General features: G+C 49.2%; 1 protein-coding gene across 1 annotated transcript; it reads left to right on the plus strand.

Annotated features, from left to right (window-relative positions):
* Positions 1-14,592: 14,592 nt before the first annotated feature.
* LOC141161275 (uncharacterized) lies at positions 14,593-53,779 on the plus strand. The gene is made up of 5 exons (XM_073646072.1): positions 14,593-14,940; positions 17,857-18,135; positions 18,437-18,652; positions 21,390-21,412; positions 53,603-53,779. Exons 2-5 carry the CDS (start codon positions 17,859-17,861, stop codon positions 53,702-53,704), a joined length of 618 nt encoding a protein of 205 aa, XP_073502173.1. The 5' UTR covers positions 14,593-14,940; positions 17,857-17,858; the 3' UTR covers positions 53,705-53,779.
* The last annotated feature ends 14,562 nt before the right edge of the window (positions 53,780-68,341 follow it).

A 68,341-nucleotide genomic window follows, 5' to 3' on the forward strand; every position in this document is an offset into this window, starting at 1 on the left:
ATATACGTTCCTGGAAGGAACTGGTGGTATATATACGTCCTGTCACATCATGTGCCTCAAAAGTCGACATAAATTAGAGCAGCTGCACCCGTGCTTATCCTTGGTCAATACCGTGTTTGACCAGCAGGACCAGGGGGCGCCAGAGAGCTGCAATGTCTGACCCAAGAGTTGGTGTCGTTTTCATGACAAATTGGTGGCAAGCGGTGGGATCATAGGACATTAGTGATCTGGTTTGAGCAATCATTCCTCTCACTAAAAACTTGCACAAAAGTATTGGAAGATCGAACTCAGTGTTTATTAGATCTGAGACAATACTGTATGTGTAGCAGTTACCCCTACCCTTCTTCGCTTTTTCTTTTCTATTTTTATTTTGGTGATCATGGTCGTAGTTGGGGAGTCCTGGTATCACCAGCAGAAAAAGGACACTCTTATTGGAATATGTATAACCAAAGGCATTGACCCCCACGGCAAAAGCAAAGAACAAATGATTTCTGAACTGTTACAAGATGCTGCAGAGCCCGTCCGACAGCAGAGCCCTGATAAGGGGGCGGCCAGCCAAGGCCCGGATGGCGCTGCTGCAGGGGTGCCACCTGTGATTGCCAGCCATACCCGCAACCAGGGTAGTGTGGACCCCCACCTGCAGATGGCCTTGGTGGAGCTCGCCACAGACGATCGTGAAGGACGACTGCAGCTGATCCTGAAATTCCAGGAGCGAGCAGAGCAACAGGCCCAAGCTGACCGAGAGGCTGCTGAGCGACAAGCTGACCGACAACACCAGCTGGAGCTAGCCCGGATTCAAAAGGAGTCGCCCTCTACGCAGACCCGTGAGTCCAACAGTGCCAGCTGCTTTAAACCTCGTCCTGAGCACTTCCCTGTGATGGAAAAGGATGGGGACTTGGACACATTTCTGCGAGGCTTTGAAAAGGCCTGCAGGCAGTATCAGCTGCCCACCGACCAATGGGCAAGATATTTAACTCCAGGGCTCCGAGGAAAAGCCTTGGAGGTGTTCGCTTCCCTCCCTCGAGAACAAGATGGAGACTATGAGGCCGTCAAGCAGGCCCTGATAAAAAAGTACCAGCTGACTCCCGAGGTTTACCGGAAAAAGTTCAGAACCCTCCAACGTGGACCACATGACACCTACAGCGATGTGGTAGACGGGCTCAGAACCAACTTTGAGCAGTGGATCCAAGGACTGTCAGCGACCACCTTTGAGCAGCTAAAGGACTTGATGGTGAAAGACCAGTTCCTGCATCTGTGTCCGACTGAGGTACGGCAGTTCGTGATGGATCGAGAGCCACCAGATGCCAATAAAGCAGCGCAGATCGCAGACACCTACGAGGCTAACCGGAGACCAGAGGTGCGGAAGTCGGTCGTCACCAGCTGGAAAGGGGGTAAGCCATCAACCACTATCCCTGCCCCTGCCAGCCGACCTTCCGGAGGCCTTTTTCCCGTTGCCAAGGCCCTGCCTGCATCCGATGCCCGCAGGTGTTATTCCTGCAACCAGACTGGTCATCTCAGCGCCACTTGCCCAGAGAAGCAGAGGAAGAACCCCCCATCCAAGGCCCCAGGGCCTAATGCCTCAGTTCTTTTGGTGGGTGGGCCGGTTGGGAGGGCCTGTGAAAACTTTCAGTCTGTCAGGGTGGGGGACACTCTCACTCTAGGCCTCAAGGACACTGGGGCCGAACGAACCCTCATCCGACCCGAACTGGTGTCCCCTGAAGCGCTTATTCCAGGAAAGACCCTGACTGTCACCGGGATTGGGGGCGTCCGATGCCCCTTCCCCATGGCCCGGGTTTTTATTGATTGGGGTGCGGGGAGTGGGGTGAAGGAAGTGGGAGTATCCAAAAACCTACCTGCAAATATTTTGTTGGGAACTGATTTGGGGAGGATGCTTGCTTATTATGTCCCTAACACCCCTCCCCGATCTGATACGGTTGGTAAGGTTAATACTGATACTGTGAATGTCAATGCTTTACCTGATGATGATGATGATGATGATGATGATGATGTTGTCTTGGAAGGTACAGGAGAACTTAGCCATGTCACTCTGCGGGGTGATGTTGCTGAGGATCCCCTAGCCGGAGCAAAGGTCAGTGCCAAGGGTAATGGGGAGAGGCACGAGGACCATGAAGCAGGTGGTGCTGTGCCAGTGACCAGTGTCACAACAGATGGAGACCTGGCTGATGGTAGCTGCCCCATACGTAGCACTGTGCCTGAGGTAATGGAGGATGATGGAGGAGTAGTTCTCATGGCCTCACAGGCTAATGAGACGGTGTTATTCCCCGGGGAGACGGCCTATATAGCCGCTGTTACCCGCAGTCAGAGTGCCCAGAACGCAAGTAACGCCTTGCCTTCTGGACCCTCCTCGAACAGAGGAATAACTGAATCAGGTATGGACCCAGAGCCGGTCCCAGAGGGTCCCAGTGAGGACGTGGCCTTAACCTCACTTCTGGCTTCCTCCAGCCAGGAGTTTCAGGCAGCTCTGCACTCAGATGCTAGCCTGGAGACGTTAAGGAGCCTCGCAGAGAAACCCACCTCCGAGTCAGATAAGGAGAGGGTATTCTGGGACCAAGGGAGGATGTACCGGGAGACAGTTCCCTGTACACCCCAACAGGAGTGGCTGAGGGAAAGACAGCTGGTCGTCCCCTACCAATTCAGGGATGAGTTGTTGCGGATCGCCCATGAAATTCCACTCGCTGGACACTTGGGGGTCAGCAAAACCAAGGCCCGGCTGTCTCATCACTTTTATTACCCCAAAATGAGGACAGATGTGGTGAACTACTGTCGATCCTGTACCACGTGTCAAAGAGTGGGAAAGTCAGGGCCGGCCCCCAAAGCCCCCCTGATCTCTTTGCCAGTGATAGAGGAGCCTTTCCAGAGGATTGCTGTGGACATTGTGGGACCACTGGCCATACCCAGCAGCTCTGGAAAACGATTCATCCTTACCGTGGTAGACTATGCTACCCGGTATCCGGAGGCAGTAGCCCTGTCCTCAATTAGGGCGGATAAGGTGGCGGACGCCCTCTTGGCCATCTTTTCGCGAGTAGGATTTCCCACGGAGATGCTTACCGACCAGGGGACTCAATTCATGTCACGCTTAATGGAGGCTCTATGTAAGAAAATGCAGGTGCAGCATTTGGTATCGAGCGCGTATCACCCACAGACCAATGGTTTGTGTGAGCGATTCAACGGTACCCTCAAACAGATGTTAAAAATGCTGGTTGAGACCCAGGGTCGCGACTGGGAGCGTTACCTCCCACACCTGCGATTTGCTTACAGAGAGGTTCCACAGGCCTCAACGGAGTTCTCCCCCTTTGAGCTCCTGTATGGCAGGCGTGTCCGAGGACCCCTTGGTTTGATAAGGGAATTCTGGGAAGAAGAGCCGAGCTCCCCAGGAGTGTCCATCGTGGAGTATGTCATGCGCTTCCGTGACAAGATGCAGACCTTGACGCAGTTGGTGCATGACAACATGGCGCAAGCCCAGGCTGACCAGAAGCATTGGTACGACCAGAACGCCCGAGAACGGACCTACCAGGTGGGTCAGAAGGTGTGGGTGCTGGTCCCCGTACCAAAGGACAAGCTTCAGGCGGCCTGGGAAGGCCCGTACGTCATTCACCAACAGCTCAACCCGGTCACCTACGTGATCACACTTGACCACGAGCGGGGTAGGCGGAAGGCGTTTCACGTTAATATGATGAAGGCTCATCAAGAACGTGGAACCTGTGTCCTACCGGTCTGCAACCTGCCCGAGGATGGGGAGGATGACCCCCTCTTGGACATGCTCGCCCAAGCGAAGGCCAGCGGGTCCCTAGAGGATGTAGAGCTAAGCGACTTGCTATCCGCAGACCAGAGGTCTCAGATGCAAGCAGTGCTGAAACCCTTCCAAGCAGTGTTCACCAACCTGCCTGGCAGGACTGAAGTGGTGGTCCATGAAGTGGACACCGGGAATCATGCCCCACTCCGGCGGACAGCCTATCGAATCTCCGACGAGGTGCAGCATGTCATGCGCCAGGAGGTCGAGGAGATGCTGCAGTTGGGGGTGATTAAGCGGTCCAAGAGCGCGTGGGCCTCACCTGTAGTCCTGGTGCCTAAGAAGGACCGGACCACCCGGTTCTGTGTGGACTACAGGGGGCTCAACGCTATCACCGCCTCTGACGCACAACCAATGCCACGCATTGAGGAGCTGCTGGAGCGGTTAGCCAACGCGAGCTATCTCTCCATTATGGATTTGAGTCGGGGACATTGGCAGATTCCCTTGAGCCCCGGGGCCCAGGAGAAGTCCGCCTTTATCACCCCCTTCGGATTGTATGAATCCACGGTCATGCCCTTCGGCATGAAAAATGCCCCTGCCACGTTCCAGCGAATGGTCAACCACCTGCTCCAGGGACTGGAGAGGTACGCAGTGGCGTACCTGGATGACATTGCCATCTTCAGTCCCACCTGGGAGGATCACCTCGAGCATCTGCAGCAGGTGCTCAGGCGCATTCACCAGGCGGGCTTGACCATCAAGCCGGGAAAGTGCCAGATGGGCATGAACGAGGTCCACTACCTGGGGCACCGGGTAGGTGGGGGTACTCTGAAGCCAGAGCCTGGGAAGGTGGACGCTATCGTGTCCTGGCCCACCCCCAGGACCAAGAAGCAGGTGCAGTCCTTCTTGGGCACCGCAGGGTACTATAGACGCTTTGTGCAGGACTATAGTAGCCTTGCGAAGCCCTTGACAGACCTCACCAGGAAGAGCCTACCCCATTCCGTCAAATGGACGGATGAATGCGAGGTGGCCTTTAGGGCTTTGAAGACTGCCCTGAGCAGCTCTCCTGTACTAAAGGCGATCGACGGCACACGGCCACTCTTAGTACAGACCGACGCCAGTGAGTTTGGCCTCGGTGTGGTACTCAGCCAGGTCGACTCGGGGAACCAAGAACACCCCGTGTTGTACCTAAGCCGGAAACTGCTGCCGAGGGAAGTGGCCTATTCCACCATAGAGAAGGAGTGCCTGGCCATTGTATGGGCCCTCAACCGCTTACAGCCTTACTTGTACGGGCGCCCCTTCACTGTCGTGACTGACCACAACCCCCTGAGTTGGCTGCACACCATGTCAGGTGCCAACGGAAGGTTGTTACGCTGGAGCCTCACCCTCCAGCAGTACGACTTTACCGTTCAACACCGCAAGGGCAGCGAGCATGGCAATGCCGATGGGTTGTCCCGGCGAGGGGAGCCTCCAGACATACGCTTGGAGGAGTACCAGAAGGTCCTACCTCCATAGCGCAGTCTAAAAGGGGGAGGTGTCAGGCAAAAGGTATTTTTGCCCGAGTTTTAAAAAATGAGAGATGTTTTAAAAGGGAAAAAAAAAACCACCCCCTATCTGTTTGTAAGAGAAGACATAGAACTCACTTTTGCTTTTCCCCAAACCAGGAATCTTTATGACCCGCCATAAAACCTCAGTCCAGAGCAAGCACTGGTACAAACTGGAAAATCCCTCCAAAAAACCCCATTGTTTAATTGTACAAACGTTTTATGCCAATTTTAATCACGCACAGGTCTGACAGAAACATCGGGACCACTTTTTTGGAATGCTCACCTTTTTCCCATTACAATAGTATAACTTGCATAACTGAGGAATGACCGGGAACTGAGATAATGGATTCTGAGCTTCTGAGCGTCATAGAGGTTTCATATTTAATATGTATCTTCATGAATATTGGTGACGGTCAAGATGATGTCTCCCTCTTGGATGTGGGACCCCCCCACACCAAGATATGGAATCTGAAGGATTTTTTAGGTCTTCTGCAGCTGGGTGGGCTCGCAAAGCCGAGCCCACTTGTAAGGTAAATAAGGGGTGTTCCCCAGAGTTTTGGCTGCTTGCTAAAAACCAGATCGGACATTTTTCAAGCTTTTCCAACCAGGGACGCCAGACGCATGCACTACACGCTGCGTGAAGGAATCAAGTCTAATTTCCGGGGAGCCGTCCCTCCCACAGAATCTGAGACCATCACCTTGTGAAGCAGGTTTTGCTATTACTTATCCCTTTTATTTTAATAACTGTTGATGCATACATGTAAATTGTCTCCTTTATAATATCTTGTATATATTTTGTAAACACTGCCCCCCTTTTGGGAGTAAATCATTAATTATTTACCAGTTTCGTCTTCTTGTCCTATGTCGAGCAAACACGTTCCTCACCCGCTAATTCACGTTACCTACCAAGTACCAGATCCACCTGTTAAGCGATCGGTGGTGGCAGTATACCAGTATTTATGTGATATTGTGGTTTGAGGGTGGCTGGTCGTAGGTATATATACGTTCCTGGAAGGAACTGGTGGTATATATACGTCCTGTCACATCACGTGCCACAATAGTCGACATAAATTAGAGCAGCTGCGCCCATGCTTATCCTCGGTCAATACCGTGTGTGACCAGCAGGATAAGGGGGCGCCAGAGAGCTGCAAGGTCTGACCCAAGAGTGGGTGTCGTTTTCATGACACCATATTAATGTCTATGGATGTAGATGAGGACAGAGAAGACCCCGGAGGTGGATGTGGGGGGCACATACTTTCCTCTATATTAATGTCTATGGATGTAGATGGGGACAGAGAAGCCCCTGGAGGTGGATGTGGGGGGCACATACTTTCCTCCATATTAATGTCTATGGATGTAGATGGGGACAGAGAAGCCCCTGGAGGTGGATGTGGGGGGCACATACTTTCCTCCATATTAATGTCTATGGATGTAGATGGGGACATAGAAGCCCCAGGAGGTGGATGTGGGGGGCACATACTTTCTCCATATTAATGTCTATGGATGTAGATGAGGACAGAGAAGCCCCTGGAGGTGGATGTGGGGGGCACATACTTTTCTCCATATTAATGTCTATGGATGTAGATGAGGACAGAGAAGACCCCGGAGGTGGATGTTGGGGGCACATACTTTTCTCCATATTAATGTCTATGGATGTAGATGAGGACAGAGAAGCCCCTGGAGGTGGATGTGGGGGGCACATACTTTCCTCCATATTAATGTCTATGGATGTAGATGGGGACAGAGAAGCCCCTGGAGGTAGATGTGGGGGGCACATACTTTCTCCATATTAATGTCTATAGATGTAGATGAGGACAGAGAAGCCCCTGGAGATGGATGTGGGGGGCATATACTTTTCTCCATATTAATGTCTATGGATGTAGATGGAGACAGAGAAGACCCCGGAGGTGGATGTGGGGGGCACATACTTTTCTCTATATTAATGTCTATGGATGTAGATGAGGACAGAGAAGCCCCCGGAGGTGGATGTGGGGGGCACATACTTTTCTCCATATTAATGTCTATGGATGTAGATGAGGACAGAGAAGCCCCCGGAGGTGGATGTGGGGGGCACATACTTTCCTCCATATTAATGTCTATGGATGTAGATGAGGACAAAGAAGCCCCTGGAGGTGGATGTGGGGGGCACATACTTTCCTCCATATTAATGTCTATGGATGTAGATGAGGACAAAGAAGCCCCTGGAGGTGGATGTGGGGGGCACATACTTTCTCCATATTAATGTCTATGGATGTAGATGGACAGAGAAGCCCCTGGAGGTGGATGTGGGGGGCACATACTTTCTCCATATTAATGTCTATGGATGTAGATGAGGACAGAGAAGCCCCTGGAGGTGGATGTGGGGGGCACATACTTTCCTCCATATTAATGTCTATGGATGTAGATGAGGACAGAGAAGCCCCCGGAGGTGGATGTGGGGGGCACATACTTTTCTCTATATTAATGTCTATGGATGTAGATGAGGACAGAGAAGCCCCCGGAGGTGGATATGGGGGGCACATACTTTTCTCTATATTAATGTCTATGGATGTAGATGAGGACAGAGAAGCCCCCGGAGGTGGATGTGGGGGGCACATACTTTTCTCCATATTAATGTCTATGGATGTAGATGAGGACAGAGAAGCCCCCGGAGGTGGATGTGGGGGGCACATACTTTCTCCATATTAATGTCTATGGATGTAGATGAGGACAGAGAAGCCCCCGGAGGTGGATATGGGGGGCACATACTTTTCTCTATATTAATGTCTATGGATGTAGATGAGGACAGAGAAGCCCCCGGAGGTGGATGTGGGGGGGCACATACTTTTCTCCATATTAATGTCTATGGATGTAGATGAGGGCAGAGAAGCCCCTGGAGGTGGATGTGGGGGGCACATACTTTCCTCCATATTAATGTCTATGGATGTAGATGAGGACAGAGAAGCCCCCGGAGGTGGATGTGGGGGGGCACATACTTTCCTCCATATTAATGTCTATGTAGATGAGGACAGAGAAGCCCCCGGAGGTGGATGTGGGGGGCACATACTTTCCTCCATATTAATGTCTATGGATGTAGATGAGGACAGAGAAGCCCCCGGAGGTGGATGTGGGGTGCACATACTTTCCTCCATATTAATGTCTATGGATGTAGATGAGGACAGAGAAGCCCCCGGAGGTGGATGTAGGGGGCACATACTTTCTCCATATTAATGTCTATGGATGTAGATGAGGACAGAGAAGCCCCTGGAGGTGGATGTGGGGGGCACATACTTTCTCCATATTAATGTCTATGGATGTAGATGAGGACAGAGTAGCCCCCGGAGATGGATGTGGGGGGCACATATGACGCGCCCCCTGGGCCAGTGTTGTTGGGGATACCCGGAGCCGGATCAGATGGGGGTTGTAGTCTCCGAGTGGCTGTGACCCGGTCCGTGCCCAGGGTGTCAAGCTCAGTGTGTGGCAGTCCTTACTGATGTTACTAAAGTTCTTTATGTCGACTACGCCACCCGTTGAATTGCGGTCAGTACGGCCGCCGCTGCAGCAGGGTCCGCTGAGGCTGATGGTGTTTGTGCAGCTTAGGTGGTATAACCCCCAACGGGAAGGGTATAGCCTCAGGGGGTCAGGTGCAGAGGATGGTGGTTGTGGAAGTGCAGGGAAGATGGTAATGAGAGTCAGAGTCGGGTTGTGCAGTTCAGGGTTCTTTACTTACTGCTGTTCTTGTACCGGTCACTCCGGCCTTGAGTGACCACCCGAGCCGTGCTGCGTCCACCAGGTCCTGGACTCGGCCAACCCCCAAGTAGTTCTGGAGCGTGGTTCTGAGCTCCCTTTCTGTCCTGTCCTCGTCTCTGGCCTTCCCCACCAGGGATCCACCTATGTCCCGCTCCCTCGGGCCTCTTGTTGGCGAACCCTTGCCTCTGGGTTCCCTGACCCTATGCGTGGTCTGCCTTCCGGGTGGATTTGGTGGGTGGCCGTGGCAGATGCTGCCCACGGCCTCCGGTCTCTGGCTGAGGTATGCTGTAGCCCCCACCAGTTTGGGATCCGGTACCCTGTTGCCAACTCTTCACCCTGTGGTTGTATTTGGGCTCTCAGAGTTCCTTCTTTCTCCCCCTCTGGGTCTTTCGTTCTCCTCTCTCACTCTTGGCTCTGGGGCTGCTCTGCTCCTCTGCTTTCTTCCACTGCTCTGCAAAGACTTACTTCTCACAGACTGACTGACTGTGGCTGACTGACCGACCCTGATCTTAGATGGTTCCCACCTTTTATACTCCCTCTATGTGTGAGCTCAGGTGACCAGCACCCAATGAGCTCCTAGCACTACCCAGACTGCTCCCCCTATCTGCCCCTACACTACTGGGATGGTCCACCCCCCTCCCACTCCAGCCAAGGACAGACTCGATCGTACCTGCACATTTCTAAGTGGGAGTACCGTTGGTCTGCCCTCCGGAAATGGGATGTGTGTAGTGCATGCAGCTAACTGAGCTCAGCTCCACACTCCATCCTTACCCGGGAGTGGAATATCACACCTCTGGGTTGAGGTGCAATACCCCTGTAGCAGCCGAATCCTCAGGGTGCTACATTCCCCCCTGGTAAATCACAGCACGTCCTCGGGCTGCAAGATATAAAACATCCAAAACATACATTTTTTTTCATAAACAACATAATAAACTATCATATAAAACTTTTCATAAAAACTTTTCATAAAAACATTCTTGTCTTCTGGTACCTCCGGTCACGGTGCAACTTGTGACCGGGTAAAGTGCGACAGTCTCTTGAAGAAACACGGTTTCCTATAAAACCGGTAGGGGGCGCTTTAGGAAGCGCAACTGTATACAAGGAAATTATGGCCGCTCTCAATCCTCGGCCAGGTATTAGGGAGGATTGACCGCTCTCAGTCCTCGGTCAGTGGGAATAGGGACACACGGGGTTAACAGTTCACTCTTGTCCCAACGGGGACCATATTTAAATTAGCAGCATGGCATATACCCTAACGGGTAACTTTATACAGTCTCTTCACTACCGTACTCAACGACGGCGTCCTCCTGCTCTTTCTTTGTGGACAGTTTCAGTTTCAGACCCGTCCGGGTCCTCTTGCTCCTCCTCACACCGCAGCTCCTCCTCCGTCAGGCGATGCACATGGAGGGCGTAGGGTCCTTTGGCACACTTGTGCCGGGTGAAGGTGACCTCGTCCCCTAAATACAGGTCACGACCTCTGTGTCCCTCCGGTAGGTGGGACTCAACGTCTCTCCTGGTCACGAAGACGTCGCCTGGGGTGCGGTGATCCCTGATGAAACCCCACCCATGCTGCAGATTAAATTTTATCACAGTCCCGATGGTACGGGGACCATGCGCTGCACGGGGGTCCCTCCTGGTCCGGCTCTTCTGCTCCGCGCTCCTGACTTGGGCTTGTTGTTCCCGGACCCGCCTCTCTCTCCGCTCCCTCTCAAAGACCTCGAGCTGCTGGCGGCAGCACTCTGCACGCTCCGCTGCGGCTGCCCGAGTCTCCTGAGTGAACCCCATGAGGTCTTCTCCGGTGGGATCCCACTCAAACTGGGTCTCTTCTAGCGGGGGCGAGATCCTCTTCATGGGCTTTGGAGCCGGGATCAGGGGTTCGCACATGGCCCTTGCTTTTTGCAGCTCCAGCTGGATGTATTCCTGGGGCCATACGAAGGGCTGCCCATCCGGGCACGTATGCTGGGCGAACAGGTCCTCACCCAGGTGCGGTACTTTAGGTGTTATGGGCGCCGTGGTGGTAGCGGCGCCCGGGTTAACCAGGCCTTGCGACCAGGCCTGGGGCACCTTGAAAGTAAAGGGCACCGTAAGAACGGCGGCGCCCTGTGTTACTTGGCCCTGCGACCAGGCCGGGGGCTCCGCGGAGGTAGGGGGCGCTGTTGGTATTGCGGCGCCCGGGGGTACTAGGCCTTGCGACCAGGCCGATGGTACTTCCTGCTTGGCCACGCTCGGGGTCGAGGCGTGTGACGTCACAGGGGTCGCGGCTTCCGTTTGAGGCCTAGTCTGCGGCGGTGACGTTGCAGCGACGGGCACGGCAGGGGGTACTTCGGGCTCTGCGACGGGGAGCTGGGGCAGGCACGCGGTTTCCCGGCTCGGGGTAGTGACGTCCCCTTTACCTGCCTCCATTCGTTCGGCTCCCTTCTCGGCGCCGTCTCCGGCCTTCAGTCCTCCTGCGCCATCCTCAGAGGCGGTCTGTCTCCTCGTCTCGGGTGGCGTGCTCCGCTGACGGGTTCTTGTCTGCTGGGCCATCTCACGGCTCCATTCTGCTAACGTCTCTCGCTGCACCCGGGCCATCCTCCGTGCGAGGCCCTCCAGCGCAGTCTGTGCACACTCCCGATCTCGGGGGAGCTGTGCCAAGACCTCCACTAAGCCTAGTGGGGTCGTTGCTTCTAGCAGGCTCCTGACCAACGGGTCGGTGCTGCTCTGCTCTCCTCCCGTTGTCTCCAGCAGGCCTTCTGGAGTGGCGACCGGCAACAGGCTCCTGACCACTGGGTCAGTGCTGCCTGGAGTGGCGGCCCGCATCAGGCTCCTGACCGCTGGGTCGGTGCTGCCTGGCTCTCCCTCCATCTCCGGGTGGATTTTCTCTGGACTCTCTTCCAGACGTCTCGTCTCCGGGTGCGCTCTCTCCAGACTGCTCCAGGCGACACCCATCTTTGCTCTCTTCTTCTGTCTCCGCCCACATTGAGGGTGGTCCCGGGGCAACTTCAGTTCCAGGGGCAGTTCTCTTACGCTGATGGACACTTCCAGCATCACAGTCTCTGTTGGTGGGGGCGGTTTCCGCTTTTGGCGCCATTCTTCGACCTGGCCCACGATGGGAGGTGACCTCTTGCCACCCTCTGGCACGCCCATAATGGCGTCCGCTCTTCCAAGGCGGGAAATCTTTGGAAATGGCGGGAATCGTCTCCCAGTGGCGGGAAACTCCATGGATGGCGGGAAAAAGCTGCAAATGGCGGACAACCGGCGGGAAACGACCTGTGATGGGGCCCGATGGCGGGGACCCTCCGGAACCGGCAGGAGACTTCTTTTTGAGGTAAATGCGATCTTTTCTTCAGGCACGCAGTACCCGGTTGTTGCGGGCACGTGATCCTGCCGACTACGCCAAAGTTGACGCGCCCCCTGGGCCAGTGTTGTTGGGGATACCCGGAGCCGGATCAGATGGGGGTTGTAGTCTCCGAGTGGCTGTGACCCGGTCCGTGCCCAGGGTGACAAGCTCAGTGTGTGGCAGTCCTTACTGATGTTACTAAAGTTCTTTATGTCGACTACGCCACCCGTTGAATTGCGGTCACTACGGCCGCCGCTGCAGCAGGGTCCGCTGAGGCTGATGGTGTTTGTGCAGCTTAGGTGGTATAACCCCCAACGGGAAGGGTATAGCCTCAGGGGGTCAGGTGCAGAGGATGGTGGTTGTGGAAGTGCAGGGAAGATGGTAATGAGAGTCAGAGTCGGGTTGTGCAGTTCAGGGTTCTTTACTTACTGCTGTTCTTGTACCGGTCACTCCGGCCTTGAGTGACCACCCGAGCCGTGCTGCGTCCACCAGGTCCTGGACTCGGCCAACCCCCAAGTAGTTCTGGAGCGTGGTTCTGAGCTCCCTTTCTGTCCTGTCCTCGTCTCTGGCCTTCCCCACCAGGGATCCACCTATGTCCGGCTCCCTCGGGCCTCTTGTTGGCGAACCCTTGCCTCTGGGTTCCCTGACCCTATGCGTGGTCTGCCTTCCGGGTGGATTTGGTGGGTGGCCGTGGCAGATGCTGCCCACGGCCTCCGGTCTCTGGCTGAGGTATGCTGTAGCCCCCACCAGTTTGGGATCCGGTACCCTGTTGCCAACTCTTCACCCTGTGGTTGTATTTGGGCTCTCAGAGTTCCTTCTTTCTCCCCCTCTGGGTCTTTCGTTCTCCTCTCTCACTCTGGGCCTGGGGCTGCTCTGCTCCTCTGCTTTCTTCCACTGCTCTGCAAAGACTTACTTCTCACAGACTGACTGACTGTGGCTGACTGACCGACCCTGATCTTAGATGGTTCCCACCTTTTATACTCCCTCTATGTGTGAGCTCAGGTGACCAGCACCCAATGAGCTCCTAGCACTACCCAGACTGCTCCCCCTATCTGCCCCTACACTACTGGGATGGTCCACCCCCCTCCCACTCCAGCCAAGGACAGACTCGATCGTACCTGCACATTTCTAAGTGGGAGTACCGTTGGTCTGCCCTCCGGAAATGGGATGTGTGTAGTGCATGCAGCCTTCTGAGCTCAGGTCCACACTCCATCCTTACCCGGGAGTGGAATATCACACCTCTGGGTTGAGGTGCAATACCCCTGTAGCAGCCGAATCCTCAGGGTGCTACACATACTTTCTCCATATTAATGTCTATGGATGTAGATGAGGACAGAGAAGCCCCCGGAGGTGGATGTGGGGGGCACATACTTTCCTCTATATTAATGTCTATGGATGTAGATGAGGACAGAGAAGCCCCTGGAGGTGGATGTGGGGGGCACATACTTTCCTCTATATTAATGTCTATGGATGTAGATGAGGACAGAGAAGCCCCCGGAGGTGGATGTGGGGGGCACATACTTTCCTCCATATTAATGTCTATGTAGATGAGGACAGAGAAGCCCCCGGAGGTGGATGTGGGGTGCATATACTTTCCTCCATATTAATGTCTATGGATGTAGATGGACAGAGAAGCCCCCGGAGGTGGATGTGGGGGGCACATACTTTCTCCATATTAATGTCTATGGATGTAGATGAGGACAGAGAAGCCCCCGGAGGTGGATGTGGGGGGCACATACTTTCTCCATATTAATGTCTATGGATGTAGATGAGGACAGAGAAGCCCCCGGAGGTGGATGTGGGGGGCACATACTTTCCTCCATATTAATGTCTATGTAGATGAGGACAGAGAAGCCCCCGGAGGTGGATGTGGGGTGCATATACTTTCCTCCATATTAATGTCTATGGATGTAGATGGACAGAGAAGCCCCCGGAGGTGGATGTGGGGGGCACATACTTTCTCCATATTAATGTCTATGGATGTAGATGAGGACAGAGAAGCCCCTGGAGGTGGATGTGGGGGGCACATACTTTTCTCCATATTAATGTCTATGGATGTAGATGAGGACAGAGAAGCCCCCGGAGGTTTTCTTGCACCTTGTATTCACAGCCCCCTCTTCTCGTTTTGTGGATTTTAGCTGCAGGATTTTAGCATCTTTTGTTGCTTTTCTTTTTGTTAATCTTACACGTTGTTGCGGTCGTTACAGTGTTGCAGCTGCAGGAGGTCAGACAGGACTGGATGTGATTGGTTGCCGGCTGTGACCTCAGGAAAGCTCCGCTCCACCCCAGGACGCTGCTGGATAATGCTTATGTTATATCCTTCCGGTGTTTATAACAATGATCTCTGTGCAGCGGTGATATATAGTGACCAGCGTCTGCTGGGATCTGTGGTGCCCTGATACCCAGGGGTGTACATACTATAAATAGGACGTCAGATCATTTCTCTCTCGGGGAAGTTTCACTTTCTATTCGAGGCTGGAGGCTGCACTAGAACCTGCTCCTCCTGCGTTGTGCAGACCTCCTGTAGGCTTCAGGTCAGCCGGACATCCATGGTCTGGTGGCCGCTCCTCTGTGATCCTTTCTACACCACAGATCAGGTAAGAGTCAGACGTGGACCGAGCGGCCACAGACACCGAGACTTGTTGTTCACTAGAGACTGGGGATTGTCCACAGATGACAATAATTCATAATCTGTAACATGAGACGTGAAACAATGGCAAAGGTAGAGAAGAGGCCGGGGTCAGGAGACTGCAGTGTCTGTGGCGTCTGCAGGTGTGCGCCGGTCACTGCCGCTCGTCTATGTCTGCAGGTGTGCGCCGGTCACTGCCACAATCATTTACCATTCTGCATCTTCAAAAAGTATCACGTCTGCACTTCATTATCGTACCGGGACATTGTAACAGTAATTGTACAAGCACACATCATCCTAATGATGGCGATATAGAGAAATGGTGGAGGTGAGGACATTGCGGAGATAGGGATGTGCCATTGGTGGGGACATGGTGGAGGTGATGACATTGTGAAGATAAGGATGTGTCATTGGTGTGGACATGGTGGAGGTGAGGACAATGCGGAAATAGGGATGTGTCATTGGTGGGGACATGGTGGAGGTGAGGACAATGTGGAGATAGGGATGTGCCATTGGTGGGGACATGGTGGAGGTCAGGACATTGTGAAGATAAGGATGTGTCATTGGTGGGGACATGGTGGAGGTGAGGACATTGCGGAGATAGGGATGTGCCATTGGTGGGGACATGGTGGAGGTGAGGACATTGCGGAGATAGGGATGTGCCATTGGTGGGGACATGGTGCAGGTGAGGACATTGCGGAGATAGGGATGTGCCATTGGTTGGGACATGGTGGAGGTCAGGACATTGTGAAGATAAGGATGTGTCATTGGTGTGGACATGGTGGAGGTGAGGACATTGCGTAGATAGGGATGTGTTGGTGGAAATATCATGGAGGTGGGAACATGGGAGAAGTGACGACATTGTGGAAGTGTGGATGTGCCATTGTTAATGTAGAAAATATGTGAGAATTTATGAAAACAAGTTTTATTAGTAATCCTTTAAAAATACAAACCGAGACAAGGGATGGGTACTAAAATCAGCATGTACCGTCCCTAATAGGTTGACAGTATGTAGTACCATTTACCTACAGTATATGTACAGTACAAAGACACTAATGGAGTATATGATCTGTGTATCAGAATAAATTGCTATTCCTGGTCTAAATACTCTGAATTTCTTTATAAAACGCCTTGCGTACCAGAATTTTCTGTGGTGTCCTATAAGTAACAAACCAAACAGTGTAGGTATCAGAAAGTGCAGATATGTCAACAGCTCTTTACACCTATATCGGCTTGTTGCCCTTGATTGACATTGCCATTCCTGGTCTAGATTCTCCCATTTTTCTATAAAACACCTGACATACCACAATTTGTGATGTCCTGCAAGTGACAAACGCAAAGTGTTGATATCCGAGAGTGCACATAGGTTAACAGATGTTTCCACCTATATTGACTTGTTGGCCTGAACACAATAGAACCTTTCAACCGTGGTTACTAGGATCGTTTATCAGAAAATGAGTCAAATCTCAAAGTAACCGACCAAATTATATAGATATCAGAGAGTGCACATATGTCAATAGTGGTTTCCACCTATAGTGGCTTGTTAACCCAAGTAAAAACAGAGCCTATCAACAGTGGTCAATAGGGCAGTTTATCAATAAACATCTCTAAATATTGCACATGTATCCATATATTTGTTATAATGTTACACTGTGAGATCAATAAATGTACCTTCAACCATTTCTTGACATTATGAAGACGAATTAAAAGAATTTGGAATGATCTAACCTCATTTGTTGGTACTCTCACATATAAGTGCCATTGGTAGAAATATCATGCAGGTGGGAACATGGGAGAAGTGACGAAATTGTGAAATCGGGGATGTGCTGTTTGTGTGACCATGGCGGAGGTGAGGACATTGCGGAGGTGCGATGTGCTGTTGGTTGGAATATCATGGAGGTGGGAACATGGGGGAAGTGACGACATTGTGGAGGTGGGGATATGCTGTTGGTGTGACCATGGTGGAGGTGAGGACATTGCGGAGGTGCGATGTGCTGTTGGTGTGACCATGGTGGAGGTGAGGACATTGCGGAGGTGCGATGTGCTGTTGGTGTGACCATGGTGGAGGTGAGGACATTGCGGAGGTGCGATGTGCTGTTGGTGTGACCATGGTGGAGGTGAGGACGTTGTGGAGGTGCTGTTGGTGGGAACATAGTGGAGGTGAGGACATTGCAGAGGTGGGGATATGCTGTTGGTGTGAACATGGTGGAGGTGAGGACATTGCAGAGGTGGGGATGTGCCATTGGTGGGAATATGGTGGAGGTGTCGATATGCCACTGGTGGCACTTGATTGAAACAGGATATGTTTTTGTTGAAAAAAGTGGAAGTAAAAATATGGTAGAGGTGGGGAAGGGAGGTGTCGTTGGTGGGAACAAGGTGGAACAGCAAATTTGCCCTTTGTGGTAATATGGTGGACATGGGGACATGGCAGAAGTGAGGACATGTTAGACATGGGGATGAGCTACTGGTGGGGATATGGGGGAGGTGGGGACTTAGCAGAAGTGAGCACATTGTGGAAGTGAAGATGTGTCATTGGTGGAGACATGGTGGAAATTGAGATATTTTCCTTTGTGGAAATATGGTGGTGGCAACATAAGCGGAAGTAAAAACATGGTAGATGTGGGGATGTGCCAATGGGGGGAACATGGCGAAGATGGGAAATTATGAAAGAACTGCACTTTATATGCGAGTCAGACATTTGTATCTTCAATATACCTGCATGCCTGTGCGGTAATGTACATGTACCCCATCATCTGTCATGGATACCATTGCTTTTCTCTTATGTCTTCAACACGTCAGCCCCACACTGGCACCATTCTTCTTCTGTATGATTTCCTGGTGAGAACAATCCCCTCATTTTCATTATTTCTTCTTCCTCCTCCAGTCATGAACTTTCTTCTAGGTACAGTAAACATCGGGATCTTCTCTCGGGATGATAAAAGCTCGTACCAATGGTTGACCAGTCACCTGTCCCCCCACCGCTGTGTGCAGACAGTTGAGTCGGTCCAAGTGTCTAACGACAGTGGGGTGAGGTTGACCGAGGGCGTCAGGAGATGCACATTTGCCATCTTGTATCACACAAAGAAGAGAGGAAGAATCAACATCACAGATGTCACCGATTCCCTCTACGATGAGGAGTTGTACCTATTATCATCAGAAAAGGGTAAGTTCTTAGAGATCCACTGAGCCGCTAATACATTGTGTACTTTTTGATAGCATGAGGAGCCTTCATACTTCAAACTAGGGGATAAACTGTAGTATTAGGAGTAATAAACCTCTACAAGGAGGTGACCTCTCCATTTCCATTGGAAGAGTCAAGGTCATTCCAAGTCCAGCTCCAGATATCAGAATGTATGGTATCTTAATAAGGTAAGCATTAAATCCTTCATAGCTGCATCATGTGGGCCCTGTAGAACACTATTATTTGGGGGCTACGTGACATGGTTATGATAAATTGTTTTCAGGGAAAGAAAATGTAATTGTGGTGGTCGATGATCTAGAGGATGATGGCAACAATGGCCACAAGGACAGAATTCTTCGGAACCAGCCCAGTATACAACGATTGGCGATTGAGGTCTTCTGCTTCACCCTGGAGGAGAAAATGACTCTGACCGATAAGTGTCCAGTTCCTAAGATAATGGCAAAACTGAGACAAATAGAGAAGATGATCGAGGAGAGAGGTGAGGATGGATCTCAGGACAATTTCATTGGTTATGAAGGAACAGGATGATCATGTGTATGGTAACAATCTTTTATAGTTAGGAAGGTCCCACAAAAATAAGTTGATCACCTAATGATCAGCAATATTCTCTAATATGTGGGGAAAAGAGGCAGTCAGTGCTCATTCTCCATGTGGCACCCCCAGAGGAGAAAGAGGGAATTGCAGAATTCTCAACGGTAATGATCTGTCCATGTTCTACATAGAGTAGCCGGGTCCTCCAGTCATAGATGCTCCATATATACAGTGTATATATACATAAAGTATATATACAGTGGGTACGGAAAGTATTCAGACCCCTTTAAATTTTTCACTCTTTGTTTCATTGCAGTCATTTGGTAAATTCTAAAAAGTTCATTTTTTTCTCATTAAAGTCCACTCTGGACCCCATCTTCACTGAAAAAAAACAGAAATGTAGAAATTTTTGCAAATTTATTAAAAAAGAAAAAATGAAATATCACATGGTCATAAGTATTCAGACCCTTTGCTCAGTATTGAGTAGAAGCACCCTTTTGAGCTAGTACAGCCATGAGTCTTCTTGGGAATGATGCAACAAGTTTTTCACCCCTGGATTTGGGGGTCCTCTGCCATTCTTCCTTGCAGATCCTCTCCAGTTCCGTCAGGTTGGATGGTGAACGTTGGTGGACAGCCATTTTCAGGTCTCTCCAGCGATGCTCAATTGGGTTTAGGTCAGGGCTCTGGCTGGGCCAGTAAAGAATGGTCGCAGAGTTGTTCTAAAGCCACTCCTTTGTTATTTTAGCTGTGTGCTTAGGGTCATTGTCTTGTTGGAAGGTGAACCTTCGGCCAAGTCTGAGGTCCTCTGGAAGAGGTTTTCATCCAGGATATCTCTGTACTTGGCCGCATTCATGTTTCCTTCAATTGCAACCAGTCATCCTGTCCCTGCAGCTGAAAAACACCCCCATAGCATGATGCTGCCACCACCATGTTTCACTGTTGGGATTGTATTGGGCAGGTGATGAGCAGTGACTGGTTTTCTCCCTACATGCCGTTTAGAATTATCACCAAAAAGTTCTATCTACGTCTCATCAGACCAGAGAATCTTATTTCTCATAGTCTGGGAGTTCTTCATGTATTTTTGAGCAAACTCTATGCGGGCTTTCATATGTCTTGCACTGAGGAGAGGCTTCCGTTGGGCCACTCTGCCATAAAGGGCCGACGGCCGGAGGGCTGCAGTGATAGTTGACTTTGTGGAACATTCTCCCATCTCCCTACTGCATCTCTGGAGCTCAGCCACAGTGATCTTGGGGTTCCTCTTTACCTCTCTCACCAAGGCTCTTCTCCCACGATTGCTCAGTTTGGCTGGATGGCCAGGTCTAGAAAGACTTCTGGTGTTCCCAAACTTCTTTCATTAAAGATTATGGAGGCCACTGTGCTCTTAGGAACCTTGAGTAATGCAGAAATTATTTTGTAACCTTGGCCAGATCTGTGCTTTGCCACAATTCTGTCTCTGAGCTCCTTGGGCAGTTCCTTTGCGCTCATGATTCTCATTTGGTCTGACATGCACTGTGAGCTGTGAGGTCTTATATAGACAGGTGTGTGCCTTTCCAAATCAAGTCCTATCAGTTTAATTACACACAGCTGGACTCCAATGAAGGAGTAGAACCATCTCAAGGAGGATCACAAGGAAATGGACAGCATGTGACTTAAATCTGAGTGTCTGAGCAAAGGGTCTGAATACTTATGACCATGTGATATTTCAGTTTTTCTTTTTTAATAAATTTGCAAAAATTTCTACATTTCTGTTTTTTTCAGTCAAGATGGGGTGCGGAGTGGACTTTAATGAGAAAAAAATGAACTTTTTAGAATTTACCAAATGGCTGCAATGAAACAAAGAGTGAAAAATTTTAAGGGGTCTGAATACTTTCCGTACCCACTGTATGAAGCAACTGTCTCAGAATATCCAGGAGGCTTTAGAAGGTAGAGCTTGCTATTCTTAGCGTCACCTAAGCTTTCCGAAACCTCTGGGAAAGTAGAGATTCTAGAAGATTTCTTCCAAAATGTACAAACGTTAAGGATGCTTTCACACTGCTTTCTTCCCCCCACTCAGTGGTCCCATCGAGGCTTATGTCCGAGTCCCCTGCAGAATGGGATTCGGGCGCATGCGCTGACAAAGCCATTGACTATAATGGTGCAGACTGAGTCACCATGTGCTCCACTGTGCATCATTTCCAGGTATGTGCGCCTACTGGAGGACAGCTCTCAGATGTAGTAGACCGCGCCTGAGTGTCCACCTCCACTAGACGAATACGCCTGAAAATGATGCACGGTAGAGCGCATGTTGACTCCGTCGGCACCATTACAGTCAGTGGCATTGTTGGCGCATACGCCCAAATCCCTTTTTGCGGGAGAATTCGGGTAAACCCCGATGGGAACAGCGAACATAAAACAAAGCACAGTGTGAAAGCACCCTAACAAGTAGGCCTTGAAGTAGACAATGGTCGCCAGCTGTACCCCTATATACGGTAAAGATTTTCATGAAGATAAGACATACGAATTCCTTCCGTACTTTATATCTCCAAGAGCCTCTTGGCTACTAATTCTGAGATGGTTTTTCCTTCTTGAGAGACACTTGTTGCATTCAGTAGTGAATTCTGCTGAAATTTGGGGCCGATCTGTGAATGATACGTGTGATATATGCTATTATTACAGGCTAACTCTGATTTTTTTGTCATTGGCAGCTGGAAGGAAAAATCAGCCATTGGTAAGAACCAATAATCATCTACAACCTGCTCACTAACCACAAGCCTAAAAGATGCTTAAAGGCCGAATGCCCATCCCTTTAACCTTCTTCCTCAACATCAATGAAGAACATCTTGACACTTTTCTCACATCGTCACACCTCTTAATGTTTGCCCCATGTTATCCACGTCATCCCCAACTGTACCAATGTGCTTTTCTCGTCCATAACCCATCTCTTCAAGTTATCACTAACCCACTAACCTATAGTGTCTTCCCTTCCACTTTCAACCATGTAACCAATATACCCATCTTCAATTAACCATTTCTTGACCTGTGCTCCATGTCCACCTTTGCCCCATAACACTACTCCCATTTGTCTCCAAAGTCCTAGAAAACCACATCCACAATGACCTGTCCTTTCTTCTACATGACTCTGTGCTCCTCCTCCTAGACCTCTTCTCGGCCTTCTACATTACTTTGTGCTCCTCCTCCTAGACCTGTCCTCTGCCTTCTACATTACTCTGTGCTCCTCCTCCTAGACCTCTTCTCGGCCTTCTACATTACTTTGTGCTCCTCCTCCTAGACCTGTCCTCTGCCTTCTACATTACTCTGTGCTCCTCCTCCTAGACCTCTTCTCGGCCTTCTACATTACTCTGTGCTCCTCCTCCTAGACCTGTACTCTGCCTTCTACATTACTCTGTGCCCCTCCTTCTAGACCTTTCCTCGGCCTTCACCATTACTCTGTGCTCCTCCTCCTAGACCTGTCCTCTGCCTTCTACATTACTCTGTGCTCCTCCTCCTAGACCTGTCCTCCGCCTTCTACATTACTCTGTGCTCCTCCTCCTAGACCTGTCCTCCCCCTCTACATTACTCTGTGCTCCTTCTCCTAGACCTGTCCTCTGCCTTCTACATTACTCTGTGCTCCTCCTCCTAGACCTGTCCTCTGCCTTCTACATTATTCTGTGCACTTTCTCCTAGACCTGTCCTCTGCCTCCTACATTACTCTGTGCTCCTGCTCCTAGACCTGTCCTCTGCCCCCTACATTACTCTGTGCTCCTTCTCCTAGACCTGTCCTCTGCCTTCTACATTACTCTGTGCTCCTGCTCCTAGACCTCTCCTCTGCCTCCTACATTACTCTGTGCTCCTGCTCCTAGACCTGTCCTCCCCCTCTACATTATTCTGTGCTCCTCCTCCTAGACCTGTCCTCCCCCTCTACATTGCTCTGTGCTCCTCCTCCTACACCTGTCCTCTGCCTTCTACATTACTCTGTGCTCTGCCTCCTACATTACTCTGTGCTCCTCCTCCTAGACCTGTCCTCTGCCTTCTACATTACTCTGTGCTCCTCCTCCTACACCTATCCTCTGCCTTCTACATTACTCTGTGCTCCTTCTCCTACACCTGTCCTCTGCCTCCTACATTACTCTGTGCTCCTCCTCCTAGACCTGTCCTTTGCCTTCTACATTACTCTGTGCTCCTCCTCCTAGACCTGTCCTCTACCTTCTACATTACTCTGTGCTCCTCCTCTTAGACCTGTCCTCTGCCTTCTACATTACTCTGTGCTCCTTCTCCTAGACCTGTCCTCTACCTTCTACATTACTCTGTGCTCCTCCTCTTAGACCTGTTCTCTGCCTTCTACATTACTCTGTGCTCCTCCTCCTAGACCTGTCCTCTGCCTTCTACATTACTCTGTGCTCCTTCTCCTAGACCTGTCCTCTGCCTTCTACATTACTCTGTGCTCCTCCTCCTAGACCTGTCCTCTGCCTTCTATGTTACTCTGTTCTTTTCCTCATAGACCTGTCCTCTGTCTTATACATCACTATTTGCTCCTCCTCCGAGACCTGTCCTCCACCTTCTACATTACTCTGTGCTCCTCCTCCTAGACCTGTCCTCTGCCTTCTACATTACTCTGTGCTCCTCCTCCTAGACCTGTCCTCTGCCTGCTAGATTACTCTGTGCTCCTCCTCCTAGACCCGTCCTCTGCCTTCTACATTACTCTGTGCTCCTTCTCATAGACCCATCCTCTGCCTTCTACATTACTCTGTGCTCTTCCCCCTAGACCTGTCCTCTGCCTTCTACATTACTCTGTGCTCCTCCTCCTAGACCTGTCCTCTGCCTTCTACATTACTCTGTGCTCCTCCTCCTAGACCTGTCCTCTGCCTTCCACATTACTCTGTGCTCCTTCTCATAGACCCATCCTCTGCCTTCTACATTACTCTGTGCTCCTCCTCCTAGACCTGTCCTCTGCCTTCTACATTACTCTGTGCTCCTCCTCCTAGACCTGTCCTCTGCCTTCTACATTACTCTGGGCTCCTCCTCCTAGACCTGTCCTCTGCCTTCTACATTACTCTCTGCTCCTCCTCCTAGACCTGTCCTCTGCCTTCTACATTACTCTGTGCTCTCCCTCATAGACCTGTCATCTGCCTTCTAAATTACTCTGTGCTCCTCCTCTTAGACCTGTCCTCTGCCTGCTAGATTACTCTGTGCTCCTCCTCTTAGACCTGTCCTCTGCCTTCTACATTACTCTGTGCTCCTCCTCCTTCTAGACCTTTACTCTGCCTTCTACATTACTCTGTGCTCTTCCCCCTAGACCTGTCCTCTGCCTTCTACATTACTCTGTGCTCCTCCTCCTTCTAGACCTGTCCTCTGCCTTCTACATTACTCTGTGCTCCTCCTCTTAGACCTGTCCTCTGTCTTCTAAATCACTTTGTGCTCCTCCTCCTAGACCTGTCCTCCCCCTCTACATTATTCTGTGCTCCTCCTCCTAAAACTGTCCTCTGCCTTCTATGTTACTCTGTTCTTTTCCTCCTAGACCTATCCTCTGTGCTCCTCCTCCTACACCCGTCCCCTGCCTTCTACATATTCTGTGCTCCTCCTCTTAGACCTCTCCTCTGCCTTCTACATTACTCTGTGCTGCTCCTCCTAGACCTTTCCTCTGCCTTCTACATTATTCTGTACTCCTCCTCCTAGACCTGTCCTCTGCCTTCTACATTACTCTGTGCCCCTCCTCCTAGAGCCACCCTCTGCCTTCTACATTACTCGATTCTCCTCCTCCTAGACCTGTCCTCTGCCTTCTACATTACTCTGTACTCCTCCTCCTAGACCTGTCCTCTGCCTTCTACATTACTCTGTGCTCCTCCTCCTAGAGCCATCCTCTGCCTTCTACATTACTCGATTCTCCTCCTCCTAGACCTGTCCTCTGCCTTCTACATTGCTCTGTGCTCCTTCTCCTAGACCCGTCCTCTGTCTTCTAAATCACTTTGTGCTCCTCCTCCTAGACCTGTCCTCCGCCTTCTACATTACTCTGTGCTCCTCCTCCTAGACCTGTCCTCTGCCTTCCACATTACTCTGTGCTCCTTCTCATAGACCCATCCTCTGCCTTCTACATTACTCTGTGCTCCTCCTCCTAGACCTGTCCTCTGCCTTCTACATTACTCTGTGCTCCTCCTCCTAGACCTGTCCTCTGCCTAATACATTACTCTGTGCCTCTCCTCCTCCTAGACCTGTCCTCCACCTTCTACATTACTCTGTGCTCCTCCTCCTAGACCTGTCCTCTGCCTTCTACATTACTCTGTGCTCCTGCTCCTAGACCTGTCCTCCCCCTCTACATTATTCTGTGCTCCTCCTCCTAGACCTGTCCTCCCCCTCTACATTATTCTGTGCTCCTCCTCCTAGACCTGTCCTCTGCCTTCGACATTACTCTGTGCTCCTCCTACTTCTAGACCTGTCCTCTGCCTTCTACATTACTCTGTGCTCTTCCTCATAGACCTGTCCTCTGCCTTCTACAGTACTCTGTGCTCCTCGTCCTTCTAGACCTGTCCTCTGCCTTCTACAGTACTCTGTGCTCCTCGTCCTTCTAGACCTGTCCTCCGCCTTCTACATTACTATGTCCTCCTCCTCCTAGACCCATCCTCTACCTTCTACATTACTCTGTGCTCCTCCTCCTAGACCTGTCCTCTACCTTCTACATTACTCTGTGCTCCTCCTCCTCCTAGACCCATCCTCTGCCTTCTACATTGCTCTGTGCTCCTCCTCCTAGACCTGTCCTCTGCCTTGTACATTACTCTGAGCTCCTCCTCCTAGACCTGTCCTCTGCCTTCTACATTACTCTGTGCTCCTCCTCCTAGACCTGTCCTCTGCCTTCTACATTACTCTGTGCTCCTCCTCCTAGACTTGTCTTCTGCCTTCTACATTACTCTGTGCCCCTCCTCTTAGACCTGTCCTCTGCCTTCTACATTACTCTGTGCTCCTTCTCCTAGACCTGTCCTCTGCCTTCTACATTACTCTGTGCTCCTCCTCCTAGACCTGTCCTCTGCCTTCTACATTACTCTGTGCTCTCCCTCCTAGACCTGTCCTCTGCCTTCTACATTACTCTGTGCTCCTCCTCCTAGACCTGTCCACCGCCTTCTACATTACTCTGTGCTCCTCCTCCTAGACCTGTCCTCTGCCTTCTACATTACTCTGTGCTCCTCCTTCTAGACCTGTCTTCTGCCTTCTACATTACTCTGTGCTCCTCCTCCTAGACCTGTCCTCTATCTTCTACATTACTCTGTGCTCCTGCTCCTAGACCTGTCCTCCCCCTCTACATTATTCTGTGCTCCTCCTCCTAGACCTGTCCTCTGCCTTCTACATTACTCTGTGCTCTTCCTCCTAGACCTGTCCTCTGCCTTCTACATTACTCTGTGCTCCTCCTCCTAGACCTGTCCTCTGCCTTCTACATTACTCTGTGCTCTTCCTCCTAGACCTGTCCTCTGCCTTCTACGGTACTCTGTGCTCCTCCTACTTCTAGACCTGTCCTCTGCCTTCTACATTACTCTGTGCTCTTCCTCCTAGACCTGTCCTCTGCCTTCTACAGTACTCTGTGCTCCTCGTCCTTCTAGACCTGTCCTCCGCCTTCTACATTACTATGTCCTCCTCCTCCTAGACCCATCCTCTACCTTCTACATTACTCTCTGCTCCTCCTCCTAAACCTGTCCTCTACCTTCTACATTACTCTGTGCTCCTCCTCCTCCTAGACCCATCCTCTGCCTTCTACATTGCTCTGTGCTCCTCCTCCTAGACCTGTCCTCTGCCTTGTACATTACTCTGAGCTCCTCCTCCTAGACCTGTCCTCTGCCTTCTACATTACTCTGTGCTCTTCCTCCTAGACCTGTCCTCTGCCTTCTACATTACTCTGTGCTCCTCCTCCTAGACCTGTCCTCTGCCTTCTACATTACTCTGTGCTCCTCCTCCTAGACCCGTCCTCTACCTTCTACATTACTCTGTGCTCCTCCTGTTAGACCTGTCCTCTGCCTTCTACATTACTCTGTGCTCCTTCTCCTAGACCTGTCCTCTCCGTTCTACATTACTCTGTGCTCCTCCTCCTAGACCTGTCCTCTGCCTCCTACATTACTCTGTTCTCCTACTCATAGACCGATCCTCTGCCTTCTACATTACTCTGTGCTCCTACTCATAGACCGATCCTCTGCCTTCTACATTACTCTGTGCACTTCCTCCTCCTAGACCTGTCCTCTGCCTTCTACATTACTCTGTGCTCCTTCTCCTAGACCTGTCCTCTGCCTTCTACATTACTCTGTGCTCCTTCTCCTAGACCTGTCCTCTGCCTTCTACATTACTCTGTGCTCCTCCTCCTAGACCTGTCCTCTGCCTTCTACATTACTCTGTGCTCTCCCTCCTAGACCTGTCCTCTGCCTTCTACATTACTCTGTGCTCCTCCTCTTAGACCTGTCCTCTGCCTGCTAGATTACTCTGTGCTCCTCCTCCTAGACCCGTCCTCTGCCTTCTAAATTACTCTGTGCTCCTTCTCATAGACCCATCCTCTGCCTTCTACATTACTCTGTGCTCCTCCTCCTAGACCCGTCTTCTGCCTTCTACATTACTCTGTGCTCCTCTTCCTAGACCTGTCCTCTGCCTTCTACATTACTCTGTGCTCCTCCTCCTAGATCCGTCCTCTGCCTTCTACATTACTCTGTGCTCCTCCTCCTAGACCTTTCCTCTGCCTTCTACATTACTCTGTGCTCCTCCTCCTAGACCCGTCTTCTGCCTTCTACATTACTCTGTGCTCTTCCTCCTAGACCTGTCCTCTGCCTTCTACATTACTCTGTGCTCCTACTCATAGACCCATCCTCTGCCTTCTACATTACTCTGTGCACTTCCTCCTCCTAGACCTGTCTTCTGCCTTCTACATTACTCTGTGCTCCTCCTCCTAGACCTGTCCTCTGCCTTCTACATTACTCTGTGCTCCTCCTCCTAGACCAGTCCTCTGCCTTCTACATTACTCTGTGCTCCTCCTCCTAGACCTGTCCTCTGCCTTCTACATTGCTCTGTGCTCCTCCTCCTAGACCAGTCCTCTGCCTTCTACATTACTCTGTGCTCTCCCTCCTAGACCTGTCCTCTGCCTTCTACATTACTCTGTGCTCCTCCTCCTAGACCTGTCCTCCGCCTTCTACATTACTCTGTGCTCCTCCTCCTAGACCTGTCCTCTGCCTTCTACATTACTCTGTGCCCCTCCTCTTAGACCTGTCCTCTGCCTTCTACATTACTCTGTGCTCCTTCTCCTAGACCTGTCCTCTGCCTTCTACATTACTCTGTGCTCCTCCTCCTAGACCTGTCCTCTGCCTTCTACATTACTCTGTGCACCTCCTCCTAGACCTGTCCTCTGCCTTCTACATTACTCTGTGCTCCTCCTCCTAGACCTGTCCTCTGCCTTCTACATTACTCTGTGCTCTCCCTCCTAGACCTGTCCTCTGCCTTCTACATTTCTCTGTGCTCCTCCTCCTAGACCTGTCCTCTGCCTTCTACATTACTCTGTGCTCCTCCTCCTAGACCTGTCCTCTGCCTTCTACATTACTCTGTGCTCCTCCTCTTAGACCTGTCCTCTGCCTGCTAGATTACTCTGTGCTCCTCCGCTTAGACCTGTCCTCTGCCTGCTAGATTACTCTGTGCTCCTCCTCTTAGACCTGTCCTCTGCCTTCTACATTACTCTGTGCTCTCCCTCCTAGACCTGTCCTCTGCCTTCTAAATTACTCTGTGCTCCTCCTCTTAGACCTGTCCTCTGCCTTCTACATTACTCTGTGCTCCTCCTCTTAGACCTGTCCTCTGCCTGCTAGATTACTCTGTGCTCCTCCTCTTAGACCTGTCCTCTACCTGCTAGATTCCTGTGCTACTCCTCCTAGACCTGTCCTCTGCCTTCTACATTACTCTGTGCTCTCCCTCCTAGACCTGTCCTCTGCCTTCTAAATTACTCTGTGCTCCTCCTCTTAGACCTGTCCTCTGCCTGCTAGATTACTCTGTGCTCCTCCTCCTAGACCCGTCCTCTGCCTTCTACATTACTCTGTGCTCCTTCTCATAGACCCATCCTCTGCCGTCTACATTACTCTGTGCTGCTCCTCCTAGACCTGTCCTCTGCCTTCTACATTACTCTGTGCTCCTTCTCCTAGACCCGTCTTCTGCCTTCTACATTACTCTGTGCTCCTCCTCCTAGACCTGTCCTCTGCCTTCTACATTACTCTGTGCTCCTCCTCCTAGACCTGTCCTCTGCCTTCTACATTACTCTGTGCTGCTCCTCCTAGACCTGTCCTCTGCCTTCTACATTACTCTGTGCTCCTCCTCCTAGACCTGTCCTCTGCCTTCTACATTATTCTGTGCTCCTCCTCTTAGACCTGTCCTCTGCCTGCTAGATTACTCTGTGCTCCTCCTCCTAGACCCGTCCTCTGCCTTCTACATTACTCTGTGCTCCTTCTCATAGACCCATCCTCTGCCTTCTACATTACTCTGTGCTGCTCCTCCTAGACCTGTCCTCTGCCTTCTACATTACTCTGTGCTCCTTCTCTTAGACCCGTCTTCTGCCTTCTACATTACTCTGTGCTCCTTCTCCTAGACCCGTCTTCTGCCTTCTACATTACTCTGTGCTCCTCCTCCTAGACCTGTCCTCTGCCTTCTACATTACTCTGTGCTCCTTCTCATAGACCCATCCTCTGCCTTCTACATTACGCTGTGCTCCTCCTCCTAGACCTGTCTTCTGCCTTCTATATTACTCTGTGCTCCTCCTCCTAGACCTGTCCTCTGCCTTCTACATTACTGTGCTCTCCCTCCTAGACCTGTCCTCTGCCTTCTACATTACTCTGTGCTCCTTCTCCTAGACCCGTCTTCTGCCTTCTAAATTACTCTGTGCTCCTTCTCCTAGACCCGTCTTCTGCCTTCTACATTACTCTGTGCTCCTCCTCCTAGACCTGTCCTCTGCCTTCTACATTACTCTGTGCTCCTCCTCCTAGACCTGTCCTCTCCCTTCTAAATTACTCTGTGCTCCTCCTCTTAGACCTGTCCTCTTCCTGCTAGATTACTCTGTGCTCCTCCTCTTAGACCTGTCCTCTGCCTGCTAGATTACTCTGTGCTCCTCCTCTTAGACCTGTCCTCTGCCTTCTACATTACTCTGTGCTCCTCCTTCTTCTAGACCTGTACTCTGCCTTCTACATTACTCTGTGCTCTTCCCCCTAGACCTGTCCTCTGCCTTCTACATTACTCTGTGCTCCTCCTCCTTCTAGACCTGTCCTCCGCCTTCTACATTACTATGTGCTCCTCCTCCTAGACCTGTCCTCTGCCTTCTACATTACTCTGAGCTCCTCCTCCTAGACCTGTCCTCTGCCTACTACATTACTCTGTGCTCCTCCTCTTAGACCTGTCCTCTGCCTTCTACATTACTTTGTGCTCCTCCTCCTAGACCTGTTCTCCCCCTCTACATTATTCTGTGCTCCTCCTCCTAGACCTGTCCTCTGCCTTCTACATTACTCTTTGCTCTTCCTCCTAGATCTGTCCTCTGCCTTCTACATTACTCTGTGCTCCTCCTCCTAGACCTTTCCTGCCTTCTACATTACTCTATGCTCCTCCTAGACCTGTCCTCTGCCTTCTACATTACTCGATTCTCCTCCACCTAGACCTGTCCTCTATCTTCTACATTATTCTGTGCTCCCCCTCCTACACCTGTCCTCTGCCTTCTACATTACTCTGTGCTCCTCCTCCTACACCTGTCCTCTGCCTCCTACATTACTCTGTGCTCCTCCTCCTAGACCTGTCCTCTGCCTTCTACATTACTCTTTGCTCTTCCTCCTAGACCTGTCCTCTATCTTCTACATTATTCTGTGCTCCCCCTCCTACACCTGTCCTCTGCCTTCTACATTACTCTGTGCTCCTCCTCCTAAACCTGTCCTCTGCCTCCTACATTACTCTGTGCTCCTCCTCCTAGACCTGTCCTCTGCCTTATACATTACTCTGTGCTCCTTCTCCTAGACCTGTCCTCTGTCTTCTACATTACTCTGTGCCTCTCCTCCTCCTAGACCTGTCCTCCACCTTCTACATTACTGTGTGCTCCTCCTCCTAGACCTGTCCCTTGCCTTCTACATTACTCTGTGCTCCTCCTCCTAGACCTGTCCTCTGCCTTGTACATTATTCTGTGCTCCTCCTTCTAGACCTGTCCTCTGCCTTCTACATTACTCTGTGCTCCTCCTCCTAGACCCGTCCTCTGCCTTCTACATTACTCTGTGCTCCTCCTGCTAGACCTGTCCTCTGCATTCTACATTATTCTGTGCTCCTCCTTCTAGACCCGTCTTCTGCCTTCTACATTACTCTGTGCTCCTCCTCATAGACCTGTCCTCTGCCTTCTACATTACTCTGTGCTCCTCCTCATAGACCTGTCCTCTGCCTTCTACATTACTCTGTGCTCCTCCTCCTAGACCTGTCCTCTGCCTTCTACATTATTCTGTGCTCCTCCTTCTAGACCTGTCCTCTGCCTTCTACATTACTCTGTGCTCCTCCTCCTAGACCCGTCCTCTGCCTTCTACATTACTCTGTGCTCCTCCTCATATACCTGTCCTCTGCCTTCTACATTATTCTGTGCTCCTCCTTCTAGACCTGTCCTCTGCCTTCTACATTACTCTGTGCTCCTCTTCCTAGACCTGTCCTCTACCTTCTACATTACTCTGTGCTCCTCCTCATAGACCTGTCCTCTGCCTTCTACATTACTCTGTGCTCCTCCTCCTAGACCCGTCCTCTGCCTTCTACATTACTCTGTGCTCCTCCTCCTAGACCTGTCCTCTGCCTTCTACATTATTCTGTGCTCCTCCTTCTAGACCTGTCCTCTACCTTCTACATTACTCTGTGTTCCTCCTCCTAGACCTGTCCTCTGCCTTCTACATTACTCTGTGCTCCTCCTCCTAGACCTGTCCTCTGCCTTCTACATTACTCTGTGCTCCTCTTCCTAGACCTGTCCTCTGCCTTCTACATTACACTGTGCTCCTCCTCATAGACCTGTCCTCTGCCTTCTACATTATTCTGTGCTCCTCCTTCTAGACCTGTCCTCTGCCTTCTACATTATTCTGTGCTCCTCCTTCTACACCTGTCCTCTGCCTCCTACATTCCTCTGTTCTCCTCCTCCTAGACCTGTCCTCTCCCTTCTACATTACTCTGTGCTCCTCCGCCTAGACCTCTCCTCTGCCTTCTACATTGCTCTGTGCTCCTCCTCCTACGCTTGTCCTCTGCCTTCTACATTGCTCTGTGCTCCTCCTCCTACGCTTGTCCTCTGCCTTCTACATTACCCTGTGCTCCTGCTCCTAGACCTGTCCTCCCCCTCTACATTATTCTGTGCTCCTCCTCCTAGACCTGTCCTCTGCCTTCTACATTAGTATTCCTCCTCCTAGACCTGTCCTCTGCCTCCTACATTACTCTGTGCTCCTGCTCCTAGACCTGTCCTCCCCCTCTACATTATTCTGTGCTCCTCCTCCTACACCTGTCCTCTGCCTTCTACATTACTCTGTGCTCCTCCTCCTAGACCTGTCCTCTGCCTTTTACATTACTCTGTGCTCCTCCTCCTAGACCTTTCATTGGTCTTCTACATTACTCTGTGCTCCTCCTCCTAGACCTGTCCTCTGCCTCCTACATTACTCTGTGCTCCTGCTCCTAGACCTGTCCTCTGCCTCCTACATTACTCTGTGCTCCTGCTCCTAGACCTGTCCTCTGCCTTCTACATTACTCTGTGCTCCTCCTCCTAGACCTGTCCTCTGCCTTCTACATTACTCTGTGCCTCTCCTCCTCCTAGACCTGTTCTCCACCTTCTACATTACTCTGTTCTCCTCCTCCTAGATCTGTCCTCTACCTTCTACATTACTCTCTGCTCCTCCTCCTAGACCTGTCCTCTGCCTTATACATTACTCTGTGCTCCTGCTCCTAGACCTGTCCTCTGCCTCCTACATTACTCTGTGCTCCTGCTCCTAGACCTGTCCTCTTCCTCCTACATTACTCTGTGCTCCTGCTCCTAGACCTGTCCTCTGCCTCCTACATTACTCTGTGCTCCTCCTCCTAGACCCATCCTCTGCCTCCTACTTTACTCTGTGCTCCTGCTCCTAGACCTGTCCTCTGCCTCCTACATTACTCTGTGCTCCTGCTCCTAGACCTGTCCTCCCCCTCTACATTATTCTGTGCTCCTCCTCCTACACTTGTCCTCTGCCTTCTACATTACTCTGTGCTCCTCCTCCTACACCTGTCCTCTGCCTCCTACATTACTCTGTGCTCCTCCTCTTAGACCTATCCTCTGCCTTCTACATTACTCTGTGCTCCTCCTCTTAGACCTGTCCTCTGCCTTCTACATTACTCTGTGCTCCTCCTCCTAGACCTGTCCTCTGCCTTCTACATTACTCTGTGCTCCTCCTCCTAGATCCGTCCTCTGCCTTCTACATTACTCTGTGCTCCTCCTCCTAGACCTGTCCTCTGCCTTCTACATTGCTCTGTGCTCCTCCTCCTAGACCCATCCTCTGCCTTCTACATTAATCGATTCTCCTCCTCCTTGACCTGTCCTCCACCTTCTACATTACTCTGTGCTCCTTCTCCTAGACCCGTCCTCTGTCTTTTACATCACTATGTGCTCCTCCTCCTAGACCTGTCCTCTGCCTTCTATGTAACTCTGTTCTTTTCCTCCTAGACCTATCCTCTGTGCTCCTCCTCCTAGACCTGTCCTCTGCCTTCTACATTACTCTGTGCTCCTCCTCCTAGACCTGTCCTCTGCCTTCTACATTACTCTGTGCTCCTCCTCCTAGACCTGTCCTCTGCCTTCTACATTATTCTGTGCTCCTCCTTCTAGACCTGTCCTCTGCCTTCTACATTACTCTGTGCTCCTCCTCATAGACCTGTCCTCTGCCTTCTACATTACTCTGAGCTCCTCCTCCTAGACCTGTCTTCTGCCTTCTACATTACTCTGTGCTCCTCCTCCTAGACCTGTCCTCTGCCTTGTACATTATTCTGTGCTCCTCCTCCTAGACCCGTCCTCTGCCTTCTACATTACTCTGTGCTCCTCCTCATAGACCTGTCCTCTGCATTCTACATTATTCTGTGCTCCTCCTTCTAGACCTGTCCTCTGCCTTCTACATTACTCTGTGCTCCTCCTCATATACCTGTCCTCTGCCTTCTACATTATTCTGTGCTCCTCCTTCTAGACCTGTCCTCTGCCTTCTACATTACTCTGTGCTCCTCTTCCTAGACCTGTCCTCTACCTTCTACATTACTCTGTGCTCCTCCTCATAGACCTGTCCTCTGCCTTCTATGTTACTCTGTTCTTTTCCTGCTAGACCTGTCCTCTGTCTTCTACATTACTCTGTGCCTCTCCTCCTCCTAGACCTGTCCTCCACCTTCTACATTACTGTGTGCTCCTCCTCCTAGACCTGTCCTCTGCCTTCTACATTATTCTGTGCGCTTTCTCCTAGACCTGTCCTCTGCCTTCTACATTACTCTCTGCTCCTCCTCCTAGACCTGTCCTCTGCCTTATACATTACTCTGTGCTCCTGCTCCTAGACCTGTCCTCTGTCTTCTACATTACTCTGTGCCTCTCCTCCTCCTAGACCTGTCCTCCACCTTCTACATTACTCTGTTCTCCTCCTCCTAGACCTGTCCTCTACATTACTCTCTGCTCCTCCTCCTAGACCTGTCCTCTGCCTTATACATTACTCTGTGCTCCTGCTCCTAGACCTGTCCTCTGCCTCCTACATTACTCTGTGCTCCTCCTCCTAGACCTGTCCTCTGCCTCCTACATTACTCTCTGCTCCTCCTCCTAGACCTGTCCTCTGCCTTATACATTACTCTGTGCTCCTGCTCCTAGACCTGTCCTCTGTCTTCTACATTACTCTGTGCCTCTCCTCCTCCTAGACCTGTCCTCCACCTTCTACATTACTCTGTTCTCCTCCTCCTAGACCTGTCCTCTACATTACTCTCTGCTCCTCCTCCTAGACCTGTCCTCTGCCTTATACATTACTCTGTGCTCCTGCTCCTAGACCTGTCCTCTGCCTCCTACATTACTCTCTGCTCCTCCTCCTAGACCTGTCCTCTGCCTTATACATTACTCTGTGCTCCTGCTCCTAGACCTGTCCTCTGTCTTCTACATTACTCTGTGCCTCTCCTCCTCCTAGACCTGTCCTCCACCTTCTACATTACTCTGTTCTCCTCCTCCTAGACCTGTCCTCTACATTACTCTCTGCTCCTCCTCCTAGACCTGTCCTCTGCCTTATACATTACTCTGTGCTCCTGCTCCTAGACCTGTCCTCTGCCTCCTACATTACTCTGTGCTCCTGCTCCTAGACCTGTCCTCTGCCTCCTACTTTACTCTGTGCTCCTGCTCCTAGACCTGTCCTCTGCCTTCTACATTACTCTGTGCTCCTGCTCCTAGACCTGTCCTCCCCCTCTACATTTTTCTGTGCTCCTCCTCCTACACTTGTCCTCTGCCTTCTACATTACTCTGTGCTCCTCCTCCTAGACCTGTCCTCTGCCTTCTACATTACTCTGTGCTCCTCCTCCTAGACCTGTCCTCTGCCTTCTACATTACTCTGTGCTCCTCCTCCTAGATCCGTCCTCTGCCTTCTACATTACTCTGTGCTCCTCCTCCTAGACCTTTCCTCTGCCTTCTACATTACTCTGTGCTCCTCCTTCTAGACCTGTCTTCTGCCTTCTACATTACTCTGTGCTCTTCCTCCTAGACCTGTCCTCTGCCTTCTACATTACTCTGTGCTCCTCCTCCTAGACCTGTCTTCTGCCTTCTACATTACTCTGTGCTCCTTCTCCTAGACCCGTCTTCTGCCTTCTACATTACTCTGTGCTCCTCCTCCTAGACCCGTCCTCTGCCTTCTACATTACTCTGTGCTCCTTCTCATAGACCCGTCCTCTGCCTTCTATATTACTCTGTGCTCCTCCTCCTACACCTGTCCTCTGCCGTCTACATTACTCTGTGCCCCTCCTCTTAGACCTGTCCTCTGCCTGCTAGATTACTCTGTGCTGCTCCTCTTAGACCTGTCCTCTGCCTGCTAGATTACTCTGTGCTCCTCCTCCTAGACCTGTCCTCTGCCTTCTACATTACTCTGTGCTCTCCCTCCTAGACCTGTCCTCTGCCTTCTAAATTACTCTGTGCTCCTCCTCTTAGACCTGTCCTCTGCCTTCTAGATTACTCTGTGCTGCTCCTCTTAGACCTGTCCTCTGCCTGCTAGATTACTCTGTGCTCCTCCTCCTAGACCCGTCCTCTGCCTTCTACATTACTCTGTGCTCCTTCTCATAGACCCATCCTCTGCCTTCTACATTACTCTGTGCTCCTCCTCCTAGACCTGTCCTCTGCCTTCTTCATTACTCTGTGCTCCTCCTCCTTCTAGACCTGTACTCTGCCTTCTACATTACTCTGTGCTCTTCCCCTTAGACCTGTCCTCTGCCTTCTACATTACTCTGTGCTCCTCCTCCTTCTAAACTTGTCCTCCGCCTTCTACATTACTATGTGCTCCTCCTCCTAGACCTGTTCTCTGCCTTCTACATTACTCTGTGCTCCTCCTCCTAGACCTGTCCTATGCCTTCTACTTTACTCTGTGCTCCTCCTCCTAGACCTGTCCTCCCCCTCTACATTATTCTGTGCTCCTCCTCGTAGACCTGTCCTCTGCCTTCTACATTACTTTGTGCTCCTCCTCCTAGACCTGTCCTCCCCCTCTACATTATTCTGTGCTCCTCCTCCTACACCTGTCCTCTGCCTTCTACATACTCTGTGCTCCTCCTCCTAGACGTGTCCTCTGCCTTCTACATTACTCGATTCTCCTCCTCCTAGACCTGTCCTCTGCCTTCTACATTACTCGATTCTCCTCCTCCTAGACCTGTCCTCTGCCTTCTACATTACTCGATTCTCCTCCTCCTAGACCTGTCCTCCACCTTCTACATTACGCTGTGCTCCTTCTCCTAGACCCGTCCTCTGTCTTCTAAATCACTTTGTGCTCCTCCTCCTAGACCTGTCCTCTGCCTTCTACATTACTCTGTGCTCCTCCTGCTAGTCCCGTTCTCTGCCTTCTGCATTACTCTGTGCTCTTCCTCCTAGACCTGTCCTCTGCCTTCTACATTACTCTGTGCTCCTCCTTCTAGACCTGTCTTCTACATTACTCTGTGCTCCTCCTCCTTCTAGACCTGTCCTCCGCCTTCTACATTACTATGTGCTCCTCCTCCTAGACCTTTCCTCTGCCTTCTACATTACTCGATTCTCCTCCTCCTAGACCTGTCCTCTGCCTTCTACATTACTCGATTCTCCTCCTCCTAGACCTGTCCTCCACCTTCTACATTACGCTGTGCTCCTTCTCCTAGACCCGTCCTCTGTCTTCTAAATCACTTTGTGCTCCTCCTCCTAGACCTGTCCTCTGCCTTCTACATTACTCTGTGCTCCTCCTGCTAGTCCCGTTCTCTGCCTTCTGCATTACTCTGTGCTCTTCCTCCTAGACCTGTCCTCTGCCTTCTACATTACTCTGTGCTCCTCCTTCTAGACCTGTCTTCTACATTACTCTGTGCTCCTCCTCCTTCTAGACCTGTCCTCCGCCTTCTACATTACTATGTGCTCCTCCTCCTAGACCTGTCCTCTTCCTTCTACATTACTCTGTGCTCCTCCTCCTCCTAGACCCATCCTCTGCCTTCTACATTACTCTGAGCTCCTCTTCCTAGACCTGTCCTCTGCCTACTACATTACTCTGTGCTCGTCCTCTTAGACCTGTCCTCTGCCTTCTACATTACTCTGTGCTCCTCCTCCTAGACCTGTCCTATGCCTTCTACTTTACTCTGTGCTCCTCCTCCTAGACCTGTCCTCCCCCTCTACATTATTCTGTGCTCCTCCTCGTAGACCTGTCCTCTGCCTTCTACATTACTTTGTGCTCCTCCTCCTAGACCTGTCCTCCCCCTCTACATTATTCTGTGCTCCTCCTCCACCTGTCCTCTGCCTTCTACATACTCTGTGCTCCTCCTCCTAGACGTGTCCTCTGCCTTCTACATTACTCTGTGCTCCTCCTCCTAGACCTGTCCTCTGCCTTCTACATTACTGTGTACTCCTCCTCCTAGACCTGTCTTCTGCCTTCTACATTGCTCTGTGCTCCTCCTCCTAGACCCATCCTCTGCCTTCTACATTACTCGATTCTCCTCCTCCTAGACCTATCCTCCACCTTCTACATTACTCTGTGCTCCTTCTCCTAGATCCGTCCTCTGTCTTATACATCACAATGTGCTCCTCCTCCTAGACCTGTCCTCTGCCTTCTATGTTACTCTGTTCTTTTCCTCCTAGACCTATCCTCTGTGCTCCTCCTCCTACACCCGTCCTCTGCCTTCTACATACTCTGTGCTCCTCCTCCTAGACCTCTTCTCTGCCTTCTAAATTACTCTGTGCTCCTCCTCCTAGACCTTTCCTCTGCCTTCTACATTACTCGATTCTCCTCCTCCTAGACCTGTCCTCTGCCTTCTACATTACTCGATTCTCCTCCTCCTAGACCTGTCCTCCACCTTCTACATTACGCTGTGCTCCTTCTCCTAGACCCGTCCTCTGTCTTCTAAATCACTTTGTGCTCCTCCTCCTACACCTGTCCTCTGCCTTCTACATTACTCTGTGCTCCTCCTGCTAGTCCCGTTCTCTGCCTTCTGCATTACTCTGTGCTCTTCCTCCTAGACCTGTCCTCTGCCTTCTACATTACTCTGTGCTCCTCCTCCTAGACCTGTCCTCTACCTTCTACATTACTCTGTGCTCCTCCTCCTAGACCTGTCCTCTGCCTTCTACATACTCTGTATTCCTCCTCCTAGACCTATCCTCTGCCTTCTACATTACTCTGTGCTCCTCCTCCTAGACCTGTCCTCTGCCTTCTACATTACTCTGTGCTCCTCCTCCTAGACCTGTCCTCTGCCTTCTACATTACTCTGTGCTCCTCCTCCTAGACCTGTCCTCTGCCTTCTACATTACTCTGTGCTCCTTCTCTTAGACCTGTCCTCTGCCTTATACATTACTCTGTGCTCCTGCTCCTAGACCTGTCCTCTGCCTCCTACATTACTCTGTGCTCCTGCTCCTAGACCTGTCCTCTGCCTCCTACTTTACTCTGTGCTCCTGCTCCTAGACCTGTCCTCTGCCTTCTACATTACTCTGTGCTCCTGCTCCTAGACCTGTCCTCCCCCTCTACATTTTTCTGTGCTCCTCCTCCTACACTTGTCCTCTGCCTTCTACATTACTCTGTGCTCCTCCTCCTACACCTGTCCTCTGCCTCCTACATTACTCTGTGCTCCTCCTCTTAGACCTATCCTCTGCCTTCTACATTACTCTGTGCTCCTCCTCCTAGACCTGTCCTCTGCCTTCTACATTACTCTGTGCTCCTCCTCCTAGACCTGTCCTCTGCCTTCTACATTACTCTGTGCTCCTCCTCCTAGATCCGTCCTCTGCCTTCTACATTACTCTGTGCTCCTCCTCCTAGACCTTTCCTCTGCCTTCTACATTACTCTGTGCTCCTCCTTCTAGACCTGTCTTCTGCCTTCTACATTACTCTGTGCTCTTCCTCCTAGACCTGTCCTCTGCCTTCTACATTACTCTGTGCTCTTCCTCCTAGACCTGTCCTCTGCCTTCTACATTACTCTGTGCTCCTCCTCCTAGACCTGTCTTCTGCCTTCTACATTACTCTGTGCTCCTTCTCCTAGACCCGTCTTCTGCCTTCTACATTACTCTGTGCTCCTCCTCCTAGACCTGTCCTCTGCCTTCTACATTACTCTGTGCTCCTCCTCCTAGACCCGTCCTCTGCCTTCTACATTACTCTGTGCTCCTTCTCATAGACCCGTCCTCTGCCTTCTACATTACTCTGTGCTCCTCCTCCTACACCTGTCCTCTGCCGTCTACATTACTCTGTGCCCCTCCTCTTAGACCTGTCCTCTGCCTGCTAGATTACTCTGTGCTGCTCCTCTTAGACCTGTCCTCTGCCTGCTAGATTACTCTGTGCTCCTCCTGCTAGTCCCGTTCTCTGCCTTCTGCATTACTCTGTGCTCTTCCTCCTAGACCTGTCCTCTGCCTTCTACATTACTCTGTGCTCCTCCTCCTAGACCTGTCCTCCCCCTCTACATTATTCTGTGCTCCTCCTCCTAGACCTGTACTCTGCCTTCTACATTACTCTGTGCTCCTCCTTCTAGACCTGTCTTCTACATTACTCTGTGCTCCTCCTCCTTCTAGACCTGTCCTCCGCCTTCTACATTACTATGTGCTCCTCCTCCTAGACCTTTCCTCTGCCTTCTACATTACTCGATTCTCCTCCTCCTAGACCTGTCCTCTGCCTTCTACATTACTCGATTCTCCTCCTCCTAGACCTGTCCTCCACCTTCTACATTACGCTGTGCTCCTTCTCCTAGACCCGTCCTCTGTCTTCTAAATCACTTTGTGCTCCTCCTCCTAGACCTGTCCTCTGCCTTCTACATTACTCTGTGCTCCTCCTGCTAGTCCCGTTCTCTGCCTTCTGCATTACTCTGTGCTCTTCCTCCTAGACCTGTCCTCTGCCTTCTACATTACTCTGTGCTCCTCCTTCTAGACCTGTCTTCTACATTACTCTGTGCTCCTCCTCCTTCTAGACCTGTCCTCCGCCTTCTACATTACTATGTGCTCCTCCTCCTAGACCTGTCCTCTTCCTTCTACATTACTCTGTGCTCCTCCTCCTCCTAGACCCATCCTCTGCCTTCTACATTACTCTGAGCTCCTCTTCCTAGACCTGTCCTCTGCCTACTACATTACTCTGTGCTCGTCCTCTTAGACCTGTCCTCTGCCTTCTACATTACTCTGTGCTCCTCCTCCTAGACCTGTCCTATGCCTTCTACTTTACTCTGTGCTCCTCCTCCTAGACCTGTCCTCCCCCTCTACATTATTCTGTGCTCCTCCTCGTAGACCTGTCCTCTGCCTTCTACATTACTTTGTGCTCCTCCTCCTAGACCTGTCCTCCCCCTCTACATTATTCTGTGCTCCTCCTCCACCTGTCCTCTGCCTTCTACATACTCTGTGCTCCTCCTCCTAGACGTGTCCTCTGCCTTCTACATTACTCTGTGCTCCTCCTCCTAGACCTGTCCTCTGCCTTCTACATTACTGTGTACTCCTCCTCCTAGACCTGTCTTCTGCCTTCTACATTGCTCTGTGCTCCTCCTCCTAGACCCATCCTCTGCCTTCTACATTACTCGATTCTCCTCCTCCTAGACCTATCCTCCACCTTCTACATTACTCTGTGCTCCTTCTCCTAGATCCGTCCTCTGTCTTATACATCACAATGTGCTCCTCCTCCTAGACCTGTCCTCTGCCTTCTATGTTACTCTGTTCTTTTCCTCCTAGACCTATCCTCTGTGCTCCTCCTCCTACACCCGTCCTCTGCCTTCTACATACTCTGTGCTCCTCCTCCTAGACCTCTTCTCTGCCTTCTAAATTACTCTGTGCTCCTCCTCCTAGACCTTTCCTCTGCCTTCTACATTACTCGATTCTCCTCCTCCTAGACCTGTCCTCTGCCTTCTACATTACTCGATTCTCCTCCTCCTAGACCTGTCCTCCACCTTCTACATTACGCTGTGCTCCTTCTCCTAGACCCGTCCTCTGTCTTCTAAATCACTTTGTGCTCCTCCTCCTCCTACACCTGTCCTCTGCCTTCTACATTACTCTGTGCTCCTCCTGCTAGTCCCGTTCTCTGCCTTCTGCATTACTCTGTGCTCTTCCTCCTAGACCTGTCCTCTGCCTTCTACATTACTCTGTGCTCCTCCTCCTAGACCTGTCCTCCCCCTCTACATTATTCTGTGCTCCTCCTCCTAGACCTGTACTCTGCCTTCTACATTACTCTGTGCTCCTCCTCCTAGACCTGTCCTCTGCCTTCTACATTACTCTGTGCTCTTCCTCCTAGACCTGTCCTCTGCCTTCTACAGTACTCTGTGCTCCTCCTCCTTCTAGATCTGTCCTCTGCCTTCTACATTACTCTGTGCTCTTCCTCCTAGACCTGTCCTCTGCCTTCTACAGTACTCTGTGCTCCTCCTCCTTCTAGACGTGTCCTCCGCCTTCTACATTACTCTGTGCTCCTCCTCCTCCTTGACCCATCCTCTGCCTTCTACATTACTCTGTGCTCCTCCTCCTAGACCTGTCCTCTGCCTTGTACATTACTCTGTGCTCCTCCTCCTAGACCTATCCTCTGCCTTCTACATTACTCTGTGCTCCTCCTCCTAGACCTGTCCTCTGCCTTCTACATTACTCTGTGCTCCTCCCCCTAGACCTGTCTTCTGCCTTCTACATTACTCTGTGCTCCTCCTCCTAGACCCATCCTCTGCCTTCTACATACTCTGTGCTCCTCCTCCTAGACCTGTCCTCTGCCTTCTTCATACTCTGTGCTCCTCCTCCTAGACCTGTCCTCTGCCTTCTACATTATTCTGTGCTCCTCCTCCTAGACCTGTCCTCTGCCTTCTACATTACTCTGTGCTCCTCCTCCTAGACCTGTCCTCTGCCTTCTACATACTCTGTGCTCCTCCTCCTAGACCTGTCCTCTGCCTTCTACATTACTCTGTGCTCCTCCTCCTAGACCTGTCCTCTGCCTTCTACATTACTCTGTGCTCCTCCTCCTAGACCTGTCCTCTGCCTTCTACATTACTCTGTGCTCCTCCGCCTAGACCTCTCCTCTGCCTTCTACATTACTCTGTACTCCTCCTCCTGGACCTGTCCTCTGCCTTCTACATTGCTCTATGCTCCTCATCCTAGACCCATCCTCTGCCTTCTACATTACTCGATTCTTCCCTCCTACACCTATCCTCCACCTTCTACATTACTCTGTGCTCCTTCTCTTAGACCCGTCCTCTGTCTTATAGATCACTATGTGCTCCTCCTCCTAGACCCGTTCTCTGCCTTCTTCATACTCTGTGCTCCTCCTCCTAGACCTGTCCTCTGCCTTCTACATTACTCTGTGCTCCTCCTCCTAGACCTGTCCTCTGCCTTCTACATTACTCTGTGCTCCTCCTCCTAGACCTGATCTCTGCCTTCTACATTATTCTGTGCTCCTTCTCCTAGACCCGTCCTCTGTCTTCTACATTACTCTGTTCTCCTCCTTCTAGACCTGTCTTCTGCCTTCTACATTACTCTGTGCTCCTCCTCATAGACCTGTCCTCTGCCTTCTACATTACTCTGTGCTCCTCCTCCTAGACCTGTCCTCTGCCTTCTACATTACTCTTTGCTCTTCCTCCTAGACCTGTCCTCTATCTTGTACATTACTCTGTGCTCCTGCTCCTAGACCTGTCCTCCCCCTCTACATTATTCTGTGCTCCTCCTCCTACACCTGTCCTCTGCCTTCTACATTACTCTGTGCTCCTGCTCCTAGACCTGTCCTCCCCCTCTACATTATTCTGTGCTCCTCCTCCTAGACTTCTCCTCTGCCTCCTACATTACTCTGTGCTCCTCCTCCTAGACCTGTCCTCTGCCTTATACATTACTCTGTGCTCCTTCTCCTAGACCTGTCCTCTGCCTTCTACATTACTCTGTGCTCCTCCTCCTAGACCTATCCTCTGACTTCTACATTACTCTGTGCTCCTCCTCCTAGACTTGTCCTCTGCCTTCTACATTACTCTGTGCTCCTCCTCCTAGACCTGTCCTCTGCCTTCTACATTACTCTGTGCTCCTCCTCCTAGACCTGTCCTCTGCCTTCTACATTACTCTGTGCTCCTCCGCCTAGACCTCTCCTCTGCCTTCTACATTACTCTGTACTCCTCCTCCTAGACCTGTCCTCTGCCTTCTACATTGCTCTATGCTCCTCCTCCTAGACCCATCCTCTGCCTTCTACATTGCTCTATGCTCCTCCTCCTAGACCCATCCTCTGCCTTCTACATTACTCGATTCTTCCCTCCGACACCTATCCTCCACCTTCTACATTACTCTGTGCTCCTCCTACTAGACCCGTTCTCTGCCTTCTGCATTACTCTGTGCTTCTCCTCCTAGACCTGTCGTCCACCTTCTACATTACTCTGTTCTCCTCCTCCTAGACCTGTCCCATCTACATTATTCTGTGCTCTTTCTCCTAGACCTGTCCTCTGCCTTCTACATTACTCTGTGCTCCTCCTCCTAGACCTGTCCTCTGCCTTCTACATTATTCTGTGCTCCTTCTCCTAGACCCGTCCTCTGTCTTCTACATTACTCTGTTCTCCTCCTTCTAGACCTGTCTTCTGCCTTCTACATTACTCTGTGCTCCTCCTCATAGACCTGTCCTCTGCCTTCTACATTACTCTGTGCTCCTCCTCCTAGACCTGTCCTCTGCCTTCTACATTACTCTGTGCTCTTCCTCCTAGACCTGTCCTCTATCTTCTACATTACTCTGTGCTCCTGCTCCTAGACCTGTCCTCCCCCTCTACCTTATTCTGTGCTCCTCCTCCTACACCTGTCCTCTGCCTTCTACATTACTCTGTGCTCCTCCTCCTAGACTTCTCCTCTGCCTCCTACATTACTCTGTGCTCCTCCTCCTAGACCTGTCCTCTGCTTTCTACATTACTATGTGCTCCTCCTCCTAGACCCGTCCTCTGCCTTCTACATTACTCTGTGCTCCTCCTCCTCCTGCTAGACCTGTCCTCTGCCTTCTACATTACTCTGTGCTCCTCCTTCTAGACCCGTCCTCTACCTTCTACATTACTCTGTGCTCCTCCTCCTTGACCTGTTCTCTACCTTCTACATTACTCTGTGCTCCTCCTCCTAGACCTTTCCTCTGCCCTCTACATTACTCTGTGCTCCTCCTAGACCAGTCATCTACCTTCTACATTACTCTGTGCTCCTCCTCCTAGACCTGTCCTCTGCCTTCTACATTACTCTGTGCTCCTCCTCCTAGACCTGTCCTCTGCCTTCTACATTACTTTGTGCTTCTCCTCCTTCTAGACCTGTCTTCTGCCTTCTACATTACTCTGTGCTCCTCCTCCTAGACCTGTCCTCTGCCTTCTACATTACTCTTTGCTCCTCCTCGTAGACCTGTCCTCTGCCTTCTACATTACTTTGTGCTTCTCCTCCTAGACCTGTCCTCCCCCTCTACATTTTTCTGTGCTCCTCCTCCTACACCTGTCCTCTGCCTTCTACATTACTCTGTGCTCCTCCTCCTAGACCTATCCTCTGCCTTCTACATTACTCTGTGCTCCTCCTCCTAGACTTGTCCTCTGCCTTCTACATTACTCTGTGCTCCTCCTCCTAGACCTGTCCTCTGCCTTCTACATTACTCTGTGCTCCTCCTCCTAGACCTGTCCTCTGCCTTCTACATTATTCTGTGCTCCTCCTTCTAGACCTGTCCTCTGCCTTCTACATTACTCTGTGCTCCTCCTCCTAGACCTGTCCTCTGCCTTCTACATTACTCTGTACTCCTCCTCCTAGACCTGTCCTCTGCCTTCTACATTACTCTGTGCTCCTCCTCCTAGACCTGTCCTCTGCCTTCTACATTATTCTGTGCTCCTCCTTCTAGACCTGTCCTCTGCCTTCTAAATTACTCTGTGCTCCTCCTCCTAGACCTGTCCTCTGCCTTCTACATTACTCGGTGCTCCTCCTTCTACTCCTGTCCTCTGCCTCCTACATTACTCTGTGCTCCTCCTCCTAGACCTGTCCTCTGCCTTCTACATTACTCTGTGCTCCTCCTCCTAGACCGGTCCTCTGCTTTCTACATTACTATGTGCTCCTCCTCCTAGACCCGTCCTCTGCCTTCTACATTACTCTGTGCTCCTCCTCCTCCTGCTAGACCTGTCCTCTGATTTCTACATTACTATGTGCTCCTCCTTCTAGACCCGTCCTCTACCTTCTACATTACTCTGTGCTCCTCCTCCTTGACCTGTTCTCTACCTTCTACATTACTCTGTGCTCCTCCTCCTAGACCTTTCCTCTGCCCTCTACATTACTCTGTGCTCCTCCTAGACCAGTCATCTACCTTCTACATTACTCTGTGCTCCTCCTCCTAGACCTGTCTTCTGCCTTCTACATTACTCTGTGCTCCTCCTCCTAGACCTGTCCTCTGCCTTCTACATTACTCTTTGCTCCTCCTCGTAGACCTGTCCTCTGCCTTCTACATTACTTTGTGCTTCTCCTCCTAGACCTGTCCTCCCCCTCTACATTTTTCTGTGCTCCTCCTCCTACACCTGTCCTCTGCCTTCTACATTACTCTGTGCTCCTCCTCCTAGACCTGTCCTCTGCCTTCTACATTACTCTGTGCTCCTCCTCCTAGACCTGTCCTCTGCCTTCTACATTACTCTGTGCTCCTCCTCCTAGACCTGTCCTCTGCCTTCTACATTACTCTGTGCTCCTCCTCCTAGACCTGTCCTCTGCCTTCTACATTACTCTGTGCTCCTCCTCCTAGACCTGTCCTCTGCCTTCTACATTACTCTGTGCTCCTCCTCCTAGACCTGTCCTCTGCTTTCTACATTACTATGTGCTCCTCCTCCTAGACCCGTCCTCTGCCTTCTACATTACTCTGTGCTCCTCCTCCTCCTAGACCTGTCCTCTGATTTCTACATTACTATGTGCTCCTCCTCCTAGACCCGTCCTCTACCTTCTACATTACTCTGTGCTCCTCCTCCTTGACCTGTTCTCTACCTTCTACATTACTCTGTGCTCCTCCTCCTAGACCTTTCCTCTGCCCTCTACATTACTCTGTGCTCCTCCTCCTAGACCCGTCATCTACCTTCTACATTACTCTGTGCTCCTCCTCCTAGATCTGTCCTCTGCCTTCTACATTACTCTGTGCTCCTCCTCCTAGACCTGTCCTCTGCCTTCTACATTACTCTGTGCTCCTCCTAGACCTGTCCTCTACCTTATACATTACTCTGTGCTCCTTCTCCTAGACCTGTCCTCTGCCTTCTACATTACTCTGTGCTCCTCCTCCTAGACCTGTCCTCTGCCTTCTACATTACTCTGTGCTCCTCCTCCTAGACCTGTCCTCTGCCTTCTACATTACTCTGTGCTCCTCCTCCTAGACCTGTCCTCTGCCTTCTACATTACTCTGTGCTCCTCCTCCTAGACCTGTCCTCTGCCTTCTACATACTCTGTATTCCTCCTCCTAGACCTATCCTCTGCCTTCTACATTACTCTGTGCTCTTCCTCCCAGACCTGTCCTCTGCCTTCTACATTACTCTGTGCTCCTCCTCCTAGACCTATACTCTGCCTTCTACATTACTCTGTGCTCCTCCTCCTAGACCTGTCCTCTGCCTTCTACATTACTCTTTGCTCCTCCTCCTAGACCTGTCCTCTGCCTTCTACATTACTTTGTGCTTCTCCTCCTTCTAGACCTGTCTTCTGCCTTCTACATTACTCTGTGCTTCTCCTCCTCCTAGACCTGTCCTCTGCCTTCTACATTGCTCTATGCTCCTCCTCCTAGACCCATCCTCTGCCTTCTACATTGCTCTATGCTCCTTCTCCTAGACCCATCCTCTGCCTTCTACATTACTCGATTCTTCCCTCCTACACCTATCCACCACCTTCTACATTACTCTGTGCTCCTTCTCTTAGACCCGTCCTCTGTCTTATAGATCACTATGTGCTCCTCCTACTAGACCCGTTCTCTGCCTTCTGCATTACTCTGTGCTTCTCCTCCTAGACCTGTCGTCCACCTTCTACATTAATCTGTGCCCCTCCTTCTAGACCTGTCCTCTGCCTTCTACATTACTCTGTGCTCCTCCTCCTAGACCTGTCCTCTGCCTTCTACATTACTCGGTGCTCCTCCTTCTAGACCTGTCCTCTGCCTTCTACATTATTCTGTGCTCCTCCTTCTACTCCTGTCCTCTGCCTCCTACATTACTCTGTGCTCCTCCTCCTAGACCTGTCCTCTGCCTTCTACATTACTCTGTGCTCCTCCTCCTAGACCTGTCCTCTGCTTTCTACATTACTATGTGCTCCTCCTCCTAGACCCGTCCTCTGCCTTCTACATTACTCTGTGCTCCTCCTCCTAGACCTGATCTCTGCCTTCTACATTACTCTGTGCTCCTCCTCCTAGACCTGTCCTCTGCTTTCTACATTACTATGTGCTCCTCCTCCTAGACCCGTCCTCTGCCTTCTACATTACTCTGTGCTCCTCCTCCTCCTAGACCTGTCCTCTGATTTCTACATTACTATGTGCTCCTCCTCCTAGACCCGTCCTCTACCTTCTACATTACTCTGTGCTCCTCCTCCTTGACCTGTTCTCTACCTTCTACATTACTCTGTGCTCCTCCTCCTAGACCTGTCCTCCCCCTCTACATTTTTCTGTGCTCCTCCTCCTACACCTGTCCTCTGCCTTCTACATACTCTGTGCTCCTCCTCCTAGACCTGTCCTCTGCCTTCTACATTACTTTGTGCTTCTCCTCCTTCTAGACCTGTCTTCTGCCTTCTACATTACTCTGGGCTCCTTCTCCTAGACCTGTCCTCTGCCTTCTACATTACTCTGTGCTCCTCCTCCTAGACCTGTCCTCTGCCTTCTACATTACTCTGCGCTCCTCCTCCTAGACCTGTCCTCTGCCTTCTACATTACTCTGTGCTTCTCCTCCTAGACCTGTCCTCCACCTTCTACATTACTCTGTGCTCCTCCTCCTAGACCTGTCCCATCTACATTATTCTGTGCTCCTCCTCCTAGACCTGTCCTCTGCCTTCTACATTACTCTGTGCTCCTCCTCCTAGACCTGTCCTCTGCCTTCTACATTACTCTGTGCTCCTCCTCCTAGACCTGTCCTCTGCCTTCTACATTACTCTGTGCTCCTCCTCCTAGACCTGTCCTCTGCCTTCTACATTACTCTGTGCTCCTCCTCCTAGACCTGTCCTCTGCCTTCTACATTACTCTGTGCTCCTCCTCCTAGACCTGTCCTCTGCCTTCTACATTACTCTGTGCTCCTCCTCCTAGACCTGATCTCTGCCTTCTACATTACTCTGTGCTCCTCCTCCTAGACCTGTCCTCTGCTTTCTACATTACTAGGTGCTCCTCCTCCTAGACCCGTCCTCTGCCTTCTACATTACTCTGTGCTCCTCCTCCTAGACCTGTCCTCTGCCTTCTTCATTACTCTGTGCTCCTTCTCCTAGACCCGTCCTCTGTCTTATAGATCACTATGTGCTCCTTCAACTAGACCCGTTCTCTGCCTTCTACATTACTCTTTGCTCTTCCTCCTAGACCTGTCATCTATCTTCTACATTACTCTGTGCTCCTGCTCCTAGACCTGTCCTCCCCCTCTACATTATTCTGTGCTCCTCCTCCTACACCTGTCCTCTGCCTTCTACATTACTCTGTGCTCCTCCTCCTAGACCTGTCCTCTGCCTTCTACATTACTCTGTGCTCCTCCTAGACCTGTCCTCTACCTTATACATTACTCTGTGCTCCTTCTCCTAGACCTGTCCTCTGCCTTCTACATTACTCTGTGCTCCTCCTCCTAGACCTGTCCTCTGCCTTCTACATTACTCTGTGCTCCTCCTCCTAGACCTGTCCTCTGCCTTCTACATTACTCTGTGCTCCTCCTCCTAGACCTGTCCTCTGCCTTCTACATTACTCTGTGCTCCTCCTCCTAGACCTGTCCTCTACCTTCTACATTACTCTGTGCTCCTCCTCCTAGACCTGTCCTCTGCCTTCTACATACTCTGTATTCCTCCTCCTAGACCTATCCTCTGCCTTCTACATTACTCTGTGCTCCTCCTCCTAGACCTGTCCTCTGCCTTCTACATTACTCTGTGCTCCTCCTCCTAGACCTGTCCTCTGCCTTCTACATTACTCTGTGCTCCTCCTCCTAGACCTGTCCTCTGCCTTCTACATTACTTTGTGCTTCTCCTCCTCCTAGACCTGTCTTCTGCCTTCTACATTACTCTGTGCTTCTCCTCCTCCTAGACCCGTCCTCTGCCTTCTACATTACTCTGTGCTCCTCCTCCTAGACCCGTCTTCTGCCTTCTACATTACTCTGTGCTCCTCCTCCTAGACCTGTTCTCTACCTTCTACATTACTCTGTGCTCCTCCTCCTAGACCTGTCCTCTGCTTTCTACATTACTATGTGCTCCTCCTCCTAGACCCGTCCTCTGCCTTCTACATTACTCTGTGCTCCTCCTCCTAGACCCGTCCTCTGCCTTCTACATTACTCTGTGCTCCTCCTCCTCCTAGACCTGTCCTCTACCTTCTACATTACTCTGTGCTCCTCCTCCTTGACCTGTTCTCTACCTTCTACATTACTCTGTGCTCCTCCTCCTAGACCTTTCCTCTGCCCTCTACATTACTCTGTGCTCCTCCTCCTAGACCCGTCATCTACCTTCTTCATTATTCTGTGCTCCTCCTCCTAGACCTGTCCTCCCCCTCTACATTATTCTGTGCTCCTCCTCCTACACCTGTCCTCTGCCTTCTACATTACTCTGTGCTCCTCCTCCTAGACCTGATCTCTGCCTTCTACATTACTCTGTGCTCCTTCTCCTAGACCCGTCCTCTGCCTTCTACATTACTCTGTTCTCCTCCTTCTAGACCTGTACTATGCCTTCTACATTACTCTGTGCTCCTCCTCCTAGACCTGTCCTCTGCCTTCTACATTACTTTGTGCTTCTCCTCCTTCTAGACCTGTCTTCTGCCTTCTACATTACTCTGTGCTCCTCCTCCTAGACCTGTCCTCTGCCTTCTACATTACTTTGTGCTTCTCCTCCTTCTAGACCTGTCTTCTGCCTTCTACATTACTCTGTGCTCCTCCTCCTAGACCTGTCCTCTGCCTTCTACATTACTTTGTGCTTCTCCTCCTTCTAGACCTGTCTTCTGCCTTCTACATTACTCTGTGCTCCTCCGCCTAGACCTCTCCTCTGCCTTCTACATTACTCTGTGCTCCTCCTCCTAGACCTGTCCTCTGCCTTCTACATTGCTCTATGCTCCTCCTCCTAGACCCATCCTCTGCCTTCATTACTCTGTGCTCCTTCTCCTAGACACGTCCTCTGTCTTATAGATCACTATGTGCTCCTTCAACTAGACCCGTTCTCTGCCTTCTACATTACTCTGTGCTCCTCCTCCTAGACCTGTCCTCTGCCTTCTACATTACTCTGTGCTCCTCCTCCTAGACCTGATCTCTGCCTTCTACATTATTCTGTGCTCCTCCTCCTAGACCCGTCCTCTGCCTTCTACATTACTCTGTGCTCCTCCTCCTAGACCTGTCCTCTGCCTTCTACATTACTCTGTTCTCCTCCTTCTAGACCTGTATTCTGCCTTCTACATTATTCTGTGCTCCTCCTCCTAGACCTGTCCTCCCCCTCTACATTATTCTGTGCTCCTCCTCCTACACCTGTCCTCTGCCTTCTACATTACTCTGTGCTCCTCCTCCTAGACCCGTCCTCTGCCTTCTACATTACTCTGTGCTCCTCCTCCTCCTAGACCTGTCCTCTACCTTCTACATTACTCTGTGCTCCTCCTCCTTGACCTGTTCTCTACCTTCTACATTACTCTGTCCTCCTCCTCCTAGACCTTTCCTCTGCCCTCTACATTACTCTGTGCTCCTCCTCCTAGACCCGTCATCTACCTTCTTCATTATTCTGTGCTCCTCCTCCTAGACCTGTCCTCCCCCTCTACATTATTCTGTGCTCCTCCTCCTACACCTGTCCTCTGCCTTCTACATTACTCTGTGCTCCTCCTCCTAGACCTGATCTCTGCCTTCTACATTACTCTGTGCTCCTTCTCCTAGACCCGTCCTCTGCCTTCTACATTACTCTGTTCTCCTCCTTCTAGACCTGTACTATGCCTTCTACATTACTCTGTGCTCCTCCTCCTAGACCTGTCTTCTGCCTTCTACATTACTCTGTGCTCCTCCTCCTAGACCTGTCCTCTGCCTTCTACATTACTTTGTGCTTCTCCTCCTTCTAGACCTGTCTTCTGCCTTCTACATTACTCTGTGCTCCTCCTCCTAGACCTGTCTTCTGCCTTCTACATTACTCTGTGCTTCTCCTCCTAGACCTGTCCTCCCCCTCTACATTTTTCTGTGCTCCTCCTCCTAGACCTGTCCTCTGCCTTCTACATTACTTTGTGCTTCTCCTCCTTCTAGACCTGTCTTCTGCCTTCTACATTACTCTGTGCTCCTCCGCCTAGACCTCTCCTCTGCCTTCTACATTACTCTGTGCTCCTCCTCCTAGACCTGTCCTATGCCTTCTACATTGCTCTATGCTCCTCCTCCTAGACCCATCCTCTGCCTTCATTACTCTGTGCTCCTTCTCCTAGACACGTCCTCTGTCTTATAGATCACTATGTGCTCCTTCAACTAGACCCGTTCTCTGCCTTCTACATTACTCTGTGCTCCTCCTCCTAGACCTGTCCTCTGCCTTCTACATTACTCTGTGCTCCTCCTCCTAGACCCGTCCTCTGCCTTCTACATTACTCTGTGCTCCTCCTCCTAGACCTGTCCTCTGCCTTCTACATTACTCTGTTCTCCTCCTTCTAGACCTGTATTCTGCCTTCTACATTATTCTGTGCTCCTCCTCCTAGACCTGTCCTCCCCCTCTACATTATTCTGTGCTCCTCCTCCTAGACCTGATCTCTGCCTTCTACATTACTCTGTGCTCCTCCTCCTAGACCTGTCCTCTGCCTTCTACATTACTCTGTGCTCCTCCTCCTAGACCTGATCTCTGCCTTCTACATTATTCTGTGCTCCTCCTCCTAGACCCGTCCTCTGCCTTCTACATTACTCTGTGCTCCTCCTCCTAGACCTGTCCTCTGCCTTCTACATTACTCTGTTCTCCTCCTTCTAGACCTGTATTCTGCCTTCTACATTATTCTGTGCTCCTCCTCCTAGACCTGTCCTCCCCCTCTACATTATTCTGTGCTCCTCCTCCTAGACCTGATCTCTGCCCCTTCTCCTAGACCCGTCCTCTGCCTTCTACATTACTCTGTTCTCCTCCTTCTAGACCTGTACTATGCCTTCTACATTACTCTGTGCTCCTCCTCCTAGACCTGTCCTCTGCCTTCTACATTACTCTGTGCTCCTCCTCCTAAACTTGTCCTCTACCTTCTACATTACTCTGTGCTCCTCCTCCTAGACCTGTCCTCTGCCTTCTACATTACTCAGTGCTCCTTCTCCTAGACCCGTCCTCTGCCTTCTACATTACTCTGTGCTCCTCCTCCTAGACCTATCCTCTGCCTTCTACATTACTCTATGCTCCTCCTCCTAGACCTGTCCTCTGCCTTCTACATTACTCTGTGCTCCTCCTCCTAGACCTGTCCTCTGCCTTATACATTACTCTGTGCTCCTTCTCCTAGACCTGTCCTCTGCCTTCTACATTACTCTGTGCTCCTCCTCCTAGTCCTATCCTCTGCCTTCTACATTACTCTGTGCTCCTCCTCCTAGACCTGTCCTCTACCTTCTACATTACTATGTGCTCCTCCTCCTAGACCTGTACTCTGCCTTCTACATTAGTCTGTGCTCCTCCTCCTAGACCTAACCTCTGCCTTCTACATTACTCTGTGCTCCTCCTCCTAGACCCGTTCTCTGCCTTCTACATTACCCTGTGCTCCTCCTCCTACACCTGTCCTCTGCCTTCTACATTACTCTGTGCTCCTCCTCCTAGACCTGTCCTCTGCCTTCTACTTTACTCTGTGCTCCTCCTCCTAGACCTGTCCTCTGCCTTCTACTTTACTCTGTGCTCCTCCTCCTAGACCTGTCCTCTGCCTTCTACATTACCCTGTGCTCCTCCTCCTAGACCTGTCCTCCGCCTTCTACATTACTATGTGCTCCTCCTCCTAGACCCGTCTTCTGCCTTTTACATCACTCTGTCCCCCTGGGTCTACCAGGGGGCACCTATCTATGTTGGATTCCAGCTATGACAGATATGCGTGGGGGTCATTCCACGGTGTATTTAGGACCCATCTAAGGTAGAACTATGCGGCCAATGATCAGATCACAATAGATCACAAGGGTAAATCACTGCTATAAATGTAAAGTATTAATTGTGGATTTCTTGTTTTTACAGAAGTTTTCGCACACGAAGGCAATCTTCATCTTTACCGCGGCCGTGCTCGGTGTGTACGCAGGAGCTGTATACTGGTATAACCGCAGCGTCCTGATGTGGTGATATACGGGACCATCCTTATCTGCAGCTTTCCTGCATCTTTATCTGTAAAATGTAATAAAATATTCAAGTTTTAAAGTTGATTTCGAGAATATTCCTGAGATAAAATCTAAACACATTCATGTCTCACGGCGACTTTTGCTGTCGTTACTGTTTTCTTGCACCTGTTATTTACAGCCTCATCTTCTGGTTCTGTGGATTTTTTTATCTTTCAAATGTAAAAAAAAAATAATAAAAGATTCAAGTTTTAATGTTGATTTCCAGAATCCTCCTGAGATAAAACCTAAAGATGTTCATGTCTCGCTGCGACTTTACAGTCGTTACTGTGTACAAGCTGCACAATACACCGGGATGAGACAGAACTGGATGTGAATGGGTTACATGCTGCGACCACAGGAAACCTCGCTCCGCCCTGTGTATATAATATCCGTCCTGTGTATATAATATCCGTCCTGTGTATATCATATCCATCCTGTGTATATAATATGCGCCCTGAGTATATAATATCCGCCCTGTGTATATAATATCCGCCCTGTGTATATAATATCCGCCCTGTGTATATAATATCCGCCCTGTGTATATAATATCCGTCCTGTGTATATAATATCCGCCCTGTGTATATAATATCCGCCCTGTGTATATAATATCCGCCCTGTGTATATAATATCCGTCCTGTGTATATAATATCCGCCCTGTGTATATAATATCCGCCCTGTGTATATAATATCCGTCCTGAGTATATAATATCCGCCCTGTGTATATAATATGCGCCCTGAGTATATAATATCCGCCCTGTGTATATAATATCCGCCCTGTGTATATAATATCCGCCCTGAGTATGTAACAAGCCCAGATACAGTACAGACCAAAAGTTTGGACATACCTTCTCATTTAAAGATTTTTCAGTATTTTCATGACTACGAAAATTGTACATTCACACTGAAGGCATCAAAACTATGAATTAACACATGTGGAATTATATACTTAACAAAAAAGTGTGAAACAACTGAAAATATGTCTTATATTCTAGGTTCTTCAAAGTAGCCACCTTTTGCTTTGATGACTGCTTTGCACACTCTTGGCATTCTCTTGATGAGCTTCAAGAGGTAGTCACCGGAAATGGTCTTCACTTCACAGGTGTGCCCTGTCAGGTTTAATAAGTGGGATTTCTTGCCTTATAAATGGAGTTGGGACCATCAGTTGTGTTGTGCAGAAGTCTGGTGGATACACAGCTGATAGTCCTACTGAATAGACTGTTAGAATTTGTATTATGGCAAGAAAAAAGCAGCTAAGTAAAGAAAAATGAGTGGCCATCATTACTTTAAGAAATGAAGGTCAGTCAGTGCGAAAAATTGGGCAAACTTTGGAAGTGTCCCCAAGTGCAGTTGCAAAAACCATCAAGCGCTACAAAGAAACTGTCTCACATGAGGACCGCCCCAGGAAAGGAAGACCAAGAGTCACCTCTGCTTCTGAGGATAAGTTTATCCGAGTCACCAGCCTCAGAAATCGCAGGTTAACAGCAGCTCAGATTATAGACCAAGTCAATGCCACACGGAGTTCTAGCAGCAGACACAGCTCTTCAACAACTGTTAAGAGGAGACTTTGTGCAGCAGGTCTTCATGGTAAAATAGCTGCTAGGAAGCCACTGCTAAGGACAGGCAACAAGCAGAAGAGACTTGTTTGGGCTAAAGAACACAAGGAATGGACATTAGACCAGTGGAAATCTGTGCTTTGGTCTGAGGAGTCCAAATTTGAGATCTTTCGTTCCAACCACCGAGTCTTTGTGCGACGCAGAAAAGGTGAACGGGTGGACTCTACATGCCTGGTTCCCACCGTGAAGCATGGAGGAGAAGGTGTGATGGTGTGGGGGGGCTTTGCTGGTGACACTGGATTTATTCAAAATTGAAGGCATACTGAACCAGCATGGCTACCACAGCATCTTGCAGCGGCATGCTATTCCATCCGGTTTGCGTTTAGTTGGTCCATCATTTATTTTTCAACAGGACAATGACCCCAAACACCTCCAGGCTGTGTAAGGGCTATTTGACCAAGAAGGAGAGTGATGGGGTGCTACGCCAGATGACCTAGCCTCCACAGTCACCAGACCTGAACCCCATCGAGATGGTTTGGGGTGAGCTGGACCGCAGAGTGAAGGCAAAAGGGCCAACAAGTGCTAAGCATCTCTGGGAACTCCTTCAAGATTGTTGGAAGACCATTTCCGGTAGTCTTGACAAAATAGCAGGGAAGAGGGAGAGGGGAAGAGAAATCAGCCCACCCGTCAGTAGACAGCTGGAGACTCTGTGTTAGAGGTGATCCGACAGCGGAATAGCCTTGGTTCCAGGCAATCACTTGGCATATAGAGCAAGGAAAAAGAGAGAGCACCAGGTATCCAGCGGATCTCCATTAAAATATAGCTTTTATTGGAAACATATAAAAGCAGCCATGTCACAAGGACGACACACGGAATACTAATCCACAGAGCATGGTGGTCCCAACGCGTTTCAGGTAGGTGTTAGCCTTAATTGTGAGATAAATTCACTGTGAAGCATAGTAGTATATATAACTGAACATACAAAGGTAGCTCCACCTAGGCAAAGGTGGTAAGTGATTAATTGGTAGGTGGAAATAGATTTAAAAGTGACATACTGATATAGCAAGATATATATTTAAAAATAACGATATTATACTATCACAGCAAAAAAACAAATATAAAAGAAGTGTATGTATTAATCATGAAACAAAAAAGTAAAAAGGGAAGAGAATAAGAGGGAGATATCCCGTGTAAATGACATTTTCTTAGGAGGTCAAGTGTTTGATTTTAACTTAAGTTATTATTCATATCAAAATAAAGACGAGTTCGAATAGCTTTTTTATGGGAAATAGTTTTTTTTTTATATATATATATAATATGTTTGATAGATTAGCATACAAATATATACATTTATTTGGTTAGAAAAATATCGTTCCATCTCGAGAGATTCTTATTCAGTAATTATGGGCTGTTATAAATGTAAAATGACACAGAGAAACTCAAGTGATAGATTTCCAGCCCATAAATGATGTGTATTGTAGTTTGCAGAAAAAAACATTCAGCAAGATAGATAACATTGTCAGTATTGCAATTCATAAAGGAATTACTGTTATGGGTCCGACTAGTAGTATAAGACTGAAATGTTGTGCTTTTCTGGGTATAACCGCATGAAATACAACGTGTGTGACCACAGCCATAAAAACCTCTTAATGTTAGCCGCGTATCTGAGATGTAATTATTTTCTCATAGAAAAAGACTTGGGGACAAAATTGTTCCCCGGGCGGCTGCTTTACGGGCTACAAGTCGTATATTAGAAGTCTCCAAGATTTTGCAAAGTGTCTGGTTTTGATTCAGAATAGGTAGATATTTATTCACACTATTAATGATGTCCTGGTACTGTGGACTATATTGGGTGCTAAATACCATTTTATTTTTCCGAACCTGATTTCTTACCCTTGTTTTTTCTCATAGGGTTTTTTTTTTATATAAGATCCGATCTATTGATTTGGACTACCTCTCGAAGCTCATCAAGAGTGAGCAAAGCAGTCATCAAAGCAGAAGGGGGCTACTGTGAAGACCCTAGAATATAAGACATATTTTCAGTGGTTTCACACTTTTTTGTTAAGTATATAATTCCACATGTGGTAATTCATAGTTTTGATGCCTTCAGTGTGAATGTACAATTTTCTTAGTCATGAAAATACAGAAAAATCTTTAAATGAGAAGGTGTGTCCAAACTTTTGGTCTGTACTGTATATAATAACCAGTGTCTGCTGGGATCTGTGGTGCCCTGATACTACGGGGTGTACATACTATAGATAACAAGCCTGATTATTTGTCTCCGAGGGAAGTTTCACTTTCTATTCGGAGCTGGAGGCGGCACTAAAACCTGCTCCTCCTGCACTCTTCCCTCGCTCTTCATTCCTTGCACACAGGGTCCAGGCCTTCTGTCACCTTGAGCTGTGGCCCGGGGGGACAGCCAGGCTCTGATGGCCGCTCCTCCATGATTTCTTCTACAGCACGGATCAGGTGAGGCCGCAGACACTCAGGGTCCGAGTCATCGGTGCTTTTTGGCGTCAATCCCTCTGTTACTGACTTTTTGATTTGCTCCTTTATTGAAGTTTCCTTTGTGCTTTAGTTTCGCTTTCTAATATTTATGTCTTTGTGGATTTTCCAGATGTGTTAGACACAGATTCGCTTAAAAAAAGTCGTGAAATTTGGCTAAATGTTCTCTAGTCCCCCTCCCCCGCAGTGATCTTTCTCATTATTTCTTCTTCTTCTTCCTCCAGTCATGAACTTTCTTCTGAGTAGAGCAAATGTCGGGATCTTCTCTCGGGATGATAAAAGCTCGTACCAATGGCTGGCCAGTCGTCTATCCTCCCACCGCTGTGTGAAGACAGTTGAGTCGGTCCAAGTATCTAACAACAGTGGGGTGAGCTTCACCGAGGGCGTCAGGAGATGCACATTTGCCATCTTGTATCACACAAAGAAGAGAGGAAGAATCAACATCACAGATGTCACCGATTCCCTCTACGATGAGGAGTTGAAGCAATTATCATCAGCAAAGGGTAAGTTCTGCGGGATCCACCGAGTCGCTAACGCGTCATATACATTTTGATAGTATGAGGAGCCTTCATACTTCAAACTATGGGATGAACTGTGGTGGTAGGAGTAATAAACCTCTACAAGGAGGTGGCCTACACAATTCCGTCGGATGGGTCATAGTCATTCTATGTCCAGCTCCAGATATCAGCATGTATGGCATCATTACAGGGTCATGGCTGCATCATGTGGACCCTGTAGAGCGGTATTATTTGGGCGCTACATGACTTGGCTTATGATAAATTGTTTTCAGGCCAAGAAAATGTAATTGTGGTGGTCGATGACCTAGATGATGATGGCAACAATGGCCACAAGGACAGAATCCTTCAAAACCAGCCCAGTCTTCAAAGATTGACGACCGAGATCTTCTGCTTCACCCTGGAGGAGAAAATGACTCTGACCGATAAGTGTCCAGCTCCTAAGATGATGGAAAAACTGAAGAAACTAGAGAAGATGATCGAGGAGCGAGGTGAGGATAGACCTCAGGACGATTTGCTTGATTATGAAGGACCAAAAAAATCACTAACGTTGGGACACTCTCTTATGGTTAGGACGGTCCTACAATAGTAAGGTGATCGTTTAATGTCCTGGGTTCATTAGCAATCTTCTCTAATCTGTGGGGCAACCAGCAATAAGCGTTCAGCCCCCTACAGGAAAATAAAGGGATTACAAAGTTCTCAATAACTAATTGATTATTTCCATGTTTAGAAGTCATCGCCTATCCAAAACTGATTGTTGGGGGTGTGACCTCTAGACCTCTACCAATCCAGAAAATGGAAGGGTTGTCGGACAGGCGCACCACATGTGATAACTTCTAAAGATTAAAATACGGATGTAAATCCAAAGGCGGTGAAGGTAGAGATATACGTCCGCGCCGCTGAAAAATCCTCAAATCAGGAACATATAATAAACTCCTTATTTATTGGTAAATGCCTACGCGTTTCTGGGTGCTCCAGACCCCTTCATCAGGGCACCAACAGATATATCAATGTATGCACTGAAACACTCCATTTATATACAGACATAAAGTGGGAAAAAAAAGTGTGTTCAAAAAGGAAGAGCAGAAAAAAAACGCATAACCTTTGCACCTGAGGCCGTGTGCAAAAAACTTTCAACAAAACTTTATCAATGAGTGTCACCAATATAAAAAGTATAAAAAACATGTATTAAGACACGTACTACAGATAATGTAGTGTAGAGATGTATAAATAATCAATATACAGGATAGTCAAATGGAGTAAATACATGAAAGGAATATTACTTACTAATAAGTAAGCGTTCACATTAGGTAAGAACAATATAAATATATATATATATAACATTAAAATCTCTAATGAGAATTCACCCATCAGCTGTCGTTCCATAAAGGGAGATGGAAAACGAAGGAACAAAATAAAAAGTACCCCCATGTAGAAAATAGCCCGTAATAATCTCTATCACCGGAGGAATGGTACAAGGAACAGGTGATCTCACCTATATCATGTGGTGACATAGAGACCTAGTGTGTAGTAATAGGACCCCAAGAAAACGCCGCGATGTAGTGCAGAGGCTGCGGCACAGATAAAGGAGATACACAGACAGGTAGTGAACCCCCTGACGCGCGTTGGCGTAGAAGGAGAGAGGTGTGTGATTGTAGCAACCAGCAGAGCGCTACCATGTGGGTTCGAGTTGTACTGCTCCAAAAAGGAAACCATAAAAGAGGGTATATTTATAATGGCGTGCAGGATTATACAGGAACACAATATGTGTGTGTCAGTGAAAACTACGATGAATGTAAAAACACAGATTTATGTGTGTATACACTACCTGTCTGTGTATCTCCTTTATCTGTGCCGCAGCCTCTGCACTACATTGCGGCGTTTTCTTGGGGTCCTATTACTACACACTAGGTCTCTATGTCACCACATGATATAGGTGAGATCACCTGTTCCTTGTACCATTCCTCCGGTGATAGAGGTTATTACGGGCTATTTTTTACATGGGGGTACTTTTTATTTTTATTTTGTTCCTTCGTTTCCCATCTCCATTTATGGAACGACAGCTGATGGGTGAATTCTCATTAGAGATTTTAATGTTATATATATATTTATATTGTTCTTACCTAATGTGAACGCTTACTTATTAGTAAGTAATATTCCTTTCATGTATTTACTCCATTTGACTATCCTGTATATTGATTATTTATACATCTCTACACTACATTATCTGTAGTACGTGTCTTAATACATGTTTTTTAATACTTTTTATATTGGTGACACTCATTGATAAAGTTTTGTTGAAAGTTTTTTGCACACGGCCTCAGGTGCAAAGGTTATGCGGTTTTTTTCTGCTCTTCCTTTTTTTTCCCACTTTATGTCTGTATATAAATGGAGTGTTTCAGTGCATACATTGATATATCTGTTGGTGCCCTGATGAAGGGGTCTGGAACACCCAGAAACGCGTAGGCATTTACCAATAAACAAGGAGTTTATTATATGTTCCTGATTTGAGGATTTTTCAGCGGCGCGGACGTATATCTCTACCTTCACCGCCTTTGGATTTATTCTGCTCCTGTGGGACACCCATCGGAGATCCGCTGCAGCTGCCTTTTATATGTTATGGTGGTTGTGTCCTCACACAACCCAACCAGGTGACAACCACCATTTTACTACTATTCCCTATGTCTACAGGTGTAACCCTATTGGGCTTTGCTCTCTCTCTCTCTCTCTCTCTCTCTCTCTCTCTCTCTCTCTCTCTCTTTGTAAAATACGGATGTGTGTGAAGACGAGACATGAGAAGACCTCTGTATCAGGACCCTGAGACCTCCTGTAGGATCCGCCGAGTACATGGAGCGATCCTGTGACCTCTCACACGACTCTCACACACGACTCACTGTACTTTTATTTTTTTTACTCTTTTTCAGCTTCGAGGAAAAAAAGGCAGAAGGTAAAAACAAATGATCATCTCTGGCTACAACCGATCACCGGCTGAAAAGATGTCTGTGGAGATGGAACCTCAGGAGGTCCTCATCTGTCCCGGGCATGTACGGTGGTCTCAGCCAGACTGTATACAGATGAGCAAAGGAATGAGACTATCAAACGTATCACTGGCTCTGCGGTATTATTTCTCTAGCACTGTATGACCCTATCTGGGCAGTGTAGTGTTATTTCTCTAGCACTGTATGACACTATCTGGGCAGTGTAGTGTTATTTCTCTAGCACTGTATGACACTATCTGGGCGGTGTAGTGTTATTTCTCTAGCACTGTATGACCCTATCTGGGCGGTGTAGTGTTATTTCTCTAGCTCTGTATGACCCTATCTGGGCGGTGTAGTGTTATTTCTCTAGCTCTGTATGACCCTATCTGGGCGGTGTAGTGTTATTTCTCTAGCTCTGTATGACGCTATCTGGGCGGTGTAGTGTTATTTCTCTAGCTCTGTATGACACTATCTGGGCGGTGTAGTGTTATTTCTCTAGCACTGTATGACCCTATCTGGGCGGTGTAGTGTTATTTCTCTAGCTCTGTATGACCCTATCTGGGCGGTGTAGTGTTATTTCTCTAGCTCTGTATGACGCTATCTGGGCGGTGTAGTGTTATTTCTCTAGCTCTGTATGACACTATCTGGGCAGTGTAGTGTTATTTCTCTAGCACTGTATGACACTATCTGGGCGGTGTAGTGTTATTTCTCTAGCACTGTATGACACTATCTGGGCAGTGTAGTGTTATTTCTCTAGCTCTGTATGACACTATCTGGGCAGTGTAGTGTTATTTCTCTAGCTCTGTATGACACTATCTGGGCAGTGTAGTGTTATTTCTCTAGCTCTGTATGACGCTATCTGGGCGGTGTAGTGTTATTTCTCTAGCTCTGTATGACACTATCTGGGCGGTGTAGTGTTATTTCTCTAGCTCTGTATGACACTATCTGGGCGGTGTAGTGTTATTTCTCTAGCTCTGTATGACACTATCTGGGCGGTGTAGTGTTATTTCTCTAGCACTGTATGACACTATCTGGGCGGTGTAGTGTTATTTCTCTAGCTCTGTATGACACTATCTGGGCGGTGTAGTGTTATTTCTCTAGCTCTGTATGACACTATCTGGGCGGTGTAGTGTTATTTCTCTAGCTCTGTATGACACTATCTGGGCGGTGTAGTGTTATTTCTCTAGCACTGTATGACACTATCTGGGCGGTGTAGTGTTATTTCTCTAGCTCTGTATGACACTATCTGGGCGGTGTAGTGTTATTTCTCTAGCTCTGTATGACACTATCTGGGCGGTGTAGTGTTATTTCTCTAGCTCTGTATGACACTATCTGGGCGGTGTAGTGTTATTTCTCTAGCTCTGTATGACGCTATCTGGGCAGTGTAGTGTTATTTCTCTAGCTCTGTATGACGCTATCTGGGCGGTGTAGTGTTATTTCTCTAGCTCTGTATGACGCTATCTGGGCAGTGTAGTGTTATTTCTCTAGCTCTGTATGACGCTATCTGGGCAGTGTAGTGTTATTTCTCTAGCTCTGTATGACGCTATCTGGGCAGTGTAGTGTTATTTCTCTAGCTCTGTATGACACTATCTGGGCGGTGTAGTGTTATTTCTCTAGCTCTGTATGACGCTATCTGGGCAGTGTAGTGTTATTTCTCTAGCTCTGTATGACGCTATCTGGGCGGTGTAGTGTTATTTCTCTAGCTCTGTATGACGCTATCTGGGCGGTGTAGTGTTATTTCTCTAGCACTGTATGACACTATCTGGGCGGTGTAGTGTTATTTCTCTAGCTCTGTATGACGCTATCTGGGCAGTGTAGTGTTATTTCTCTAGCTCTGTATGACACTATCTGGGCGGTGTAGTGTTATTTCTCTAGCTCTGTATGACGCTATCTGGGCAGTGTAGTGTTATTTCTCTAGCTCTGTATGACACTATCTGGGCGGTGTAGTGTTATTTCTCTAGCTCTGTATGACACTATCTGGGCGGTGTAGTGTTATTTCTCTAGCTCTGTATGACACTATCTGGGCAGTGTAGTGTTATTTCTCTAGCTCTGTATGACACTATCTGGGCAGTGTAGTGTTATTTCTCTAGCTCTGTATGACACTATCTGGGCGGTGTAGTGTTATTTCTCTAGCTCTGTATGACACTATCTGGGCAGTGTAGTGTTATTTCTCTAGCACTGTATGACACTATCTGGGCGGTGTAGTGTTATTTCTCTAGCTCTGTATGACACTATCTGGGCGGTGTAGTGTTATTTCTCTAGCTCTGTATGACACTATCTGGGCAGTGTAGTGTTATTTCTCTAGCTCTGTATGACACTATCTGGGCGGTGTAGTGTTATTTCTCTAGCTCTGTATGACACTATCTGGGCGGTGTAGTGTTATTTCTCTAGCACTGTATGACACTATCTGGGCGGTGTAGTGTTATTTCTCTAGCACTGTATGACACTATCTGGGCGGTGTAGTGTTATTTCTCTAGCACTGTATGACACTATCTGGGCGGTGTAGTGTTATTTCTCTAGCTCTGTATGACCCTATCTGGGCGGTGTAGTGTTATTTCTCTAGCTCTGTATGACACTATCTGGGCGGTGTAGTGTTATTTCTCTAGCACTGTATGACCCTATCTGGGCGGTGTAGTGTTATTTCTCTAGCACTGTATGACACTATCTGGGCGGTGTAGTGTTATTTCTCTAGCACTGTATGACCCTATCTGGGCGGTGTAGTGTTATTTCTCTAGCTCTGTATGACACTATCTGGGCGGTGTAGTGTTATTTCTCTAGCTCTGTATGACACTATCTGGGCAGTGTAGTGTTATTTCTCTAGCACTGTATGACCCTATCTGGGCGGTGTAGTGTTATTTCTCTAGCTCTGTATGACCCTATCTGGGCGGTGTAGTGTTATTTCTCTAGCTCTGTATGACCCTATCTGGGCGGTGTAGTGTTATTTCTCTAGCTCTGTATGACCTATCTGGGCGGTGTAGTGTTATTTCTCTAGCTCTGTATGACCCTATCTGGGCGGTGTAGTGTTATTTCTCTAGCACTGTATGACCCTATCTGGGCGGTGTAGTGTTATTTCTCTAGCTCTGTATGACACTATCTGGGCGGTGTAGTGTTATTTCTCTAGCTCTGTATGACCCTATCTGGGCGGTGTAGTGTTATTTCTCTAGCACTGTATGACACTATCTGGGCGGTGTAGTGTTATTTCTCTAGCTCTGTATGACACTATCTGGGCAGTGTAGTGTTATTTCTCTAGCTCTGTATGACACTATCTGGGCGGTGTAGTGTTATTTCTCTAGCTCTGTATGACACTATCTGGGCGGTGTAGTGTTATTTCTCTAGCACTGTATGACCCTATCTGGGCGGTGTAGTGTTATTTCTCTAGCTCTGTATGACCCTATCTGGGCGGTGTAGTGTTATTTCTCTAGCACTGTATGACCCTATCTGGGCGGTGTAGTGTTATTTCTCTAGCACTGTATGACCCTATCTGGGCGGTGTAGTGTTATTTCTCTAGCTCTGTATGACACTATCTGGGCAGTGTAGTGTTATTTCTCTAGCACTGTATGACACTATCTGGGCAGTGTAGTGTTATTTCTCTAGCTCTGTATGACACTATCTGGGCGGTGTAGTGTTATTTCTCTAGCACTGTATGACACTATCTGGGCGGTGTAGTGTTATTTCTCTAGCACTGTATGACCCTATCTGGGCGGTGTAGTGTTATTTCTCTAGCACTGTATGACACTATCTGGGCGGTGTAGTGTTATTTCTCTAGCTCTGTATGACCCTATCTGGGCGGTGTAGTGTATTTCTCTAGCTCTGTATGACCCTATCTGGGCGGTGTAGTGTTATTTCTCTAGCACTGTATGACACTATCTGGGCGGTGTAGTGTTATTTCTCTAGCTCTGTATGACCCTATCTGGGCGGTGTGTGTTATTTCTCTAGCTCTGTATGACACTATCTGGGCGGTGTAGTGTTATTTCTCTAGCTCTGTATGACCCTATCTGGGCGGTGTAGTGTTATTTCTCTAGCTCTGTATGACCCTATCTGGGCGGTGTAGTGTTATTTCTCTAGCTCTGTATGACCCTATCTGGGCGGTGTAGTGTTATTTCTCTAGCTCTGTATGACCCTATCTGGGCGGTGTAGTGTTATTTCTCTAGCTCTGTATGACACTATCTGGGCGGTGTAGTGTTATTTCTCTAGCACTGTATGACACTATCTGGGCGGTGTAGTGTTATTTCTCTAGCACTGTATGACACTATCTGGGCGGTGTAGTGTTATTTCTCTAGCTCTGTATGACACTATCTGGGCGGTGTAGTGTTATTTCTCTAGCTCTGTATGACACTATCTGGGCGGTGTAGTGTTATTTCTCTAGCTCTGTATGACACTATCTGGGCGGTGTAGTGTTATTTCTCTAGCACTGTATGACACTATCTGGGCGGTGTAGTGTTATTTCTCTAGCACTGTATGACCCTATCTGGGCGGTGTAGTGTTATTTCTCTAGCACTGTATGACACTATCTGGGCGGTGTAGTGTTATTTCTCTAGCACTGTATGACACTATCTGGGCGGTGTAGTGTTATTTCTCTAGCTCTGTATGACACTATCTGGGCGGTGTAGTGTTATTTCTCTAGCTCTGTATGACACTATCTGGGCGGTGTAGTGTTATTTCTCTAGCTCTGTATGACACTATCTGGGCGGTGTAGTGTTATTTCTCTAGCACTGTATGACCCTATCTGGGCGGTGTAGTGTTATTTCTCTAGCACTGTATGACACTATCTGGGCGGTGTAGTGTTATTTCTCTAGCACTGTATGACACTATCTGGGCGGTGTAGTGTTATTTCTCTAGCTCTGTATGACCCTATCTGGGCGGTGTAGTGTTATTTCTCTAGCTCTGTATGACCCTATCTGGGCGGTGTAGTGTTATTTCTCTAGCTCTGTATGACCCTATCTGGGCGGTGTAGTGTTATTTCTCTAGCACTGTATGACACTATCTGGGCGGTGTAGTGTTATTCTCTAGCTCTGTATGACACTATCTGGGCGGTGTAGTGTTATTTCTCTAGCTCTGTATGACATATCTGGGCGTGTAGTGTTATTTCTCTAGCTCTGTATGACCCTATCTGGGCAGTGTAGTGTTATTTCTCTAGCTCTGTATGACACTATCTGGGCGGTGTAGTGTTATTTCTCTAGCTCTGTTATGACACTATCTGGGCGGTGTAGTGTTATTTCTCTAGCACTGTATGACACTATCTGGGCGGTGTAGTGTTATTTCTCTAGCACTGTATGACCCTATCTGGGCGGTGTAGTGTTATTTCTCTAGCTCTGTATGACACTATCTGGGCGGTGTAGTGTTATTTCTCTAGCACTGTATGACCCTATCTGGGCGGTGTAGTGTATTTCTCTAGCACTGTATGACACTATCTGGGCGGTGTAGTGTTATTTCTCTAGCTCTGTATGACCCTATCTGGGCGGTGTAGTGTTATTTCTCTAGCACTGTATGACACTATCTGGGCGGTGTAGTGTTATTTCTCTAGCACTGTATGACACTATCTGGGCGGTGGAGTGTTATTTCTCTAGCACTGTATGACACTATCTGGGCGGTGTAGTGTTATTTCTCTAGCACTGTATGACACTATCTGGGCAGTGTAGTGTTATTTCTCTAGCACTGTATGACACTATCTGGGCGGTGTAGTGTTATTCTCTAGCTCTGTATGACACTATCTGGGCGGTGTAGTGTTATTTCTCTAGCTCTGTATGACACTATCTGGGCGGTGTAGTGTTATTTCTCTAGCTCTGTATGACACTATCTGGGCGGTGTAGTGTTATTTCTCTAGCTCTGTATGACACTATCTGGGCGGTGTAGTGTTATTTCTCTAGCTCTGTATGACACTATCTGGGCGGTGAGTGTTATTTCTCTAGCTCTGTATGACCCTATCTGGGCGGTGTAGTGTTATTTCTCTAGCACTGTATGACACTATCTGGGCGGTGTAGTGTTATTTCTCTAGCTCTGTATGACCCTATCTGGGCGGTGTAGTGTTATTTCTCTAGCTCTGTATGACCCTATCTGGGCGGTGTAGTGTTATTTCTCTAGCTCTGTATGACACTATCTGGGCGGTGTAGTGTTATTTTCTCTAGCACTGTATGACACTATCTGGGCGGTGTATGTTATTTCTCTAGCTCTGTATGACACTATCTGGGCGGTGTAGTGTTATTTCTCTAGCTCTGTATGACACTATCTGGGCGGTGTAGTGTTATTTCTCTAGCACTGTATGACACTATCTGGGCGGTGTAGTGTTATTTCTCTAGCTCTGTATGACACTATCTGGGCGGTGTAGTGTTATTTCTCTAGCACTGTATGACCCTATCTGGGCGGTGTAGTGTTATTTCTCTAGCTCTGTATGACCCTATCTGGGCGGTGTAGTGTTATTTCTCTAGCCTTATGACACCTATCTGGGCGGTGTAGTGTTATTTCTCTAGCTCTGTATGACACTATCTGGGCGTGTAGTGTTATTTCTCTAGCTCTGTATGACACTATCTGGGCGGTGTAGTGTTATTTCTCTAGCACTGTATGACACTATCTGGGCGGTGTAGTGTTATTTCTCTAGCTCTGTATGACACTATCTGGGCGGTGTAGTGTTATTTCTCTAGCTCTGTATGACACTATCTGGGCGGTGTAGTGTTATTTCTCTAGCTCTGTATGACACTATCTGGGCGGTGTAGTGTTATTTCTCTAGCTCTGTATGACACTATCTGGGCGGTGTAGTGTTATTTCTCTAGCTCTGTATGACACTATCTGGGCGGTGTAGTGTTATTTCTCTAGCTCTGAATGACACTATCTGGGCGGTGTTGTAGTGTTATTCTCTAGCACTGTATGACACTATCTGGGCGGTGTAGTGTATTCTCTAGCTCTGTATGACACTATCTGGGCGGTGTAGTGTTATTTCTCTAGCTCTGTATACACTATCTGGCGTTGTAGTGTATTCTCTAGCCTGTAGACCTATCTGGGCGGTGTAGTGTTATTTCTCTAGCTCTGTATGACACTATCTGGGCGGTGTAGTGTT

This window comes from Phyllobates terribilis, unplaced genomic scaffold (assembly GCF_046119375.1).
Source record: "Phyllobates terribilis strain yellow unplaced genomic scaffold, ASM4611937v1 Scaffold_9__5_contigs__length_417890890, whole genome shotgun sequence".
In the NCBI taxonomy this organism is placed as follows: Eukaryota; Metazoa; Chordata; class Amphibia; order Anura; family Dendrobatidae; genus Phyllobates; species Phyllobates terribilis.

What these genes read in the sequence shown, in the direction of transcription:
- LOC141161275 (XM_073646072.1), top strand. Translation starts at nt 17,859, where the DNA reads ATGAACTTTCTTCTAGGTACAGTAAACATCGGGATCTTCTCTCGGGAT. An exon ending in CCTATTATCATCAGAAAAGG is followed by an intron (nt 18,136 to 18,436) that starts GTAAGTTCTTAG and finishes AATTGTTTTCAG; the next exon opens with GGAAAGAAAATGTAATTGTG. An exon ending in GAAGATGATCGAGGAGAGAG is followed by an intron (nt 18,653 to 21,389) that starts GTGAGGATGGAT and finishes TGTCATTGGCAG; the next exon opens with CTGGAAGGAAAAATCAGCCA.